The sequence below is a fragment of the Phyllobates terribilis genome, unplaced genomic scaffold (assembly GCF_046119375.1).
Source record: "Phyllobates terribilis strain yellow unplaced genomic scaffold, ASM4611937v1 Scaffold_12__6_contigs__length_324123572, whole genome shotgun sequence".
NCBI lineage: Eukaryota > Metazoa > Chordata > Amphibia > Anura > Dendrobatidae > Phyllobates > Phyllobates terribilis.
In genome coordinates, this window is record NW_027362772.1 from 90,804,349 (window position 1) to 90,876,437 (window position 72,089).

The following is a 72,089-nucleotide window of genomic DNA, read 5'->3' on the forward strand; positions in this document are numbered from 1 at the left end:
TGGCCGGTAGGAGGCGGTGCGTCGAGGCCGGCTAAGAAGAACCGCGGGTGGCAGGTAAGAGGCCGTGCTCTAAGGCCGACTAAGAAGAACCGTGGGTGGCAGGCAGGAGGCAGTCCGCCAAGGCCGGCCAAGAAGAACCGTGGGTGGCAGGCAGGAGGCGGTGCGCCAAAGCCAGCCCTGAAGAAGCGTGGGTGGCATGTAGTAGGTGGTGCGCCGAAGGTCGGCTAAGAAGAACCGTGGGTGGCAGGCAGGAGGCGGTGCGCTGAGGCAGGCTAAGAAGAACCATGGGTGGCAGGCAGGAGGCGGTGCGCCGAGGCCGGCTAAGAAGAACCATGGATGGCAGGCAGGAGGCAGTGCGCCGAGGCCGGCTAAGAAGAACCACTGGTGGCAGGTAGGAGGCAGTGCACCGAAGGCTGGCTTAGGGAACCGCCGGCGGCAGGTAGGAGGCGGTGCTTTGAGACTGGCTAAGAAGAACCGTGGGTGGCAAGCAGGAGGCGGTGCTTCGAGACTGGCTAAGAAGAACCGTGGGTGGCAAGCAGGAGGCGGTGTGCCAAGCTCCTGTCTTGCAGCCATAGATTACAGGTACTGCCGCTCACGCGTCTCTAACCACCAGCCTTTCGTCGGCTCCTCTATTAGTATGAGACATGGCACAATTGCAGTCCTTGTCGGTCATATTCGATTCCATCCAGATTTCCGAGGTGCGAGTATAGCTAATGTTGGTGTCGTGAGCAGGAATGATCTGCAGGATGCTGGTGGGAGTACTTTCTGATCGGTGGGGATCAGTGACTCCATTTTTAGGGGCAGGACATGTGTGGGGTCACCGCGGCTCTGCTGCCCGTAGCTTCCACGTCCATCTTCTGCTCTTTTTACTGCTCTGCAGTCGGTTGTCGGCGTCAGACGGCGGCCATAAAGCCTCTCTTCTTCCAGGTTGTCCCTGCTGTGAATGTGTTGCCCTCATTTACAGGTTAAATCGGTGCAATCCTAAGGCTAAAGAGAAAGGACTTCGCACCATCTTGCCACCTTCAGTTGGGGGACTTACTATAGGTGTGAGCCCCCTGAAGACGTTTTGGGGCTCACAGTCCCCTTGTGAGTGTGTATCAGAGGTAGCAGTGACGGCACAGTGACGCTGCTGCCCGGATGTTTTATATTGAATGTCACAGTTAAGATAAAGCAAATGTCAAGATAACAGAATAAGGAAAGAGGAGGAAAAACCCATCAGACATCAAAAGGCGAAGGAAGGAGCGCTATCTAAAGCAAATAAGCCCAAACCGCAGCGGAGGAGGCCAAGCTGGAAGAAGGGCATCTGAGCAGAGGGAGGACTAGTGGCATCCTGAGCTGTCATGGAAAGTCCCAGCCTCAGATGAAGGGTCCCGGCCGAGCCCCAGACTTCCTTCCTGAAGTTCGGATCATTTACTTTCCACATAAGGTCCAGGCCCAGATCTCCACCATCTGCAGAGACAGCCCAGGCCCTTATGACGCCCACCATCCGATGCCAGGGGGCACTGAATATGTCCTGAGGGCAGAGGACACCTGACCCACAGGGCGTGCTGGGACCTTTAGTTACTCGCTACATCACGGATAGAGGATTTTACCGCTTTCTTCTCTCTAAAACAAGCAGTTTTCTTTCTCCTGCTGCTCTCCATTGACCCTAATACCCCGAAGGCGTCACTGCCTGATTGTGACATGAATGTCATTTAAAGGATCAGAGGATCCCCCTCTATGAATAAGCCACTCCACAAAAGAGGATTTATTAATCTCCAGTGTCCTAACACCCGGACAAGCCGCTCATGTCACACCCAGCGACTGCGGGGGGCTCATCCCAACACAAAGAGTTAAATAATCAGTAATCCCTGTTCTCCGTTGTGGGGGGCATTCACAATAGATGCCAGTGCTACTTAATAATAGCAGCATTATATAAATACTGCTCTGTAGTTCTCAGATTAGCGGCGTAACAACGGATGCGTTCTCTAGGTGTTTATTATAATCTCACAGCAAGCAGAGGTGCTGACTGTACCCCACATGCCCCAATATGAGGTCGGCTATTCCTGCTTACAGCACTTGAGCCTGAATGAATGTCACTATATAAGTTATATTTACCAGGCCGAGACCCAACCTGCCAGGTGAGTGCCAGGCCAAGACCCAACCTGCCAGGTGAGTGCCATGCCGAGACCCCACCTGCCAGGTGAGTGCCAGGCCGAGACCCAACCTGCCAGGTGAGTGCCAGGCCGAGACCCAACCTGCCAGGTGAGTGCCAGACCCAGACCCAACCTGCCAGGTGAGTGCCATGCCGAGACCCCACCTGCCAGGTGAGTGCCAGGCCGAGACCCAACCTGCCAGGTGAGTGCCAGGCCAAGACCCAACCTGCCAGATGAGTGCCATGCCGAGACCCCACCTGCCAGGTGAGTGCCATGCCGAGACCCCACCTGCCAGGTGAGTGCCAGGCCGAGACCCCACCTGCCAGGTGAGTGCCAGGCCGAGACCCAACCTGCCAGGTGAGTGCCATGCCGAGACCCCACCTGCCAGGTGAGTGCCATGCCGAGACCCCACCTGCCAGGTGAGTGCTAGACCCAGACCCAACCTGCCAGGTGAGTGCCAGGCCGAGACCCAACCTGCCAGGTGAGTGCCAGGCTGAGACCCAACCTGCCAGGTGAGAGCCAGGCCAAGACCCAACCTGCCAGGTGAGAGCCATGCCGAGATCCAACCTGCCAGGTGAGTGCCAGGCCGAGACTCAACCTGCCAGGTGAGTGCCAGGCCAAGACCCAACCTGCCAGATGAGTGCCATGCCGAGACCCCACCTGCCAGGTGAGTGCCAGGCCGAGACCCAACCTGCCAGGTGAGTGCCAGGCCGAGACCCAACCTGCCAGGAGAGTGCCATGCCGAGACCCCACCTGCCAGGTGAGTGCCAGGCCGAGACCCAACCTGCCAGGTGAGTGCCAGGCCGAGATCCAACCTGCCAGGTGAGTGCCAGGCTGAGACCCAACCTGCCAGGTGAGAGCCAACCCGCCAGGTGAGTGCCAGGCCGAGACCCAACCTGCCAGGTGAGACCCAACCCGCCAGGTGAGTGCCAAGCCGAGACCCAACCTGCCAGGTGAGTGCCATGCCTAGATCCAACCTGGCAGGTGATTGCCAGGCCGAGACCCAACCTGCCAGGTGAGTGCCATGCCTAGATCCAACCTGCCAGGTGAGAGCCAGGCTGAGACCCAACCTGCCAGGTGAGTGCCAGGCCGAGACCCAACCTGCCAGGTGAGTGCCAGGCCGAGACCCAACCTGCCAGGTGAGTGCCAGGCCGAGACCGAACCTGCCAGGTGAGTGCCAGGCTGAGACCCAACCTGCCAGGTGAGTGCCAGGCCGAGATCCAACCTGCCAGGTGAGAGCCAGGCCGAGATCCAACCTGCCAGGTGAGTGCCAGGCCGAGACCCCACCTGCCAGGTGATTGCCAGGCCGAGACCCCACCTGCCAGGTGAGTGCCAGGCCGAGACCCCACCTGCCAGGTGAGAGCCACCCGCCAGGTGAGTGCCAGGCCGAGACCCAACCTGCCAGGTGAGACCCAACCCGCCAGGTGAGTGCCAAGCCGAGACCCAACCTGCCAGGTGAGTGCCATGCCTAGATCCAACCTGGCAGGTGATTGCCAGGCCGAGACCCAACCTGCCAGGTGAGTGCCATGCCTAGATCCAACCTGCCAGGTGATTGCCAGGCTGAGACCCAACCTGCCAGGTGAGTGCCAGGCTGAGACCCAACCTGCCAGGTGAGAGCTAGGCCAAGACCCAACCTGCCAGGTGAGAGCCATGCCGAGATCCAACCTGCCAGGTGAGTGCCAGGCTGAGACCCAACCTCCCAGGTGAGTGCCAGGCCGAGACCCAACCTGCCAGGTGAGTGCCATGCCTAGATCCAACCTGCCAGGTGAGAGCCAGGCTGAGACCCAACCTGCCAGGTGAGTGCCAGGCCGAGACCCAACCTGCCAGGTGAGTGCCAGGCCGAGACCGAACCTGCCAGGTGAGTGCCAGGCTGAGACCCAACCTGCCAGGTGAGTGCCAGGCCGAGATCCAACCTGCCAGGTGAGAGCCAGGCCGAGATCCAACCTGCCAGGTGAGTGCCAGGCCGAGACCCCACCTGCCAGGTGATTGCCAGGCCGAGACCCCACCTGCCAGGTGAGTGCCAGGCCGAGACCCCACCTGCCAGGTGAGAGCCACCCGCCAGGTGAGTGCCAGGCCGAGACCCAACCTGCCAGGTGAGACCCAACCCGCCAGGTGAGTGCCAAGCCGAGACCCAACCTGCCAGGTGAGTGCCATGCCTAGATCCAACCTGGCAGGTGATTGCCAGGCCGAGACCCAACCTGCCAGGTGAGTGCCATGCCTAGATCCAACCTGCCAGGTGATTGCCAGGCTGAGACCCAACCTGCCAGGTGAGTGCCAGGCTGAGACCCAACCTGCCAGGTGAGAGCTAGGCCAAGACCCAACCTGCCAGGTGAGAGCCATGCCGAGATCCAACCTGCCAGGTGAGTGCCAGGCTGAGACCCAACCTCCCAGGTGAGTGCCAGGCCGAGATCCAACCTGCCAGGTGAGTGCCAGGCCGAGACCCCACCTGCCAGGTGAGTGCCAGGCCGAGACCCCACCTGCCAGGTGAGTGCCAGGCTGAGACCCAACCTGCCAGGTGAGTGCCATGCCGAGACCCCACCTGCCAGGTGAGTGCTAGGCCGAGACCCAACCTGCCAGGTGAGACCCAACCCGCCAGGTGAGTGCCAAGCCGAGACCCAACCTGCCAGGTGAGTGCCATGCCTAGATCCAACCTGGCAGGTGATTGCCAGGCCGAGACCCAACCTGCCAGGTGAGTGCCATGCCTAGATCCAACCTGCCAGGTGAGAGCCAGGCTGAGACCCAACCTGCCAGGTGAGTGCCAGGCCGAGACCCAACCTGCCAGGTGAGTGCCAGGCCGAGACCCAACCTGCCAGGTGAGTGCCAGGCCGAGACCCAACCTGCCAGGTGAGTGCCAGGCTGAGACCCAACCTGCCAGGTGAGTGCCAGGCCGAGATCCAACCTGCCAGGTGAGAGCCAGGCCGAGATCCAACCTGCCAGGTGAGAGCCAGGCCGAGATCCAACCTGCCAGGTGAGTGCCAGGCCGAGACCCAACCTGCCAGGTGAGTGCCATGCCGAGACCCCACCTGCCAGGTGAGTGCCAGGCCGAGACCCCACCTGCCAGGTGAGAGCCAGGCCGAGACCCAACCTGCCAGGTGAGAGCCATGCCGCGATCCAACCTGCCAGGTGAGAGCCATGCCGAGACCCCACCTGCCAGATGAAAGCCATGCACGGATGACCTGTCTTGGATACATATATGTATATACACCTGGAGTATGAGTTACCACAGCCTCCAGAGCTCTCGGCTAACAATTGACATCAGACCTCTAATGAAAGTTAAGAATCTGCTTAGTAGAAAAATGGCAGAAATCTGTCTGGTGTCCCGGTTCTGCGGCTGCATCAGCAAATGTGTCAGCGAATGTTCTAGAACCTGCTGTGGGCCGCTCACCTGCTAAGCCGTTACAGGAGGCCACTCTCCGCCTCCCTCGACCCCTGAACTTCCTGTTTGTGTTGCCAGGGCTGGAGCAATGAAATGGCTGACACTGTGAAAGGCTGCGTTCAGGATGGAGAGTCAGCCAGATCCTCAGTGCCGGTCCATTCATACAATAAGCTCCCGGCTTCCAGACCTTTGTCTCCAAACAAACAGGAGTTCAGCTCATTCCAGCGTGCATGCCGGCGTCCATTACTCCATCCACTTCCAGAACAGCGGACTGCTAACCCCATGTGTGCTGGATGGTGCAGGACATCATTGGCCTGATGGACAATGTATATAAGACTCCAGATGGAGGGGAGTATTATTCACCAATCCTCTGCTGGACAGAGCAGATTATTTCATAGTTTATCTGTCTAGGAAAGCTTGGCGTCAATCAGTGTCGTCTCTGACAAGTTCAGATAATTTTTTTTCTTTGGACCATGTTGTTTTGGCTTGCTGCAGTCTGGTGCATGAAGAATTAAAAAATGTGTAATTTAAATACAGCAGGGGAAGCGGCGAGCCTATCGCCACCCTATCAGTGATCAATCTCTTTCGGACTTCTGCTATCTTTCTCCTACTATCATTTGAATCTCTGTTGGTATGACTACTACACTCATCATCTTCACTCTTCAGTAGTACGCACATTATTATATGAAGTATTCGTCCAATTCGTCCAATGTTTTAGGGCTGTGTCTTCCTATCAATATTGCTGACCTCTGTCCTCTCGCTATTATAAATCGCCCTATAAAGGCTGCTGCCTTCCCTGCCTCTGCTTTTATACTGACTCCTTCTGATTGGCTGTGCGTTACTACCCGTACTCGGACCAAGAATCAGAGATGTGTGAATCCATCCTTTCATGCTTTGCGCCACATTTGATACGTGTTGTTGTCCTGGTCTGGATACCCCCAGGCACGCATGTAGAAGATGTATGAACTATCGGGAAGTGGGTAAAGGAGCGTGTCCTAAATTATGATTCCCTGTGCTGAAACTGCACCAAAACTGGAACTGTGAACCAGAATAAGCTAATAGCAAAAAGTTGTAAAGATGCTCCAGATTTACCCTCCGGCATGAGCCTGGCGTAGTCTGCACCGTTGGCCATCTTAAGTGCAGCGGCTGCCGTCTAATGTGAAGGTGTATGGTTGAGGACAGTGGGAGCAGCAGGACTAAAGCCTCATGTGGGGCTGATCCACAGCCATATTGTCTTGGCGCTCTTCCAGCACGGATTCTATATAATCACAAGGAATTCGACCCGGGGAATTTTTCTGCTTTTGTTGTTTTCCGCCTGGAAGCTCATAAAAATGTCCCTGAACGAGGCTGGGAGGAGGCGAGAAGCTGAGCAGAATAGTGACTGTGATATAGCTGCCCCAGTCACACACAGCAGGGGGCCCCTGAAGTAGGGAGCGTCTGCGCCTGTGGCCCCCCAGCTACAGCATCTAACACACAAATGTCTTTGACAAATGAAAAGAAATTTTCTACAAGAAATGCTGCTGTCGGGGGTTGTCCTCTGTCCGGAATACGAATGCCGCTGCCGGAGGTCGTCCTCTGTCCTGAATTCGGATGCTGCTTCCGGGGGTCGTTCTCCGGCCGAGATACGGATGCTGCAGCCGGGGGTCATCCTCTGCCCGAAATACGGGTCGGGTGCTGCTTCTGGGGGTCGTCCTCCTCCTGGGATACGAATGCTGCTGCTGGGGGTCGTCCTCTGCCTGGGATAGGGGTGCCGCTGCCAGGGGTCGTCCTCTGCCTGGGATAGGGGTGCCGCTGCCAGGGGTCGTCCTCCGCCCGGGATAGGGGTGCCGCTCCCAGGGGTTGTCCTCTGTCCGGAATACGTGTGCTGCTGCTGGGGGGTGTTCTCCACCCGGAACACAGATGCTGCTGCCGGGAGTCGTCCTCCGCCCAAAATACGAGTCGGATGCTGCTGCTTGGGGTCGTCCGCCACCTGGGATAGGGGAGCCGCTGCCAGGAGTCGTCCTCTGTTCGGAATACGGATGCTGCTGCCAAGGGTCGTCCTCTGTCCGGAATACAGGTGCTGCTGTTGGGGGTCGTCCTCTGGGATACAGAAGCTGCTGCCGGGGGTCGTCCTCCATCCTCTGGGATACAGAAGCTGCTGCTGGGGGTCGTCCTTTATCCAGGATATGGATGCAGCTGCCGGGAGTCGTCCTCCGCCTGGGATAGGGGTGCCGCTGCCAGGGGTCATCCTCTGTCCGGAATACTGGTGCTGCTGCTGCTGGGGGTCGTCCTCTGCCTGGGATACGGATGTTGCGGCTTGGGGTCGTCCTACGCCCGGAATACGGATGCTGCTGGGAGTCGTCCTCCACCCGGGATACGGGTGCTGCTGCTGGGGGTCGTCCTCTATCCAGGATACGGATGCTGCTGCCGAGGGTTATCCTCTGTCCAGGATACGAATGCTGTTACCTGGGGTCGTCCTCCGCCCGGGATACAGATGCTGCTGCCGGGGGTCGTCCTCTGGGATATGGATGCTGCCGCCGAGGGTCGTCCTCCGCCCGGGATACAGATGCTGCTGCCGGGGGTCGTCCTCTATACAGGATACGGATGCTGCCGCCGGGGGTCGTCCTTCGCCCGGGATACGAATGCTGCTGCCGGGGGTCGTCCTCCGCCCGGGATACAGATGCTGCTGCCGGGGGTCGTCCTCTGTCCAGGATACGAATGCTGCTGCTGGGGGTATTCCTCCGCCCGGGATACAGATGCTGCTGCTGGGGGTCGTCCTCTGTCCAGGATACGAATGCTGCTGCCGGGGGTCGTCCTCTGGGATACGGATGCTGCTGCCGGGGGTCGTCCTCCGTCCTCTGGGATATGGATGCTGCCGCCGAGGGTCGTCTTCCGTCCTCTGGGATACGGATGCTGCTCCCTGGGGTCGTCCTCTGTCCTCTGGGATACGGATACTGCCGCCGGGGGTCGTCCTCTGTCCTCTGGGATACAGATGCTGCTGCCGGGGGTCATCTTCTGTCCTCTGGGATACAGATGCTGCCGCCGGGGGTCTTCCTCCGCCCAGGATACGGATGCTGCTGCCGGGGGTCGGCCTCTGTCCTCTGGGATACGGATGCTGCCGCCAGGGGTCGTCCTCTGTCCTCTCGGATACGTATGCTGCTGCCGGGGGTCATCCTCTGTGATATGGATGCTGCCGCCGGGGGTCGTCCTCTGTCCTCTGGGATACGGATGCTGCTGCTGGGGGTCGTCCTCCGCTCGGGATACGAATGCTGCTGCCGGGGGTCGTCCTCCGCTCGGGATACGGATGCTGCTGCCGGGGGTCGTCCTCCGCTCGGGATATGGATGCTGCTGCAGAGGGTCGTCTTCCGTCCTCTGGGATACGGATGCTGCTCCCTGGGGTCGTCCTCTGTCCTCTGGGATACGGATACTGCCGCCGGGGGTCGTCCTCTGTCCTCTGGGATACAGATGCTGCTGCCGGGGGTCATCTTCTGTCCTCTGGGATACAGATGCTGCCGCCGGGGGTCTTCCTCCGCCCAGGATACGGATGCTGCTGCCGGGGGTCGGCCTCTGTCCTCTGGGATACGGATGCTGCCGCCAGGGGTCGTCCTCTGTCCTCTCGGATACGTATGCTGCTGCCGGGGGTCATCCTCTGTGATATGGATGCTGCCGCCGGGGGTCGTCCTCTGTCCTCTGGGATACGGATGCTGCTGCTGGGGGTCGTCCTCCGCTCGGGATACGAATGCTGCTGCCGGGGGTCGTCCTCCGCTCGGGATACGGATGCTGCTGCCGGGGGTCGTCCTCCGCTCGGGATATGGATGCTGCTACCGGGGGTCGTCCTCCGCTCGGGATACGGATGCTGCTGCCGAGGGTCGTCCTCTGTCCTCTGGGATACGAATGCTCCTGCCGAGGGTCGTCCTCTGGGATACGGATGCTCCTGCCGAGGGTCGTCCTCCGTCCTCTGGGATACGGATGCTCCTGCCGAGGGTCGTCCTCCGTCCTCTGGGATACGGATGCTGCCGCCGGGGGTCGTCCTCTGGGATACGGATGCTGCCGCCGGGGGTCGTCCTCCGCCCAGCATATGGATGCTGGGTGATGATCTCTGCAGCGAAGGCTTCCCAGAATCGAATCTGACTTTATAGGGATGGCGTCCAAGATACAGAAAAGTTTTTGAACTCTCAGTATTTGAAGCGTCCTGCTTGCTGTCAGTAAATGGAAACCTTCACTGCATTCAACAGCTGGAAATCTGCCCTGACTGAATACTTGTCCTCGCTGATCCTAAGCTCCATCTTTCGTGCTGTTAACGAGCGCCGATCGGTTATATAAACGTTAGCAGGTGCCTTTTCTGGCCTTTTTCCCAGGACCATGTGCTGCCGAAAACAATGGTTGTAGTTCTGCAATGACGGTAAAAACCCGCAAGACGAGAGTGTGAACGCCGCCTGAACGATCCAGACACCCGACTAACCAGCATTCTGCTCCTTCATCAGATGATTGTCGGCATGGTTACATGGGGCTGATAATTGGCAGCCAGCGTCCCACTAACGAGCAATTATTCATCTATGTAACTGGATGATTTCTTGCACTGTTCCATTGTAACGAGTCATCAGCTGTGTGCAGGACTATAAGGCTGGAGAAACTAATTATACAATGAATAGGCTTTATGTCCATGAGACTGGAGCAGTCCGGTGGTGTCCAGGGGGCTGGAGGGGCGGCCATCTTTGCTCCTAGCAGCCCCCCCCCCCCCGCATCTCATTGACCCTGAGTTGAGGAATGCACAGATCTCCATGACAATGGCCCAGTATGGCGGCCCCCGCTGAGCTGCCGCCTTCTCCTTGCCATTGACATAATCATTTTTCCTTTCCCTCCGCCGTTTCCTGTGTCTGCAGCTCTGCGAGTTATTTGAGCTCAGGAAAGAAAGGTCTGAATCCGATCTTATTAAGACCCCCGTTACCAGGAGCCGGGCCCGCTGCCAGAGACCCCGCGACCCGTATGTGGGGGTGAGGCCTAGCTGCAGGTTTCCATGACGAGATGGAGGGGTCGAGGCCCACGCCGCCGTGTCCCCCTCATTCCTATCGCAGTGAATCACCTCCATGGTGGAGAGCCGCGGCTCGATGGCTTTACCAGACTTTCCTCACACTTCATTATCAGTCGCGATTCCCACATAAATGGTTTCACAAGACCCCAATTAAATATGTCCGCCGCGTGTGAACCGCGCTAAACGAACGTGTGGAACTGCAACCAAGAATCGCAGGGGCTAAAGCAGCTGGCGGGGGGATATTAGATGAACGTCCGCCGAAACGTCTGACTTCTGCAGTGTCTTCTCCAATGTCCTCATGACAACACTTCCTGCCCCATGCTCGGGCCTTGTTCAGTCTGATCATTAGCTCTGTAGACAAGTGACAACGACTAAGGCGCTATAATGATGGCCACGGCTGTCAGCTACTCCGAGAACAGCATTGGATAAGATGACGGATTGTCGCTGACCGACGGGAGAAGTACGGCGCTCAGGATGGTTTCCTGCCACTGTCGGGCTCGGCCGCCCTGGCGCTCAGGATGGGCTTGGCCGCCCTGGCGCTCAGGATGGTTTCCTGCCACTGTCGGGCTCGGCCGCCCTGGCGCTCAGGATGGTTTCCTGCCACTGTCGGGCTCGGCCGCCCTGGCGCTCAGGATGGTTTCCTGCCACTGTCGGGCTCGGCCGCCCTGGCGCTCAGGATGGTTTCCTGCCACTGTCGGGCTCGGCCGCCCTGGCGCTCAGGATGGTTTCCTGCCACTGTCAGGCTCGGCCGCCCTGGCGCTCAGGATGGTTTCCTGCCACTGTCGGGCTCGGCCGCCCTGGCGCTCAGGATGGTTTCCTGCCACTGTCTGGCTCAGCCGCCCTGGCGCTCAGGATGGTTTCCTGCCACTGTCGGGCTCAGCCGCCCTGGCGCTCAGGATGGTTTCCTGCCACTGTCGGGCTCAGCCGCCCTGGCGCTCAGGATGGTTTCCTGCTACTGTCGGGCTCAGCCGCCCTGGCACTCAGGATGGTTTCCTGCCACTGTCGGGCTCAGCCGCCCTGGCGCTCAGGATGGTTTCCTGCCACTGTCGGGCTCAGCCGCCCTGGCGCTCAGGATGGTTTCCTGCCACTGTCGGACTCAGCCTCCCTGGCGCTCAGGATGGTTTCCTGCCACTGTCGGGCTCAGCCGCCCTGGCGCTCAGGATGGTTTCCTGCCACTGTCGGGCTCAGCCGCCCTGGCGCTCAGGATGGTTTCCTGCCACTGTCGGGCTCAGCCGCCCTGGCGCTCAGGATGGTTTCCTGCCACTGTCGGGCTCAGCCGCCCTGGCACTCAGGATGGTTTCCTGCCACTGTCGGACTCAGCCGTCCTGGCGCTCAGGATGGTTTCCTGCTACTGTCGGGCTCAGCCGCCCTGGCACTCAGGATGGTTTCCTGCCACTGTCGGGCTCAGCCGCCCTGGCACTCAGGATGGTTTCCTAGGCATCTGGCCACCGCAGGGACCCATTGTAAAGAAAAGTATTTTTACAGTTGCTAACTGTATGGAAAGTGCTAACTTCTGAGCTTTCCTATATGATTAAAGGAACGGTTTACAGAAGCGCGGAGGCTGCAAGAGCTCAGCTGTAGGCCCCGCTTCATCAGGAGTGACGTGATCGCCGGAGGACATGCTCCACAGTCTGTACGCCGCGGCTGCAAGTGTGCGCCAGTCAGGGGCCGCCGTACATTTCTGTTGTAACTCACGTCACGTTTGTGGCGCAATTGATGATGAATTTGTTGGATGCACATGGCTCCGTTCCCCCCACACCCCTCCTGCCAAGCTCCTCCAAGTTGTCGTAAACCTGAAGTTGCAAAAATTTTGGAACTGCAATAAAAAATAATTACAGCAGTTTAACAACAGAAAAGTGTTTGTAAATCGCCCCAACTGGTGAATGGGGTCTAAGGGAGGCGCTCCGGACGCTGTCGGCTGCGGTCACAGATGCAGACCTACTGCCCTACAGGACATTGCAGATCCTAAACCACATGTGAAGGGGACAGACTTTCTTCTGGTCACAAGTCTTATAAGATTCTTTGTGCTGAGCAGCCAAAGTTGTAGTGGAGCCTAAACTCGGATCTGCTGCGGTGCAGGGACGGAGGACGGAGGAGCAGAGCTCTGGCGCTGTACACTCGGGTGCGTTCGGTGTCTCTCTGGGCCGGGTGCTATCGCTTCTGTAATCAAGCGATGAGACCTGGATCCATAATTATCCTTAATAAGGTGAAATAACCTATTAGGGTTTTTGTCACACGGTTCTGGACGCCAGCTGCGTCATATCCGAGTCATGTGACTAATTGCTGCTGTTAACATGAATGGAACTCGCAGTCAGAAGGTTTATTACATGACGGAGATATAATTACAGGCTCGTTATACTTTTATTTGCCTCTAGATTGTTCTCCTTCCTCCTTTAGCAGATGACAGAGATCAGACGGCATTCCAGCAGGACATAAATAACCGTGGCCCCGGGCCCCGAGGCTGCGCTGACTGTGGGAGTGCTCCTCTCTGTATAGCATACATCATGACAAAGCAATGTGCCGCTGTGAACTCCAGGAGGCGGCCGGGATCAGAAGCGGTGGGATCAGAGACGCTGGGATCAGAAGAGGCTGGATCGGAGACTTCGAGAGCAGAGGCAGCGGGATCAGAGACTCCGGGATCAGAAGAGGCTGGATCAAAGACTTCGAGATCAGAGGCAGCGGGATCAGAGACGCCGGGATCAGAGGCAGCGGGATAAGAAGAGGCTGGATCGGAGACTTCGAGATCAGAGGCAGCGGGATCAAAGATGCTGGGATCAGAAAAGGCTGGATCGGAGACGCCGGGATCAGAGATGCTGGTGTCAGAAGAGGCAGGATCGGAGACGCCGGGATCAGAGACGCCGGAATCAGAGACGCCGGGATCAGAGACGCCGGAATCAGAGACGCCGGGATCAGAGACGCCGGGATCAGAGACGCCGGGATCAGAGATGCCGGGATCAGAAGAGGCTGGATCGGAGACTTCGAGATCAGAGGCAGCGGGATCAAAGATGCTGGGATCAGAAAAGGCTGGATCGGAGACACCGGGATCAGAGATGCTGGTATCAGAAGAGGCAGGATCGGAGATGCCGGGATCAGAGACGCTGGGATCAGAGACGCCGGGATCAGAGGCAGCGGGATAAGAAGAAGCTGGATTGGAGACGCCGGGATCAGAGATACTGGTATCAGAAGAGGCAGGATCGGAGATGCCGGGATCAGAGATGCCAGGATCAGAGACACCGAGATCAGAGGCAGTGGGATAAGAAGAGGCTGGATTGGAGACGCCAGGATCAGAGATGCTGGTATCAGAAGAGGCAGGATCGGAGACGCCAGGATCAGAGATGCTGGTATCAGAAGAGGCAGGATCGGAGATGCCGGGATCAGAGACGCCAGGATCAGAGACACCGAGATCAGAGGCAGCGGGATCAGAGGCAGCTGGATCGGAGACGCCGGGATCAGAGATGCTGGTATCAGAAGAGGCAGGATCGGAGACTTCGAGATCAGAGGCAGCGGGATCAAAGATGCTGGGATCAGAAGAGGCTGGATCGGAGACTTCGAGATCAGAGGCAGCGGGATCAAAGATGCTGGGATCAGAAAAGGCTGGATCGGAGACACCGGGATCAGAGATGCTGGTATCAGAAGAGGCAGGATCGGAGATGCCGGAATCAGAGATGCTGGTATCAGAAGAGGCAGGATCGGAGACGCCGGGATCAGAGACGCCGGGATCAGAGACGCTGGGATCAGAGGCAGCGGGATAAGAAGAAGCTAGATCGGAGATAACGGGATCAGAAATGCTGGTGTCAGAAGAGGCAGGATCGGAGATGCCGGAATCAGAGATGCTGGTATCAGAAGAGGCAGGATCGGAGATGCCGGAATCAGAGATGCTGGTATCAGAAGAGGCAGGATCGGAGACGCCGGGATCAGAGACGCCGGGATCAGAGGCAGCGGGATAAGAAGAAGCTGGATCGGAGATAACGGGATCAGAAATGCTGGTGTCAGAAGAGGCAGGATCGGAGATGCCGGAATCAGAGATGCTGGTATCAGAAGAGGCAGGATCGGAGATGCCGGGATCAGAGACGCCGGGATCAGAGACGCCGGGATAATAAGAGGCTGGATCGGAGATGCCGGGATCAGATATGCTGGTATCAGAAGAGGCAGGATCGGAGATGCCGGGATCAGAGACGCCAGGATCAGAGACACCGCGATCAGAGGCAGCGGGATCAGAGGCAGCTGGATCGGAGACGCCGGGATCAGAGATGCTGGTATCAGAAGAGGCAGGATCGGAGACTTCGAGATCAGAGGCAGCGGGATCAAAGATGCTGGGATCAGAAGAGGCTGGATCGGAGACTTCGAGATCAGAGGCAGCGGGATCAAAGATGCTGGGATCAGAAAAGGCTGGATCGGAGACACCGGGATCAGAGATGCTGGTATCAGAAGAGGCAGGATCGGAGATGCCGGAATCAGAGATGCTGGTATCAGAAGAGGCAGGATCGGAGACGCCGGGATCAGAGACGCCGGGATCAGAGACGCCGGGATCAGAGGCAGCGGGATAAGAAGAAGCTGGATCGGAGATAACGGGATCAGAAATGCTGGTGTCAGAAGAGGCAGGATCGGAGATGCCGGAATCAGAGATGCTGGTATCAGAAGAGGCAGGATCGGAGATGCCGGGATCAGAGACGCCGGGATCAGAGACGCCGGGATAATAAGAGGCTGGATCGGAGATGCCGGGATCAGATATGCTGGTATCAGAAGAGGCAGGATCGGAGATGCCGGGATCAGAGACGCCAGGATCAGAGACACCGCGATCAGAGGCAGCGGGATCAGAGGCAGCTGGATCGGAGACGCCGGGATCAGAGATGCTGGTATCAGAAGAGGCAGGATCGGAGACTTCGAGATCAGAGGCAGCGGGATCAAAGATGCTGGGATCAGAAGAGGCTGGATCGGAGACTTCGAGATCAGAGGCAGCGGGATCAAAGATGCTGGGATCAGAAAAGGCTGGATCGGAGACACCGGGATCAGAGATGCTGGTATCAGAAGAGGCAGGATCGGAGATGCCGGAATCAGAGATGCTGGTATCAGAAGAGGCAGGATCGGAGACGCCGGGATCAGAGATGCCGGGATCAGAGACGCCGGGATCAGAGGCAGCGGGATAAGAAGAAGCTGGATCGGAGATAACGGGATCAGAAATGCTGGTGTCAGAAGAGGCAGGATCGGAGATGCCGGAATCAGAGATGCTGGTATCAGAAGAGGCAGGATCGGAGATGCCGGAATCAGAGATGCTGGTATCAGAAGAGGCAGGATCGGAGACGCCGGGATCAGAGGCAGCGGGATAAGAAGAAGCTGGATCGGAGATAACGGGATCAGAAATGCTGGTGTCAGAAGAGGCAGGATCGGAGATGCCGGAATCAGAGATGCTGGTATCAGAAGAGGCAGGATCGGAGATGCCGGGATCAGAGACGCCGGGATCAGAGACGCCGGGATAATAAGAGGCTGGATCGGAGATGCCGGGATCAGAGATGCTGGTATCAGAAGAGGCTGGATCGGAGATGCCAGGATCAGAGATGCTGGTATCAGAAGAGGCAGGATCGGAGATGCCGGGATCAGAGACGCCAGGATCAGAGACACGGGGATCAGAGGCAGCGGGATCAGAGGCAGCGGGATAAGAAGAGGCTGGATTGGAGACGCCGGAATCAGAGATGCTGGTATCAGAAGAGGCAGGATCGGAGATGCCGGGATCAGAGACGCCGGGATCAGAGACACCAGGATCAGAGGCAGTTGGATAAGAAGAGGCTGGATCGGAGAAGCCGGGATCAGAGACACCGGGATAGGGGACACCAGGATCAGAAGCGGCGGGATCAGAGACGCTGGGATCAGAAGAGGCAGGATCAGAGGTGCCAGGATCACACCATGCCATCATATAATAGTTTTTCACACAAATTTCCTTCTCGCAGCAAATCCTCAGTGAAGTTGGGGATTATTTCTGTATGGCCCTGTGGCAGCTGTAATAGCCGTCAGTCACCCACCTCTTCTAGGCCCCAGAACATTTAATCTCTGCAGCCGCTATCGGAGAATGTAGTGATTGTAACGAGTCACATTAGGTACTGTGTGGTCAGCCTCTGAGGCAGCTGCAATGGCCTCATCCTACTGACTCCACTTTTTCTGGAACAGAGAACTAAAAAAAAAAATAAAAGTAAAATTTTTGACCAAAACAGGACGACAAGGACACAGTATCTGCTCATGTGATTTTGTCAGGACCTGGTCGTCTGAGGGCATCATGTGACAAGTGCAGCTGATACCAGAGAGAATCGCTGCGCACTGAGATCGATTTTTTTCACTCAAACACTGGAATTGTGAAACGGCAAAAATCTAAACATGAGTGGCCGATTCTTCCTTCCCGTGTTTCTGCAGATGGCGCACAGGGGTCGCTGCTCTGCACAACATAAAGATAGAAAAAATCTATCTCATTAAAAGTAAAAAGTCAAATGTTAATCTCCAACGGCACAAAGAAAAGTAATGAATTTGGTTTTATTCTCCGATAAGACCCCCGAGTACAATCACAGTAAATGTGCGACATTTCGAAAATCTCAAATGATGAATTAGGCAAAAACATCTGGAGAACCAAAACCCCGGCAGTAATGGCGAAGAAGAAAAAGCGATGACAGCGGGAAAAGGCGACTAAAAAAGACGCATTAAATAATGACTGAGGCGCAAATAAAGTTACGATGAGAACCATTGTTACCCCAGAAAACGGCCACAAAACAGCAATTAGTGGGGGGCTACACGGACCTTACTCCCACTATGCGCCCGAGTCACACGGGCCATACTACCGCTATGTACCCGGGTCACACGGGCCGTACTACCGCTATGCGCCCGGGTCACACGGACCTTACTCCCGCTATGCTCCCGGGTCACGCGGGCCGTACTACCGCTATGTACCCGGGTCACGCGGGCCTTACTCCCGCTATGCGCCCGGGTCACACGGGCCTTACTCCCGCTATGCGCCCGGGTCACGCGGGCCGTACTACCGCTATGCACCCGGGTCACGCGGGCCTTACTCCCGCTATGCGCCCGGGTCACACGGGCTTTACTCCCGCTATGCGCCCGGGTCACGCGGGCCGTACTACCGCTATGCGCCCGGGTCACGCGGGCCATACTCCCGCTATGTACCCGGGTCACGCGGGCCTTACTCCCACTATGCACCCGGGTCACGCGGGCCGTACTACCGCTATGCGCCCGGGTCACGCGGGCCATACTCCCGCTATGTACCCGGGTCACGCAGGCCTTACTCCCACTATGCACCCGGGTCACACGGGCCTTACTCCCGCTATGCGCCCGGGTCACGCGGGCCGTACTACCGCTATGCACCCGGGTCACGCGGGCCTTACTCCCGCTATGCGCCCGGGTCACACGGGCTTTACTCCCGCTATGCGCCCGGGTCACGCGGGCCATACTCCCGCTATGTACCCGGGTCACACGGGCCTTACTCCCACTATGCACCCGGGTCACACGGGCCTTACTCCCACTATGCACCCGGGTCACGCAGGCCGTACTACCGCTATGTACCCGGGTCACACGGGCCGTACTGCCGTTATGTACCGGGGTCCCATGAGCCGTACTGCTGCTATGTACCCGGGTCACACGGGCCTTACTCCCACTATGCGCCCGGGTCACACGGGCCGTACTACCGCTATGTACCCGGGTCACACGGGCCGTACTGCCATTATGTACCTGGGTCCCATGAGCCGTACTGCTGCTATGTACCCGGGTCACACGGGCCTTACTCCCACTATGCGCCCGGGTCACACAGGCCTTACTCCCACTATGCACCCGGGTCACACGGGCCTTACTCCCACTATGCACCCGGGTCACACGGGCCTTACTCCCACTATGCGCCCGGGTCACACGGGCCTTACTCCCACTATGCGCCCGGGTCACACGGGCCTTACTCCCGCTATGCGCCCGGGTCACACGGGCCTTACTCCCGCTATGCGCCCGGGTCACACGGGCCTTACTCCCGCTATGCGCCCGGGTCACGCGGGCCGTACTACCGCTATGTACCCGGGTCACACGGGCCTTACTCCCACTATGCACCCGGGTCACGCGGGCCTTACTCCCACTATTCACCCGGGTCACGCGGGCCGTACTACCGCTATGTACCCGGGTCACACGGGCCGTACTGCCGTTATGTACCTGGGTCCCATGAGCCGTACTGCTGCTATGTACCCAGGTCACACGGGCCTTACTCCCACTATGCGCCCGGGTCACACGGGCCGTACTACCGCTATGTACCCGGGTCACACGGGCCTTACTCCCGCTATGCACCCGGGTTACACGGGCCTTACTCCCGCTATGCACCCGGGTTACACGGGCCTTACTCCCGCTATGTACCCGAGTCACACGGGCCGTACTGCCGTTAATGTACCTGGGTCCCATGAGCCGTACTGCTGCTATGTACCCGGGTCCCACGGGCCTTACTCCCGCTATGTACCCGGGTCACACAGGCCTTACTCCCGCTATGTACCCGGGTCACACAGGCCTTACTCCCGCTATGCGCCCGGGTCACATGGGCCTTACTCCCGCTATGTACCCCGGTCACACGGGCCTTACTCCCGCTATGTACCCGGGTCACACGGGCCTTACTCCCACTATGTACCCGGGTCACTCGGGCCTTACTCCCGCTATGTACCCGGGTCACACGGGCCTTACTCCCGCTATGTACCCGGGTCACTCGGGCCTTACTCCCGCTATGTACCCCGGTCACACGGGCCTTACTCCCGCTATGTACCCGGGTCACACGGGCCTTACTCCCGCTATGTACCCGGGTCCCATGGGCCGTACTGCTGCTATGTACCCGGATCCCACAGGCCGTACTGCTGCTATGTACCCGGGTCACACAGGCCTTACTCCCGCTATGTACCCGGGTCACACGGGCCTTACTCCCGCTATGTACCCGGGTCACACAGGCCTTACTCCCGCTATGTACCCGGGTCACACAGGCCTTACTCCCGCTATGTACCCGGGTCCCATGGGCCGTACTGCTGCTATGTACCCGGATCCCACAGGCCGTACTGCTGCTATGTACCCGGGTCACACAGGCCTTACTCCCGCTATGTACCCGGGTCACACGGGCCTTACTCCCGCTATGTACCCGGGTCACACAGGCCTTACTCCCGCTATGTACCCGGGTCACACAGGCCTTACTCCCGCTATGCACCCGAGTCACACGGGCTTTACTCCCGCTAAGTACCGAGGTCACACGGGCCGTACTGCTGCTATGTACCCGGGTCCCACGGGCCGTACTGCTGCTATGTACCCGGGTCACACGGGCCTTACTCCCGCTATGCGCCCGGGCCTTACTTCCGCTATGTACCCGGGTCACATGGGCCTTACTCCCGCTATGTACCCCGGTCACACGTCACACGGGCCTTATTCCCGCTATGTACCCGGGTCACACGGGCCTTACTCCCGCTATGTACCCGGGTCACATGGGCCTTACTCCCGCTATGTACCCCGGTCACACAGGCCTTATTCCCGCTATGTACCCGGGTCACACGGGCCTTACTCCCACTATGTACCCGGGTCGCTCGGGCCTTACTCCCACTATGTACCCGGGTCACACGGGCCTTACTCCCGCTATGTACGCGGGTCACATGGGCCTTACTCCCGCTATGTACCCGGGTCACACGGGCCTTACTCCCGCTATGCACCCGGGTCCCACGGGCCTTACTCCCGCTATGTACCCGGGTCCCACGGGCTGTACTGCTGCTATGTACCCGCGTCCCACGGGCCTTACTGCTGCTATGTACCCGGGTCCCACGGGCCTTACTCCAGCTCTGCCCAGGTCAGTATATGGCCTATACTAATCCCAGCACAAGGAAGGGTTATTGCGCCCCACAATACACGTTTTCTGCGCAGTGACCCCCTTCATGGCCCCATTCGCTGTGCACACTGATAATCAGGTGGGACTATCCCTATTCATCCTGAGACTTCTGATTCATGAATGGAATTCCAGATCTGCAGTGTCGACTGACACGTACAGCAGCCTGGACAGCAGCTGACACTTCACACTGGCTGCACTTTTACACAGTCACATTTGTGAAATTACTAGAAAAATGAGAGCTAAAAAATAAATGAAAAAGTCTAAAAGACGACGTTCTCGTCAGGCAGGTTCCAGTAAATGAGGCGGAACAGGGAGGCCCAGTGCCGGAGACGAGGCGCCAAGTCTGTGTACGGACCGTGCCCTATATATGTAGGGGGCAGCGAGGAAATCCCCCCTACATCATCCAGGAAGTAAATATATGGTGGGGGAAGGGGGGCATGGACCCCAGGAGGCCGCAGCAGCCACATAGGCCGGGATAACGGGGATACAGTAGGGGAAAACCCTGCCAGTGGCAAAACTCCTCCTGTGCATGGGGGGCCGCAGTCTGTCAGGGCGAAACCCTTGTACCGCCATGGGATCGGGGTGCGGGGAGGACAGCAAGCTCCGGGCCAGAAGGGTGTAAACGCTCACAAAACTGCGCCAAAGGGAGCTGCACTAGGAGTTTTGCAGTGAGGCCCAGTCAGTAGAATATTGACCTAAACTGATGGGTGTACAAACTTATCTCAGCTGGGATCACACCTGCCCTAAAGGAATCTGAGGGTCCGGGTGTGAAGAGGAGTCTGTGCGGCATGTGGAGACCCCCACCCCCATATAACACCGTGATGATGGCCTTATTGCCGGGCAATTTGTGAGCCGGCACAATGGTCTGAGGAAGTGGCCACATGCCCGGCTGCTACGGAGCTGCCTCCTGCCCAGTAACAGGTCCATGTGAACAGTCCTTTATGGCTCCTGTAAGGTGCAGGCCTCTCCCCCTCCCCCAGCAAATGCCTCTGTTCAGTAATTACCCCCCACCATTATCTCCTCTCATCTCCTCTCCTGGGGTCTTTGATGGAGATTTTTATGGGTCTTTTTTGTTCCTTTTATCTTACTGATTACAGATGCAGAATCCTGGACCAGGGTGGCTGGTGGCTCCAGAAGTCGAGGGGTTAACTGGGAGCTGGGCCGCGCCATTGGCATCAGGTCGGCAATTATTTTCTAATCTGCTTTCACCATAAGTCCTGATCTCTATATTGACCAATCACAGAACTGAAGGAGCGTGACACCGACCGCCATAGGTGTATGAGGGGCCACATCACAGTGCAGGCAGCACGGGGGGCACATGATACTATTATGTGCCACCTTACCCCAGTCTATAACATAAGGTCGATGCCAGCAATCGTCCACTTATATGATTACTTGCTATTCAGAAGCCTCAGGAAGCCTGGTGGCCGCCGCTGGAGCTGTACTGGTGGCCGCCGCTGGAGCTGTACTGGTGGCAGCATTGGTTGTGCGTAGGATTTAGAGAGGAAATTTGGAAGACCCCCCCCCCCATCTCCCTGCCTCTGTGTGTCGTAACAAGTTGGAGGGTTTAGGGGTGTACGATTCCCACGAGACCCCCAGTGGGGGAGCAGACGAGGTACGCAGCTGACACGGGGCTGATTGAAGAGCTCAACCTGCGGAGAAAGAAGGCTTCATTCCAGCACAAATCCTCCCCCAGAGAACAATGGGAGAGTGATGGATGGGACAGGTGGAGGCTGCTCAATCACAGACGCGACGCCCCCCGCTGGGCACACGAGACGAGGACCCTGGTGCCAGCAGCTGGAGGGAGCGCTCCATCTTGGTGGCCAGTGGCAGGCGGCCGGACCACTGGTGGTGGCATTTACCTCCGCCGGGTCTCCTGCCCAAAGACCGCCTGATGACCAGTAAGTAATGTCTACAGACTATGACACAGCTTCTCCCCTACCATCCAGTCTGGGGGCACCAGAGTCAAGGTGGAGGCTCCCCGCGTTTAGGGCCACGGTCAGGTTGAAGGCTCCCCACATTTAGGGCCATGGTTAGGGTGGAGGCCTGGGTGTCGTCCACCACGAGGGTCTCCATTATAAAGAGCGTATACCACTTGCTATTGTTCTCGTTATAAGAATATGCAACTTGCTGCACGTTTCTTTAGACTTTGCGGTATACAGAGCGACCTCCATCTTGTGGGTGGCAGCTTCTGCCGTACACCGCAGACGGTGTGATTTTCTCGAGGGATTGCTGGAGAAGTTTCTTCTTGTTGACTTTCTGGCAGGAGAACATTTGGGTTCGGTGATGGCCTCCAGCTCATGTGTTTTACACGAGGAGGAAACCGCCGTGTAACGAGACTCGATCGTCGGAGCCAACAAGACTCAGACAGGGAAGGGACTGCAGAGATCAGTGCTGGGACTTCTAGTACTGCACTCACTGACAGCGCAGCTCTCCTCCGTGGGCTCTACACTTTAGCCTTTACCATTTTCCTTTTTGTAGCCTCAGTGTTTATTCCACAGTAGACCGGCCAGCGCGTCATCCACACCCACCCTGGTACAAGATAGGACAAATGCTACTGAAAATTGGCAGCAGAAGAGACTTGCCATACAGATGGCCATATAGAAACAGGAGGAGGAATAACATTCTGTTTTCCTACTGAACTCTGTACAACGCTGTAGAATATGTGAGCGCTATATAATCATCAGGAATGATAACTATTCACATGCAGATACACCCGAGGAAGGCAGCGCCATAGTGTTCTCCGCTGCCCCCAGTGGTGAATGCGACGCAAGACATCACTTCCTGCTCCATCAGGGGTCTTTACTATCTCCCCCTCACATCATATTTTCCAGTTTAAAATCATAATGATGACCCCCCCCCCCATTCCCCTCACAGTAACGACAAATCTGGCTCTAAAGGGTTAATGTCAGGAAGGGCTCAGATAGGACCAAAGCTGCCCCCTTCTGGCAGTGTCAGGTACTGCAATATGCTCAGATTCATTGCCAGATGAGGACCTTGCCAAGAACAGGGAGGGCACTAACAACAAGGAGCCCGGCCGTGACCAATGCCCCCCCCCATGACAAGGAGCTCGGCCGTGACCAATGCCCCCCCCCCCCCCCATGACAAGGAGCTCGGCCGTGACCAATGCCCCCCCCCCCCATGACAAGGAGCTCGGCCGTGACCAATGCCCCCCCCCCCCATGACGATGAGCTCGGCCGTGACCAGTGCCCCCCCCCCATGACGATGAGCTCGGCAGTGACCAATGCCCCCCCCCATGACGATGAGCTCGGCCGTGACCAATGCCCCCCCCCATGACGATGAGCTCGGCCGTGACCAATGCCCCCCCCCCCATCCATGACGATGAGCTCGGCCGTGACCAATGCCCCCCCCCCCATGACATGGAGCTCGGCCGTGACCAATGCCCCCCCCCCCCCCCATGACGATGAGCTCGGCCGTGACCAATGCCCCCCCCATGATGAGGAGCTCGGCCGTGACCAATGCCCCCCCCATGACGATGAGCTCGGCCGTGACCAATGCCCCCCCCATGACGATGAGCTCGGCCGTGACCAGTGCCCCCCCCATGACGATGAGCTCGGCCGTGACCAGTGCCCCCCCCCCCATGACGATGAGCTCGGCCGTGACCAGTGCCCCCCCCCCATGACGATGAGCTCGGCTGTGACCAGTGCCCCCCCCCCCCATGACGATGAGCTCGGCCGTGACCAATGCCCCCCCCCCCCATGACGATGAGCTCGGCCGTGACCAATGCCCCCCCCCCCATGACAAGGAGCTCGGCCGTGACCAATGCCCCCCCCATGACGATGAGCTCGGCCGTGACCAATGCCCCCCCCATGACGATGAGCTCGGCCGTGACCAATGCCCCCCCCATGACGATGAGCTCGGCCGTGTCCAATGCCCCCCCCATGACGATGAGCTCGGCCGTGACCAATGCCCCCCCCCATGACGATGAGCTCGACCGTGACCAATGCCCCCCCCATGACGATGAGCTCGGCCGTGTCCAATGCCCCCCCCATGACGATGAGCTCGGCCGTGACCAGTGCCCCCCCCCCCATGACGATGAGCTCGGCCGTGACCAATGCCCCCCCCCCCCATGACGAGGAGCTCGGCAGTGACCAATGCCCCCCCCCCCATGACGATGAGCTCGGCAGTGACCAATGCCCCCCCCCCCCCCCCCATGACGATGAGCTCGGCAGTGACCAATGCTCCCCCCATGACGAGGAGCTCGGCAGTGACCAATGCCCCCCCATGATGAGGAGCTCCCTAATATCGGGACACAGTGACTTGCATTGTTAAGGTCTGTGGTTTGTCCTAAACTTGATGGTTAACAATAAGCAATTTACTCTTCATTAGTAGTGACCCATCAGAAATCTGCCGAAACCCATGTCGGGGAAGGCTGTAGCCCACTGTGCAGTGTTGGGACCACCATTACTCTCAAGAAGAAGAAGAGCGTCCGACAATCATCTCTGTAAAATACTTTTATTTCACACATCAATAAGACACATAAAAGACGACGGGAACAAAACACTCTGATGTCTCAGGAACTGCACTTAACGTCCCAGATACAAGGGTCCTGATAGGGCATATCCACCATTGTAGAGACATACAAGTCAGTGCATCCACCATTGTAGAGACATACAAGTCAGTGCATCCACCATTGTAGAGACATCCAAGTCAGTGCATCCACCATTGTAGAGACATCCAAGTCAGTGCATCCACCATTGTAGAGACATCCAAGTCAGTGCATCCACCATTGTAGAGACATCCAAGTCACTGCATCCACCATTGTAGAGACATCCAAGTCACTGCATCCACCACTGTAGAGACATCCAAGTCACTGCATCCACCACTGTAGAGACATCCAAGTCAGTGCATCCACCATTGTAGAGACATCCAAGTCACTGCATCCACCATTGTAGAGACATCCAAGTCACTGCATCCACCATTGTAGAGACATACAAGTCACTGGATCCACCATTGTAGAGACATACAAGTCACTGCATCCACCATTGTAGAGACATACAAGTCACTGGATCCACCATTGTATAGACATACAAGTCACTGCATCCACCATTGTAGAGACATACAAGTCACTGCATCCACCATTGTAGAGACATACAAGTCACTGGATCCACCATTGTAGAGACATACAAGTCACTGCATCCACCATTGTAGAGACATACAAGTCACTGGATCCACCATTGTAGAGACATACAAGTCACTGGATCCACCATTGTAGAGACATACAAGTCACTGCATCCACCATTGTAGAGACATACACGTCAGTGCATCCACCATTGTAGAGACATACAAGTCAGTGCATCCACCATTGTAGAGACATACAAGTCAGTGCATCCAAGCACCGTACGGACATTGATGGAGGCAGGGAAAGGGGGCCGCGCTGCAGATCAGTCAACAGGTTTGGGGTAAAAGATACTGAAAAAGTGAAAAGTCCGAGAGACGTGGACACCTCCAGCCCGGTCCTGCTCCCGACAACGGACAGACATTGTAATGTTTGGCCTCGGTATACAGCTCATGTATGGGCAGACATTGTGATGTTCGGCCTCGGCCCCAGGAGCAGATTTTCCAGTTTATCTTAAATCCTACAAAGCAGAATCAGAGACAGGTGATATTGATGGTGGTGAAGGTCACTGACCCCCCGCGCTGCCCCGATCGATGGCTCAGAACAATCCTATAACGTCCCGTCCATCACTAGGACAGTATCATTAGTCAGCGTAGACTCTATATTATGGCTGTTACACACTGTACAATGTCCGGATGTCACAACCGCAGATCTGATCACTATAAAACTATTCACCATTAACACTGCTGAAAATGGAGAATCCTAGATCCAAAGACTGTAGAGATAATGACAGAGGGTCAACGGATAAAGGAAAAGCTCCACCATCGTCACCAATAGAAATCTGCGCTCTGAGCATTTATCCAGACGATTGTAAAGCCGTAAATCATCTGTTATCATCGGTGGAGGGGCAGCAATGGCGCAGAATCACGGGCAGAGCGGCCATCACCCACGGCTGGATGACCGGGAGCAGTCGTGTCCAGGTGTCTTTTATTGGGTTCTATTAAAAGGGATAACTAAAAAGTGACAGGAGACTCATTGTATCCCCCCACCATACAGACCACCATTACATTCCTGTATACTATGCAGCCATTGTACAGGACTGTCCACCTGCTCCCCCAGTATACAGCTGCCTACAGATCTGAGGAAGGGTCAGGTGTGTAACAGGGGCTGCTCTGACATAACGCTGGGAACGGCTATTAACACAGGACACTTCACCAGTTGTCATCAGAAATGTATTACTGGCGAGGAGGCTGGAGGTTGGGGGGTGGAAATGTGCGCCATTATCCCAGGGAACAGTGGAGGAGGCAGCGGCAGCGTGCGCCATATCCCAGGGAACAGTGGAGGAGGCAGCGGCAGCGTGCGCCATATCCCAGGGAACAGTGGAGGAGGCAGCGTCAGCTCCCAGGGAACAGTGGAGGAGGCAGCGTCAGATCCCAGGGAACAGTGGAGGAGGCAGCGTCAGCTCCCAGGGAACAGTGGAGGAGGCAGCGTCAGCGTGCGCCATATCCCAGGGAACAGTGGAGGGGGGAGCGTCAGCGTGCGCCATATCCCAGGGAACAGTGGAGGAAGCAGCGTCAGCGTGTGCCATATCCCAGGGAATACATTGCGGAGGAGGAGATGGCAGCGTGCGCCATATCCCAGGGAACAGTAGAGGAGGCTGCGTCGGTGTGCGCCATATTGCAGGGAATGGTGGAGGAGGCAGCGTCAGCATGCGCCATATCTCAGGGAAAACATTGCGTGGGCGTCAGCGTGCGCCATATCCCAGGGAATACATTGCGTGGGCGTCAGCGTGCGCCATATCCCAGGGAACAGTGGTGGAGACTGCGTCAGCTCTCAGGGAACAGTGGAGGAGGCAGCGTCAGCGTGCGCCATATCCCAGGGAACAGTGGAGGAGGCTGCGTCGGTGTGTGCCATATCCCAGGGAATACATTGCGGAGGAGGAGATGGCAGCGTGCGCCATATCCCAGGGAACAGTAGAGGAGGCTGCGTCGGTGTGCGCCATATTGCAGGGAATGGTGGAGGAGGCAGCGTCAGCATGCGCCATATCTCAGGGAAAACATTGCGTGGGCGTCAGCGTGCGCCATATCCCAGGGAATACGTTGCGTGGGCGTCAGCGTGCGCCATATCCCAGGGAACAGTGGAGGAGACTGCGTCAGCTCTCAGGGAACAGTGGAGGAGGCAGCGTCAGCGTGCACCATATCCCAGGGAACAGTGGAGGAGGCTGCGTCGGTGTGTGCCATATCCCAGGGAATACATTGCGGTGGAGGCAGTGTCAGCGTGCGCCATATCCCAGAGAACAGTGGAGGAGCCAGCGTCCGCGTGCGCCATATCCCAGGGAATACATTTTGGTGGAGGAGATGGCAGCGTGTGCCATATCTTGGATATATTGCGGAGGAGCCAGCGTCAGCGTGCGCCATATCCCAGGGACTACATTGTGGAGGAGGTAGTGTCAGCGTGCGCCATATCCCAGGGAATACATTGCGGAGGAGGAGATGGCCGCGTGCGCGATATCCCATCCCAGGGAATACATTGTGGAGGAGCCAGCATCAGCGTGCGCCATATCCCAGGGAATACATTGCGGTGGAGCCAGTGTCCGCGTGCGCCATATCCCAGGGAATACATTGTGGAGGAGCCAGCGTCAGCGTGCGCCATATCCCAGGGAATACATTGTGGAGGAGCCAGCGTCAGCGTGCGCCATATCCCAGGGAATACATTGTGGAGGAGCCAGCGTCAGCGTGCGCCATATCCCAGGGAATACATTGTGGAGGAGCCAGCGTCAGCGTGCGCCATATCCCAGGGAATACATTGTGGAGGAGCCAGCGTCAGCGTGCGCCATATCCCAGGGAATACATTGTGGAGGAGCCAGCGTCAGCGTGCGCCATATCCCAGGGAATACATTGTGGAGGAGATGGCAGCGTGCGCCATATCCCAGGGAATACATTGTGGAGGAGGAGATGGCAGCGTGCGCCATATCCCAGGGAATACATTGTGGAGGAGGAGATGGCAGCGTGCGCCATATCCCAGGGAATACATTGTGGAGGAGGAGATGGCAGCGTGCGCCATATCCCAGGGAATACAGTGCGGAGGAGGAGATGGCAGCGTGCGCCATATCCCAGGGAATACATTGTGGAGGAGGAGATGGTAGCGTGCGCCATATCCCAGGGAATACATTGTGGAGGAGGAGATGGTAGCGTGCGCCATATCCCAGGGAATACATTGTGGAGGAGGAGATGGCAGCGTGCGCCATATCCCAGGGAATACATTGCGGTGGAGAGGTCAGCGTGCGCCATATCCCAGGGAATACATTGTGGAGGAGGAGATGGCAGCGTGCGCCATATCCCAGGGAATACATTGTGGAGGAGGAGATGGCAGCGTGCGCCATATCCCAGGGAATACATTGTGGAGGAGGAGATGGCAGCGTGCGCCATATCCCAGGGAATACAGTGCGGAGGAGGAGATGGCAGCGTGCGCCATATCCCAGGGAATACATTGTGGAGGAGGAGATGGTAGCGTGCGCCATATCCCAGGGAATACATTGTGGAGGAGGAGATGGTAGCGTGCGCCATATCCCAGGGAATACATTGTGGAGGAGGAGATGGCAGCGTGCGCCATATCCCAGGGAATACATTGCGGTGGAGAGGTCAGCGTGCGCCATCTTGAAATGGAAGGACTCTGAAAGGAGTGAGATAAACCGATGAACCTGCGTATTGGAGATTCATCTTGTGGTCTTCCCTGGCAATTAGCAGCTCGATTCCTGCGACATCTGTTGTGTTATCTTGGAGATCCAATGCTGCTTCTGCAATCTAGTGGGAAGAACACAGAGCATGTAAGGAGGAAAAAATACGGGGCAGCACAAAACCTTGTTAGTTCCTATGATTGATTATAATATATAGTATTGCCCTGTAGATCAGTAGCGTGGACTGACACCTGGCAACTTTACCCGTCCTCACAGTCTAAGTTATCTCACATGAGTCACTGATGATCTTGATGTTCTCTTAGGAGAGGAGGCACTTGCTCACTCCGTTCATGGTCTTGGATTGGACTGCAGACTCTTCACCCTTCTTAGTTTGGGGTATAATGGGCTCGCGTAGTTGGAGGTGGCCTTAACTTACTCGCTGGCAGCCTGAAGGACGATCTCACAGCTCAGGCCACTGTGGTTTTGTGTCAGACGCAGTAAGAAGACCATCGTGGGGAGGCCGAGGGCCTTGGCCTTGACATAGTCTGCTTTCACTTGCCCTCGTCTTGCATAGTCAGTCACTTGGAAGCGACCAGCACTGGATGGGAGGAGAAGAGAAAAAAAAAAACAGGTACCATCTATAGGTAACCAGGAATATTGTCTGACCACATACTCTAAGGCTCGAGCGCTCGGATTTTCATTATATAAAGCTCCGATTCTGCTCGTAATACATGACACTAACAAGAAGGGCATCACATTATCCAGCGTCTTCACCCTCTACCATACTATGCTGGAAAGATGAATTCCTCGAGTCCCCATATACAATACTTACTCTGTTTTGCTGGATAGAAGCAGCAAATCGCTGAAAAGATGGAGATAGACAGGTTTGCTGGTAAGACGCGGACGGTGACCAATGCCCATCTCTTGGAAAAATATTCTCACCAGTTCTCCTTGGTGAACAAGAACACGGCCTCTGGAGATGAGCGGAAGAGACTGCAAAAGAAGAGGTCCAGAAATTACAAGACCGTCCGAGACAAGGGAGCAGCCGCCATGGACGCGGCAGTGGAGATTACGGCCAGAATGAAGCAGTGTGGCTATGTGGGTCGGAATGGCGTGAACTGGGGTCCATTCGCCATACACACCAAGAGGAATGACTACCGGACAATAAGAGAAGATCCATTTTCTTGCCGTATCCCATGAAGGCATGATTTCTTCTAAATGATATTTACGTGAGGATAAGAAGGCTAGAACCCCTCACCTTGGTGTGGAGGAAATCCATCCTCTTCTCCAGTAAGACCAGCTCCTCTGTCTGTAACATACACTTCACCCCCTCGTTACACCGAGACACAATCTGTGGACAGAAGACACAGCCGGATCTGTAGACTGTTACAGCGGGTTCAGTCCTGGTAGACAGTGGTCAGCTGTGAACCTACACAATATTGGACCTTCCCGTCCTGGCCAGTTACTCCAGTGCTCACCTCTCCGACTGCAGAAGCTGCCTCACGAACAGACGACAACACAACGTTACTCTCGGACAACTTTAGGATATTCTGAAAGAAAAAACCCAATTTGTTGAAAACCCAGGTGTGCACTTTAACCCCTGGATTCCCAGAGGCCCTTTTACCTCCAGCAGGATTTTCAGGCGCGTTATCCGTTGGAATGGTAGAACCAGGAATGATTTCAGGAGTTGTCTCTTGCATAGCGGCTGCTCCTCCAGTTGCTGGAGCACCTGCAGGAATCTTCCATTTTCTTGACTAGTAGACAAGAAAAGAGATCAGTGATTACTTTATGAATATCTCCACCTCCTATCACAAATGTGAAGCTTTAGAAAGCTGGATTATGAGCCTGTGCACATCTGAAGACATCTTGCTGATCACCAGTCCAGGATGCAATCGGGCCCTCGCTCGGCGAGGTGAACCTGCAGATTAGGACTATAGCTGCCTGACTCTTGGGTGCAAAAATGGCTGAAATATTCATTACCAAATGAAGAAACCTAAGCAAGAAATAGCTGAATTATACTTCTTAAGAACTTGTAACTGGACGACTCAGTCTTCTATTCGAGTCTCAGGCCGGACCTGAAAATGATTACGACATATCGTGTGGCCATAGACCGCTGTGCGCCACCGACATTACAGCAGAAGGTCATGTGAATATGGTCATGTTCCAGTCGCCCACCGTATTTGAGATTATTGAGACGTGCCCGTAGCAGTCACTATAACTTGCACGCGGCTGTCACAGTAACTTGCAGGCCGAAATACAACCGCATTCACACTCATTTGCTTCAATGTAGCGGCAGTATATTGCGATTTTTGGTGATATTACACGTTTTGCAGCAAGTCGCTGTGCAACTGTAGCCTTGCGTTTGAGTTTAGTAACGAGTTCCCCTTAAGACTAAGAAGCCGAGCTACGGGAAGACTAGGACGAGTCTAATCATTGAAGCCATTTCTGATGACCTCCATGCTGCCATTGCAATATTATCAGATGCCCGAGGACACCCAAGGGTCCGTGTCATACCAGATGACAGTATTTTCAACGGCTCATGGAGAGCCAAATGCAGATATTGCACTGTAGTCCAGGAGTTTCATGTTACTCCAAGCTTATTCTGACGCGATCAAGGGGAAAACACTTGTCCACGTCCTGAACTTACATCAACTGCTGCATCAGTTTTTCTTGGTACATCTGGTTGGTGACATAGGGAATGTAAACTCTCTGGAATTCATTACAATGCCTCAGAACTCGATCACCAATATCATATAGGTGTATGTCCTTCTCCAAACCTTCTTCCAGATCCAGAAGAAATCTACAGACATTGGAGACTACAGAAGTCAATCTCAAAACATGTAAAACTACCAAGATAATGGTTATGAGCGCCACCGACATGATTTATACAGCGTCACAGACCTTTCACTGACTTCTCGAACACTGGGAAGATTGGAGAACAGCGTGTGCCTGTCTGAGGTGCCCAAACACTCCAACAGTTTCCGCGATTTCTGGAAATGACCAATGGCTACAGACAGACTGCGTTGGTAGGAGGCCTCCGACGTGACCACCTCAAAAATAGCCTGTGGACCAAGATCCAGAACGTTACAGTCCAAGCAATTAGAAATAGTTATAGTAACAAATGGAGGCACCTTACTCGCATTGGACCTGGACTGCGCTGTACTTAGTCTTCTGAATATCAGTGGCACCAAGTTGTAGAGTGAAAGCCATGGAGGGTTTTTTTGGCCTCCTATATCAACCTGCCATGTGGCCAGTGTGTTAATCTATACTGGAAATCAAACCCTCGTCCAAAGTGATAGCGGTTGATACCAATTCTATGAAACCCTTTTGTGACCCATTCAGCCAGTGCTCACCTCCTGAAGTTGCCTCTTCTGGGGGCTCATTTTCTGAGCAATGCCCTTCCCTTTAACTTCTGGCAGTTCTTGCCACAAGAACGCGGTGTAATGCTGGGGTCCTTCATCGTTCACATTACTCCCAAGTAATGAAGAGACGACACCAGGGAAAGAAAGGGATGCGCCTACTGAGAAGACAGCCGGGGACAATGCTGGAGCTCCCTTAGTGTAATAGACGCAATAGTCTTGATAAAGCGGCTCTGAACAAGAAACAAAAATATAGAATATGAGCGATCATAAACATCAACACAACCAAGAGGAGCGAACCGCTAAAATGTAAGCTGTACTAACGCGTGTGCACAAACTTGGACTCCTTCCGCTTCCACCGACGAGACTCCTTCATCAGTCTTCCAATCAGGCTAAGTAGAAAGACATCGTTATAAGCACAGAGGTCCGGGTCAATGAATCGATCACATTCAGCGCTCTCAGAGGAGGCTTAAAGCTACATCATTTCATCACACATCATGGAGATTTGAAAAGTGCCGGCTTATAGGGTCTGATCAGCTGCGACCATCGAGGTTTACGAGTCCTCAGCGGCTCCGATGTCTGGTCGGTGCAGTTTAAAGAATTTAATGAACCACTCAGAGAAATGGACTCCACTATACGGCACTCGTCTCCGCTAACCCTGCAAGTAGAGCGTTTCACCCCCCATACGATTCTTCAGTCATGAGCAGCACAGTCCTCACCTACAGCGTAAAGGCTTGGTAGTCACCGTTACAGTATGGAGTCGCAAAATCAATAATGAATCGGGCCCAATGACAAGAATTAGTGTTGCGTATCTTCTACATCTGAGTTTATGGTGGGATGTACCTGGGTTCTGGAGGGCCTCTGTTGGTGCTCGGTTCCTCCAGTATTTTTCTCTTAGGAGGTGGGTTTTCCAAGGTGGTGACCAGAGGAACCTTTTGAACATGAGTCTTTGTGTCCTCTTTGTATTCGAGCCCCATAGAAGAAACACACGGAGAAGTCGTACAGAAAGGAGGTTGGTAGATTGGATTGTTGAAGACCTTAGATCCCCCGAGTTCACTTTCTGAAAGAGATTTACAAACATCATTCTTTCTAGTTGGCGCTGGCCTTTTTTTTTTTTTTTTTAGACACCTACAAAATGAGAGGACATCACAACCAGCCGAGGAGTACCCATGCTAAACTCAAGAAACCAACGTTTGGTACGTCAGGACTTTTCCATCCATGACTGAAGAAGAGGATTGTTGGGGAGAACAGGACACCTCTAAATCTAAGTCTTGTGGTATAGTAATGTTTTGTGCTCAAAATTCTCTAAATTGGCTCAGAAATAATAATCATCTTCATTTATACCTTTTACCTATGTCTACGCCTTTTGAGAGCAAAAGTTTTGCTAAAACTTTTTGGCAAAAATTTCAGACATATGTAAAAAAATCTCCCCTACGTGGAGGACCAAGGTACATTTGCTTAAAAATAGGGACCTTTTTAAATAGATTACAATTAATGATTCACTGCAAGCATCTTGAAAGCAAAAAAAAACATCTACATTAGCAAAAACAAAACAATGCAGAACACCACATAAGACTTAAAAATGCGCAAATTATAAGAATTTAGCACAAATCAAAAAACAGGTTAAAAAACACGAAAAAACTAGACAAAAAAGGTACAAATGCAATAATGAATCAGGCCCATAGTTACTAGAAGACATTATCCCCATACATAATGATTCAGACCGAAAATGTACTTCCTCTATAGCTCTGTTATATAACACTAATGGCCTGATAGCCTAATGCACTACACCCCTGCACAAGACCTCGGGATAGTGTCTGTTGGCATCTCCCTGTAGTCCCAGAAAGATCAGTAAGATTAGCTACTATTGCATGGTACTGAAATGAAAAACTACAGAATTGTGAGCGCAGCTCTGGATGTGAATGGAGTGTGACCTGGTATCCAGTGATCATGGTTTCCTCTACAGAGCTCCTGTGTATAATGTCTCCGGTGATCCCTGTATTACCAGTACACTATATACAGAGCTCATGTGTATAATGTCTCCGGTGATCCCTCTATTACCAGTACACTATATACAAAGCTCCTGTGTATAATGTCTCCGGTGATCCCTCTATTACCAGTACACTATATACAGCGCTCCTGTGTATAATGTCTCCAGTGATCCCTGTATTACCAGTACACTATACACTGTATACAGAGCTTCTGTGTATAATGTCACTGGTGATCCCTGTATTACCTGTACACTGACACTATATACAGAGCTCCTGTGTATAATGTCACTGGTGATCCCTGTATTACCAGTACACTATATACAGAGCTCCTGTGTATAATGTCTCCAGTGATCCCTCTATTACCAGTACACTATATACAGAGCTCCTGTGTATAATGTCTCCAGTGATCACAATGTTTCCTGTACACTATATACAGAGCTCCTGTGTATAATGTCTCCGGTGATCCCTGTATTACCTGTACATTATACACTATATACAAAGCTCCTGTGTATAATGTCTCCGGTGATCCCTGTATTACCTGTACACTATACAATATATACAGAGCTCCTATGTATAATGTCACTGGTGATCACTGTATTACCTGTACACTATATACAGAGCTCCTGTGTATAATATCACTGGTGATCACTGTATTACGTGTACGCTGACACTATATACAGAGCTCCTATGTATAATGTCACTGGTGATCACTGTGTTCCCTGTACACTGACACTATATACAGAGCTCCTGTGTATAATGTCACTGGTGATCACTGTATTACCTGTACACTATACACTATATACAGAGCTCCTGTGTATAATGTCACTGGTGATCACTGTATTACCTGTACACTATACACTATATACAGAGCTCCTGTGTATAATGTCACTGGTGATCACTGTATTACCTGTACACTATACACTGTATACAGAGCTCCTGTGTATAATGTCACTGGTGATCCCTGTATTACCTGTACACTATACAATATATACAGAGCTCCTGTTTATAATATCACTGGTGATCACTGTATTACCTGTACGCTGACACTATATACAGAGCTCCTGTGTATAATGTCACTGGTGATCCCTGTATTACCTGTACATTATACACTATATACAAAGCTCCTGTGTATAATGTCTCCGGTGATCCCTGTATTACCTGTACACTATACAATATATACAGAGCTCCTATGTATAATGTCACTGGTGATCACTGTATTACCTGTACACTATATACAGAGCTCCTGTGTATAATATCACTGGTGATCACTGTATTACGTGTACACTGACACTATATACAGAGCTCCTGTGTATAATGTCACTGGTGATCACTGTATTACCTGTACACTATACACTATATACAGAGCTCCTGTGTATAATGTCACTGGTGATCACTGTATTACCTGTACACTATACACTGTATACAGAGCTCCTGTGTATAATGTCACTGGTGATCCCTGTATTACCTGTACACTATACACTATATACAGAGCTCCTGTGTATAATGTCACTGGTGATCACTGTATTACCTGTACACTATATACAGAGCTCCTGTGTATAATGTCACTGGTGATCCCTGTATTACCTGTACACTATATACAGAGCTCCTGTGTATAATGTCACTGGTGATCACTGTATTACCTGTACACTATATACAGAGCTCCTGTGTATAATATCACTGGTGATCACTATTACCTGTACACTATACACTATATACAGAGCTCCTGTGTATAATGTCACTGGTGATCACTGTATTACCTGTACACTATACACTATATACAGAGCTCCTGTGTATAATATCACTGGTGATCACTATTACCTGTACACTATACACTATATACAGAGCTCCTGTGTATAATGTCACTGGTGATCCCTGTATTACCTGTACACTATACACTATATACAGAGCTCCTGTGTATAATGTCTCCAGTGATCCCTGTATTACTTGTACACTATATACAGAGCTCCTGTGTATAATGTCACTGGTGATCACTGTATTACCTGTACACTATACACTATATACAGAGCTCCTGTGCATAATGTCACTGGTGATCACTGTATTACCTGTACACTGACACTATATACAGAGCTCCTGTGTATAATGTCACTGGTGATCCCTGTATTACCTGTACACTATACACTATATACAGAGCTCCTGTGTATAATGTCACTGGTGATCACTGTTTTACCTGTACACTATATACAGAGCTCCTGTGTATAATGTCACTGGTGATCACTGTATTACCTGTACACTGACACTATATACAGAGCTCCTGTGTATAATGTCACTGGTGATCCCTGTATTACCTGTACACTATACACTATATACAGAGCTCCTGTGTATAATGTCACTGGTGATCACTGTATTACCTGTACACTGTACACTATATACAGAGCTCCTGTGTATAATGTCACTGGTGATCACTGTATTACCTGTACACTGACACTATATACAGAGCTCCTGTGTATAATGTCACTGGTGATCACTATTACCTGTACACTATACACTATATACAGAGCTCCTGTGTATAATGTCACTGGTGATCACTGTATTACCTGTACACTGACACTATATACAGAGCTCCTGTGTATAATATCACTGGTGAGCACTATTACCTGTACACTATATACAGAGCTTCTGTGTATAATGTCACTGGTGATCACTGTATTTCCAGTACACTATATACAGAGCTCCTGTGTATAATGTCTCCGGTGATCCCTGTATTACCTGAACACTGACACTATATACAGAGCTCCTGTGTATAATGTCCCCAGTAATCACTGTATTTCCAGTACACTATATACAGAGCTCCTGTGTATAATGTCACTGGTGATCCCTGTATTACCTGTACACTATATACAGAGCTCCTGTGTATAATGTTACTGGTGATCCCTGTATTACCTGTACACTGACACTATATACAGAGCTCCTGTGTATAATGTCACTGGTGATCACTGTATTACCTGTACACTGTATACAGAGCTCCTGTGTATAATGTCCCCAGTAATCACTGTATTTCCAGTACATTATACACTATATACAGAGCTCCTGTGTATAATGTCACTGGTGATCCCTGTATTACCTGTACACTATATACAGAGCTCCTGTGTATAATTTCACTGGTGATCACTGTATTACCTGTACACTATACACTATATACAGAGCTCCTGTGCATAATGTCACTGGTGATCACTGTATTATCTGTACACTGACACTATATACAGAGCTCCTGTGTATAATGTCACTGGTGATCCCTGTATTACCTGTACACTATACACTATATACAAAGCTCCTGTGTATAATGTCACTGGTGATCACTGTATTACCTGTACACTATACAGTCATGGCCAAAAGTATTGAGAATGAGACAAATAGTAATTTTTCCAAAGTTTACTGCTTCAATTTTTGTAATAGCAATTTGCATATACTCCTGAATGTCAAAGAGTGATCAGCTTAACAGCAATTACTGTACTTGCAAAGTCAATATTTGCCCAGAAAATGAACTTTAACCCCCAAAACACATTTCAACATCATTGCAGTCCTGCCTTAAAAGGAGCAGCTAACATCATTTTAGTGATTGATCCATTAACACAGGTGTGGGTGTTGATGAGGACAGGGCTGGCGATCAGTCATGATTAAGTAAGAATGACATCACTGGACACTTTGAAAGGAGGCTGGTTCTTGGTATCATTGTTTCTCTTCAGTTAACCATGGTTATCTCTAAAGAAACACGTGCAGCCATCATTGCACTGCACAAAAATGGCCTAACGGGGAAGAGTATCGCTGCTACAAAGATTGCACCTCACTCAACAATCTATCGCATCATCAAGAACTTCAAGGAGAGAGCTTCCATTGTTGTCAAAAAAGCTCCAGGGCGCCCAAGAAAGACCAGCAAGCGCCAGGACCGTATCTTAAAACTGTTTCAGCTATGGGATCGGACTACCAGCAGTGCCGAGCTTGCTCCGGAATGGCAGCAGGCTGGTGTGAGTGCTTCTGCACGCACTGTGAGGCCGAGACTCTTTGAGCAAGGGCTGGTTTCAAGGAGGGCAGCAAAGAAGCCACTTCTCTCCAGAAAAAACATCAGGGACCGACTAATATTCTGCAAAAGGTACAGGGAGTGGACTGCTGAGGACTGGGGCAAAGTCATTTTCTCTGATGAATCCCCTTTTCGATTGTTTGGGACATGTGGAAAACAGCTTATTCAGAGAAGAGGTGAGCGCTACCACCAGTCTTGTCTCATGCCAACTGTAAAGCATCCTGAAACCATTCATGTGTGGGGTTGCTTCTCAGCCAAGGGAATCGGCTCACTCACAGTCTTGCCTAAAAACACAGCCATGAATAAAGAATGGTACCAGAATGTCCTCCAAGAGCAACTTCTCCCAACCGTCCAAGAGCAGTTTGGCGCCCAACAATGCCTTTTCCAGCATGATGGAGCACCTTGCCATAAAGCAAAGGTGATAACTAAATGGCTCATGGAACAAAACATAGAGATTTTGGGTCCATGGCCTGGAAACTCCCCAGATCTTAATCCCATTGAGAACTTGTGGTCAATCATCAAAAGACGGGTGAACAAACAAAAACCAACAAATTCTGGCAAAATGCAAGCATTGATTATGCAAGAATGGACTGCTATCAGTCAGGATTTGGTCCAAAAGTTGATTGAGAGCATGCCACGGAGAATTACAGAGGTCTTGAAGAAGAAGGGGCAACACTGCAAATATTGACTTGCTGCATTAACTCATTCTAACTGTCAATATAACCTATTGGTACTCATAATATGATTGCAATTATATTTCTGTATGCGATATAAACACTAATAAAAACCAGAGGCCAGCAGATCATGTGAAAATATAATTTTGGTGTCATTCTCAAAACTTTTGGCCATGACTGTACACTATATACAGAGCTCCTGTGCATAATGTCACTGGTGATCACTGTATTACCTGTACACTGACACTATATACAGAGCTCCTGTGTATAATGTCACTGGTGATCCCTGTATTACCTGTACACTGACACTATATACAGAGCTCCTGTGTATAATGTCACTGGTGATCACGGTATTACCTGTACACTGACACTATATACAGAGCTCCTGTGTATAATGTCACTGGTGATCACGGTATTACCTGTACACTGACACTATATACAGAGCTCCTGTGTATAATGTCACTGGTGATCACTGTATTACCTGTACACTATACACTATATACAGAGCTCCTGTGTATAATGTCACTGGTGATCCCTGTATTACCTGTACACTGATACTATATACAGAGCTCCTGTGTATAATGTCACTGGTGATCACTGTATTACCTGTACACTGTATACAGAGCTCCTGTGTATAATGTCACTGGTGATCTCTGTATTACCTGTACATTATACACTATATACAGAGCTCCTGTGTATAATGTCACTGGTGATCACTGTATTACCTGTACACTATACACTATATACAGAGCTTCTGTGTATAATGTCACTGGTGATCATTGTATTACCTGTACACTGTATACAGAGCTCCTGTGTATAATGTCCCCAGTAATCACTGTATTTCCAGTACACTATATACAGAGCTCCTGTGTATAATGTCACTGGTGATCACTGTATTACCTGTACACTATACACTATATACAGAGCTCCTGTGTATAATGTCACTGGTGATCACTGTGTTACCTGTACACTGACACTATATACAGAGCTCCTCTGTATAATGTCACTGGTGATCCCTGTATTACTTGTACACTATATACTATATACAGAGCTCCTGTGTATAATGTCACTGGTGATCACTGTTGCCTGTACACTGACACTATATACAGAGCTCCTGTGTATAATGTCACTTGTGATCACTGTATTACCTGTACACTGACACTATATACAGAGCTCCTGTGTATAAGGTCACTGGTGATCCCTGTATTACCTGTACACTATACACTATATACAGAGCTCCTGTGTATAATGTCACTGGTGATCACTGTATTACCTGTACACTATACACTATATACAGAGCTCCTGTGTATAATGTCACTGGTGATCCCTGTATTTCCAGTACACTATATACAGAGGTGTCTATAATGTCAACGGTGATAATTTTAGCGTTAGTACAGTGATTTTTGTTAATGACCATGGTGGTATTATCTGGTCATTACTGTATGTGTTGGTAATATGTGGCGGTATTATTTGTACCCCGTATAGTTCCATTATTGGGCTGGGCATAGTGGACTGTTTAGTAACAGGATGGTGGTTATATTCAGACACTACAGTGTAATATGTGCTCATTGTGTGGCGGTATTATGTGCTCAGCTAGAAGCATCACTTATTCCTTGGTGTTCTGTATTATATCTGTTTTGTTTCTTTTACTGGTGGGGTGAGGACAAATGTCTTTATAGGCTCTGTCAATGCCCCTGGGGCCCAAGCAATTAAGTAACATGCTGGCAGTAGGAGGATGAGGGACAGGTCTAGATTTTGCTTCAGGGCCCATAGGACTGTGGTTGCACCACTGCAGATCTGTACATTGTGAAGTTGCTCCTCGTGTCACGTCCGCTGAAGTTACAGAATCACCGATCAGTGCGCGATAGTGAAGAGAGAGGTGGATTGTCCGGGGTATTAGGGTAAGGGAGACCTTGTGTAATTCCTTGGAGGACGCTCTGCAGTTTGTGCATTGTCCGCTCATTGTTCTACACAAGCTAATCTGTTTGTTACATGGTTCCTTCTGGTATTTGCTGATTTATGCCCCCCTCATCTTTACACAGGGGGATAATCCGGCTACAGCATCCTTCACCTCTTCAGTGTCACAATGCTGAGGTGTATCCGCCATAATCCCTACTAATCCGTTATATACTCCGGGGAAACAAAGGCTGCTCCTCCTGTAACCCTGGATGGGGTCACCGAGCTCACAGGGCCAAGTAGTCTGACTGGAGGGGGCTTCTGTAAATTAGGGCGTCCAGAAATGATATTACTGATCTCCATCTTGCTGATAACTACAGGTAGTACCCCCTCCTTCCTAATCAGGTGATTAGAGATGGAGCGCCTCAGTCCACCCGAGACACAGAATCCCCCAAACAGGTCAGTAAGTTATGGGGTCCTGTGCCGAGGCCCCCCCCCCCCCCCCAAGAACCAGGCACCTCGGCAGCGTCCGCTCTTGGATGAAGACATGACTTACAGCCGGGCGTAAAATTCAATACACCCATTGTGTCAGGAGTCGAAAAGCTGAGTGACACCATGTCATGGTGACCACGTGTGTTGTCTCTCACATTCATGACTTCACTGGGGAGTGAACCTATTGCCCCTATGAAGATCGCATCGCTCCCATTACCTTCAATGTGGTCCAGGGCTGATCGGAAAGTGACGTCATCGTAGGATTTCCACTTTGCACAAGCATCTTGCTTCCTGGGCTTCTTGTGGCGAAACAGTCGGGGCAGCAGTGCCCGCTCCTTCCTGCATGTCTGCGGGGTCACCAGGGGTTTGCAGGCCTCGGGGCAGGAGGCGCAGCGCTTCACTGTCACTTCCACGGGTGGAGGAGACTCACTGTGCGCACGTTTTCTGCAGAACAGCTCCATATCTGCGGCAGGAAGCAATGGATTTAACGAACAAGCCAGATTATAAATACCACAGATTTACAACACCTGTGCACATCACATATACCGCCCACTAGAGGATTTATAGAGAACTACACTTACATGGACACTGAGCAAGAAGCATAACTTTATTCTAAATGCACAGCAATGTATATACCGAGAGCCTGAGAGAAGAAACAGTCCATAGAGTGAAGGAAATAAGTATTTGATCCCTTGCTGTTTTTGTAAGTTTGACAACTGACAAAGACATGAACAGTCTATAATTTTACGGGTCGGTTAATTTTAATATTGAGAGATAGAATATCCCAAAAAAAAATTAAGAAGATCACATTGTATAAATTAGATAAATTTATTTGCATTTTGCAGTGAGAAATAAGTATTCAATCCCCCTGGCAAACACCACTTAATACTTAGTGGTAAAACCCTTGTTGGCAGCACAGCAGTCAGAGGTTTTCTGTAGGTGATGATGAGGGTTGCGCACATGTTAGGAGGAATTTTGGTCCACTCCTCTTTTGCAGTATTTGATCCCCTACAAACTATTATGAGTTCTGGCTCATAATCAACTCGTTACCGGCATTAAAGACAGCGCACCTACATAGTCACCTGTATAAAAGACTCAATTAATCAGTCAGAATCTAACCTCTATAACATGGGCAAGACCAAAGAGCTTTCTAAGGATGTCAGGGACAAGATCATAGACCTGCACAAAGCTGGAATGGGCTACAAAACCATAAGTAAGACGCTGGGTGAGAAGGAGACACCTGTCGGTGCAATAGTAAGAAAATGGATGAAATACAAAATGACTGTCAATCGACATCGATCTGGGGCACCATGCAAAATCTCACCTCGTGGGGTATCCTTGATCATGAGGAAGGTGAGAGATCAGCCTAAAACTACACGGGGGGGGGGGGGGAACTTGTTAATGATCTCCAGGCAGCTGGGACCACAGTCACCAAGAAAACCATTGGTAACACATTACACCTTAAAGGTTTAAAATCCTGCAGTGCCCGCAAGGTCCCCCTGATGAAGAAGGCACATGTGCCGGCCCGTCTGAAGTTTCAAACTGAACACCTGGATGATTCTGTGAGTTATTGGGAGAAGGTGCTGTGGTCAGATGAGACAAAAATTGAGCTCTTTCGCATTAACTCAACACACCGTGTTTGGAGGAAGAAGGATGAGTACAACCCTAAGAACATCGTCCCAACCATGAAGCATGGTGGGGGGAACATTATACTTTGAGGGTGCTTTTCTGCAAAGGGGACATGACGACTGCACCTTACTGAAGGGAAGATGGATGGGGTCATGTATCGCGCGATTTTGGCCAACAACCTCCTTCCCTCAGTAATAGCATTGAAGATGGGTCGTGGCTAAGTCTTCCAGCAAGACAATGACCCAAACATACAGCCAAGGCAACAAAGGAGCGGCTCAGAAAGAAGCACAGTAAGGTCATGGAGTGGCATAGCCAGTCTCCAGACCTTAATCCCATAGAAAACTTGTGGAGGGAGTTGAAGCTCCGAGTTGCCAAGAAACAGCCTCAAAATCTGAATGATTTACAGATGATCTGCAAAGAGGAGTGGACCAAAACTCCTCCTGACATGTGCACAACCCTCATCATCAACTACAAAAACCTCTGACTGCTGTGCTGCCAACAAGGGTTTTACCACCAAGTATTAAGTGTTTGCCAGAGGGATCAAATACTTATTTCTCACTGCAAAATGCAAATACATTTATCTAATTTATACAATGTGATTTTCCTGATTTTTTTTGGATATTCTATCTCTCAATGTTAAAAATAACCGACCCTTAAAATTATAGACTGTTCATGTCTGTGTCAGTGGGCAAACTTACAAAAACACCAAGGGATCAAATACTTATTTCCTTCACTGTATATACAGAATAAGAGCGGATCCCAGGAGTCACGCCCAGCAAGGTGGTCATTCTGTGGAGATAGAGATAGAGATATATATATATATATATATATATATATATATATATATATATATATATCTCTCTATCTATATTGTTATTAATACACTTGTACACACAAAGAGTAAGAGCATATACTGATAGTTACACCCAGTATACACTCCAGGAGAAATGGTACTGTGCAGTGTATATATACAGGACAGGAGGAGCGGTACTGTGCAGTGTATATATACACAGGAGGAGTGGTACTGTGCAGTGTATATATACAGGAGGAGTGGTACTGTGCAGTGTATATATACAGGAGGAGAGGCACTGTGCAGTGTATATATACAGGACAGGAGGAATGGTACTGTGCAGTGTATAGATACAGGAGGAGTGGTACTGTGCAGTGTATATATACAGGACAGGAGGAGTGGTACTGTGCAGTGTATATATACAGGACAGGAAGAGTGGTACTGTGCAGTGTGTATATACAGGACAGGAGGAGTGGTGCTGTGCAGTGTATATATACAGGAGGAGTGGTACTGTGCAGTGTTTATATACAGGACAGGAGGAGTGGTACTGTGCAGTGTATATATACAGGACAGGAAGAGTGGTACTGTGCAGTGTATATATACAGGACAGGAGGAGTGGTACTGTGCAGTGTATATATACAGGACAGGAGGAGTGGTGCTGAGAGTAGCAGCTGTCTGTGGAGCTCAAGCACTTCCAGGAGGAGGGTTGTCGTCTGCCTCTCTTCTCCCCAGGGAGAGGCAGGCTTACTGGGAGGCCGGCATGGCTTCCCAGCCTCCTATCCCCCGGTCTATGCCGGCGGGGGAGAAGGAGCCTCAACAACCGGCCCAGGAGGGAGTGAGGAGATCGGGAAGGGTGAGGAAGAATACATCCACCTGCTCCAACCCCGAGACTGTTCACCACCAGCCCAGAGAGGGAGACCGGGGCACCCCAGGCCCCAGGAACAAGAGCCCAGCAAGATCCTGGGGGGAGATGAGCTCCAGCGAGTCCACAAGTTCCTTCTCCTCCCGAGTGGTCGCCACGTTGCGAGAGTACGAGGACGCCGGCAAAGCACTAACCCAGCTGAAAGAGGAGCTGAGGGAGGCCCGGGTCCTGAACACCCGGGCGTCCAACAAGGAGAGACCCGCGACCTCCCAGAGGGTTAAAGCCCTCAGAGACGAGGTGGTCAGGTTAGTGCTCCTCCGGGAGGGGATTGAGAAAAGCGCAGGTCCCTTCCTGGAGAGGTTTAAGAACCAGCGGCGGTTCTCAGAAATGAAGGGGTTAAACACCTCAGGAGAACCGCCAGCCGGCGTCCTTAGTGAAGAGGAGGAGGAGGATGAAGAGGTGACTGGAGTCTCAGTTGCTGGAGCCAGTGAGGGGCAGAGCCGGAGCTCAAGTGGTCTCCCTGCAGGGCAGAGGACTCCCACAGCAGAGGCTGGAGTGTCGGGGGAGGAGGAGGAAGGAGGACTGCTGAGGGAGATCCGACTGCTGGAGTCTCCAGTGGACCTGACGCGGTTTTCCTTCGGTGAGGACAAACCAGTGGAGGAGACAGGGAAGAGGAAGAAGAAGAAGACCGGAGGAGCTGCACAGGAGGTGGTGAGTTATAAGTATGTACCAATGTCTGATGTTGCGCCTGCCACCTTCTGTTTAAACCCCACCAAACCTAAAGGCACGGGCTCTGCAGTGGGCTCGAGGCAGAGGCAAGGTGGGGAGAGGAGGAGGACGTCCGGCGATGCTGCCATCTGTGCGGGGAACAGTGCAGGGGGCGAGGCTGTGGAGGTACTCACAGCGCCGGACATAGGGAGTTCTGTGGAGTTTCCCACCCTGCCCTCTGCGGCTAAGCCGGTTATCACCGGGGCTGGGGGGGCAGGGAAGGATGTGAAAAACACATCAGCAAAGAACACTGGGCACACTGCTGTGACAGGGGGGCAGTGTGCCCCAGCGCCCAAAAAGGACACTAAGACCCCAAAGTCTGTGGGTGCAGGGCGGGCAGAGGTGCCGAGAAAACAGTCTGGCCAGAACAAGGACCAAAATGCTGCAGTAGGGGGGCGGGGCGCTCCAGCAGACGACCTGCAGAAAGCCAGCAGCAACCAAAGGGAAACGGGTGTGGTGCTGCAGGGAAAGGAGTCTCTGGAAGTGCTCCCCTCCCCCGGCCCAGCAGGTGTGAGTGCAGAGACACCAGACACAAGGGAGGAAGGAATGGAGGTGACTGTGGAAGGTGCAGAGAACAGCAGAGGTAATGGGGTGACAAGTAAAGAGAATAAAAATAGTGGTGTAGTGAATGATGGGAGTAATGGTGGAGCAGATGGTGAGAGTAATGGTGGAGCAGATGATGAGAGTAGTAGGAATGGTGGAATTAGTGGTACAGTGAATGATGATGCAGCAAATGGTGGGGGTAGTGGTGCAGTGAATGATGATGTAGCAAATGGTGGGGGTAGTGGTGGAATGAATGCTGGGAGTTGTGGGAATGGTGGGAGTTGTGGTGTAGCAAATGTTGGGGGTAGTGGTGTAATGAATGGTGGGAGTAATGGTCCTGCGAATGGTGTGAGTAGTAGTGGAGTGAACGATGGGAGTAATGGTCCTGCGAATGGTGTGAATAGTACTGGAGTGAATGGTGGGAGCAGCACTGGTGTTGGTGGGGGGGGAAGTAGGTGCTGGTCCCGCTGCCCCCCCAGCATTGGCGGGGGCTTCAGCCCAAAGCTATTCAGAAGCTGTCAGTGCTGGGGGTAGTAGTGCGCCCTCGTCTGGTGGCCCTGGGGATGGTGACTTGCAACAGCAGCTCCTGGACGCCCTGAGGAGAGGGGAGAGCTCCATCACTGTAGAGGGGAGGGAGGTTGATCTGTCTTTCTGGATAGAGAGACATGGTCTTTCAGCCTTCCGAGATAGAGGGGCAGAGACTGTCTGGTCTCTGCCGACAACGGGGCAGAGGAGTAACCGTAGGAACGTGGTCCGTCTCCAGTGGGTAAGCAAGGATGCCTGTCCTGATAGGTCGAAGGTGGTTGAGCTCCTGCTGGGGATGGGCTTTGCGGCATATGACATCTTTGCCTTGATCCATCCCTACGGGACCTCCTACTTCGATGTCAGCTTCGTGAGACCGGAGGGCCTTGAGCTTTTCTGGTCTCGCCATGAGCTGGCTCGGAGTCGCCCCGAATGGCATGGTCTGTTTCCCCTGGCAATAACTCGCCAAGATTCAGTCAGGAAAGTGACCGTTCTGACTAGTAACGAGTCGCTTTCCTGTATGGACATTACCACCTGGGTGAGTAGATACGGAGAGGTCACCAATATTCCCGAAAAGAATCTGGATGACCATGGTATCTGGTCAGGGGCCTGGACCTTCATGGTGAGATTGAAGGTTTCGGGAAACACTGTTACCCATATCCCCTCCTCAACCTTTTTGGGGAGGGATAGGATCTTGATTTTCTACCGGGGGCAGCCTAAGGTCTGTCACAGGTGCGGTAGCCCCACACACTTCAGTGCGCAGTGTACCACCCAGAAATGCGCACTGTGTGGGGACCTCGGTCATCTTGCTGCTGCCTGTCGCAGGATTAGGTGTAACTTGTGTGGTGACCTCGGTCACCCGTTCAGTCGCTGTCCGCGTTCCTTCGCCAATGCGGTCCTGAAAGCGGCGAGTGTGGGACAGGCGCAAGCCGGGACTAATCTTGCCGGTGAAGGGACCAGTAGGGGCGGGGGAGGCAGGGATCCGGTGAGGAGCAAGCTGCCGCCATCCACCATCAGGCGGCAGGAGAAGCGCCGTGGGGACAGGGGGCAGGGAGTAATGTCCCTAAACTCTGACCCAGGTACTTCACTTGCAGCTGAGGATCCTAAAGACAGTGAATTGAGTGAGGAAGTCAAGAGACTTGAAAGGGAAGAGCGAGAGGACGCCACGTCTTCCCAGGAACCCTCTTCTGGTGACAGTCTAGATGAGGGAGAGGGGGAGTGGTCACAGAAAAAGAAAAAGGGTAACAGGAAAACGGCCAGAGGTAGGAGGGGGACCAGGTCTCGAGCTGCCTCTTTGGAGTGCGACCCCTCTGACTCTCTGGCCATGATCCAAGCGCCATTGGAGGGTTCAGCCGCCCCCCCTCTGGTGGATCTCTCCAACCGGTTCGGGGCTCTCCAGGACCTCCCTCTGGAGGGGGGGAAGTGGGGACCCGGGGCCGGAGGTTGCGGACAAGGTGGTTGGGGCTCAGGAGATGGCTGGGTCTTCCTCTCGGGGGGCAAATACAAAGCCCTCTGGGGGGACGACTAACCCAGGACCACCAGACGAGGGCAAGAATCTATGTAAGGAGAGAATGGATGAATCTGTTTGTCTTAAGCGCACTAAAAACCCGTCATTATCAGAGGAAGAGGTTGGGACTGTCAGTGGTGGGAAGAAAAAGGCTATCTAATTCAATCAATCATGATGGCGGCACCCACCCCGTTGACGCTGGCAACTATTAATGTTTGCAGCATAAAGTCAGATGCGGCAAGGTACACGGCCTTTCATTTTCTCGGCCAACTTGACGCCGACATTTTGTTTTTGCAGGAGACCAGGTTGACCGATATATCAACCTTGCATAAAGCAAGGCGGGAGTGGAGGCATGGGCCCTCCTACTGGTCTCTTGCGGCCGAGCCGTATAGCGGGGTGGCGGTCCTTTTTAAGACCGCAGCGGTTGAATGCAGACGAGTGATCGAATTAGAAATGGGGAGATGCTTGATCCTAGATGTCTCCATGGGGGGACAAGAGCTTCGGCTCATTAACATCTATGGTTCCCAGTCCAAGTGGGACCGCAAATGTCTCTTCCTGAAGATCAAACCTTTTTTATTTTCGAGTCGGCAGGTGGTCTTCGGAGGGGATTTCAACAATGTCACGAGATCCTGTGATAGAGGAGGTTCCGGAGACCGGCTGGCTTATGACTGCGTCGCGTTAAACAGGATAGTGAGTGAGGCTCGCCTGGTGGATGTCCACATCCGGCACAACCCGGGCGACACGGGATTCACCTTTTTTAGAGGTAGTCAGTGCAGGTCTAGGCTAGATAGGTTTTATTTGAAGGAGGAGGCCGTCTCTTCGCCGTTGTCGGTTGTGGAGGTGGAGTTCTCCGATCACTGTTTGATTATGTTTTCTCTCAACGTTACAGAGACTCCTCGGATGGGAAGAGGCTATTGGAAGCTGAATTCATCACTCCTTGAGGAAGAAGCTGTAAGACGGTCTTTTGAGGAATTCTTTCAGAGCCAGGTACCATTGCTGGGCCTAAGTAACACTAAGTCGGAGTGGTGGGAGATGTTCAAACATCGGGTGGCGAGATTCTTCCGGCAGCTCTCGAACCTCAGAAGCCTGAACAGGGATCGCCTGTATCAGAGCCTGAGGAGGAAACTCGAGCATCTTGTCTCGACTGGAGGTAGCCGCGAGGAGATCTCCAGAGTGAAATCCTTGCTGAAGAGGTGTCAGTACGATAGGCACGCATCTTTGGTTTTCGAGAGGGACTACGGGAAGTACTGCTCGCCCGACCCTTACAGAAACTGTAAGATGTCAGTGAATAGTAAGATAGTGACGGGGCTGGTGGACAGTACGGGGTCCCTGAGAAGGTCCAGATCAGGGATCTTGGAGGTTGTCAGTTCCTACTACTCGCACCTCTTGGGAAGGAGGGAGCTTGATCGTGACGGGATGTCGGCTTTCCTGGCTGAATCTGTTCCTGAGCCAGGGGCTGACCTCTCGCTGGGCGATTTGGCAGAAGCGATCAAAGAAGAGGAAGTGAGACTGGCGATCGATGGGCTTAGGCCCAAAAAGTCGCCAGGTCCGGATGGCTTAACATCCGAGTTCTTTAGGACCTTTAGGGACTCTTTGGTCCCCCTCTTGACTCAGGTGTTTAACGAGTGTCTCTCCTCGGGCACTCTGCCGAGATCATTAAGGTCGTCAGCTTTGATCATTTTGTCAAAGGGTAAGGATCCGTCACGCATTGAGAACTGGCGTCCCATAGCACTTCTCAATGTGGACAGGAAGATTTTGGCTAAGATACTTTTCAACAGGCTGGTGAAGTTTGCACCCCGGCTCCTTTCGGAGGTTCAGCACTGTTGCGTTCCTGGCCGTAGCACTTTTAGTGCTGTTCTAGGTGTCCGAGAGGCCGTGGAGCAAGGCAGGGCGGGCCTCTGGAAGGGGTTCTTGCTGACCCTGGATCAGGCAAAAGCCTTTGATCGGGTTAACCACGAGTACCTCTGGTCCACTCTTTTGAGGTATGGTCTGCCTGGAGGGTTTGTGGACTGGCTTAAGACCTTGTATGCAGGGGCTGAGACTTTCCCTCTGGTGAATGGGTGGATTGGACGACCTTTTGGGGTAGGATCCGGTGTCCGTCAGGGCTGTCCTCTTAGCCCTTTGCTTTACGCGTTTGCGATCGATCCCTTCCTCAGAAGGATCGATTGTAGACCGTTGGCGGGGGTGCGGATGGGCGGGGCGGCGCCGGAGACTATCCTGAGGGTGGTGGCCTACGCGGACGATGTCACCGTCTTTGTTTCTTCGCAAGAGGAGGCAGCAGCGGTGATGTCAGAAGTGGAGCGCTACTCGGAGGCATCCGGGTCCAAGGTCAGCCAGGATAAGTGTGAGAGTCTCTGGCTGGGAGGCGGAGATCCCGGGTTTGATCTTCCGGACACCCTCCCCGAACCCCAAGAACATGCCAAAGTCCTGGGCATCGAATTCGGCCAGGGTGATTACCCCACGAAAAACTGGGAAGGCAGAATCAAAGGTGTCGCCCAAAGAGTGGACCAATGGAGGGGTTGGTCTTTGACCCTGAGGGAAAGGGTTGGCCTGTGCAAAGCTTTCCTGCTCCCCTTGCTAATCTACCTGGGCAGCGTCTGTGTCTTGCCAGAGCCTCTCTGGACACGGGTCTACAGTCTGTTCTTCCAGATGTTATGGGGGAACAGACTGAACCTAGTCAAGCGGGAGGTCACTTACCGCACGAGGAGACTAGGGGGTTTGAATATGGTGAACCCCGTGGTGTTCCTAGTGAACACTTTCTTGAAGGTGAACGTGGCAAACCTCTGGAAAGAGAGGGCTCCTCCGTGGGTATTCTCCTGCAAGGGATGGTTTCAGCCTTTCTTCCAGGAATGGGAGACAGGGGGAAGAGTGAAGGATCTCCGCACACCACACGAGCATCTCCCAGCTTATGTTACCCCGGTTCTGAAAATGATCCGCCGGTGGGGTCTGGGAATGTGGGAGGTGAGGTCCCTCCCGAGGAAACTCCTCGATATGAGGGTCTTGCTTTCTCATTTTCAGAGTCCATTGGCCCTCAAAGACTGCCCAAGTCGGGATCTGGAGGTTGGGTTGAGTTTGTTAAATTCTAGCAGGATCCCCGAGAAGTACTGGGACTTGACTTGGCGCTGCTTCCATGGTAAGCTGTATGTGAGGGACAATTTGAAGTACAGGAGCTCCGAGGACAGGAATTGCCCCCGTGAGGCTTGTGCTAACGTGCTGGAAAGCATGGAGCACTTCCTGCTTCATTGTCCCTTTAATACAGAGGTGTACAACAGGGTGGGGGCTTCCATTGGTTGGCCGCGGCTGGCTACTCTGTCCTACGCCGGGTGGGCCTATGGAGCGTTCGGAGACCTTGGGAGAAGGGACCGAGACACTTTATTCATAGTCAGCGCAGTGGTGAGGTATTTCACGTGGAACGCACGAGTTTTAGTCTCGACGCAGAGTAAAATCCTCCATGTAGATGAAGTCTGTAGGAACATCCTAGGTGACCTGGTGAAGGTACGTTCTCTGGAGTATGAAGGACTGGGTGCCCGGAGGGCGGCCCGTCTCTGGAGGGGCTTTTCCTTCAGGGTGCCTTAGTCCGGTAGTACTCCTATATCCTGGTGGTGGGCTGATGTCTTTCCACCCTAGATTTTTGTTTTGTATTTCTGTCTCCTGAATAGAAGGTTTGCCGGCATCGAACTTGAGCCTTGGATGGTGAGTGTGTAGGTTGTGTTCTGTATATATTGTATATAATGTATAATAGGGGGTTTTAGTTAGGTTGGGTGGGGGATTTGGGGGGGTTTTCATCGGCGGTGATAAGAGGACTGATCTGGCCTGGTCCAGGCCCCGCCTGGGGAAAAACTTTGGGGCCTGATCCTAGCTCGGAGTAATCCTGAACTTTGTGGCCAGAGCTGGATCAGGGGTGGTGGGATAGTTAGTGTAGGGCTGTGTTTTATGTATATATATTAAAAATTACAAAAAAAATATAAAATATAAAAAAAAAAAAAAAAAAAAAATTGTCCATGTCACTATTGTATATATTGTTATTTTTGTTTTTCTGTGGTGTGAATGAGGTGCGGTAAGGGGGTGACTAAGGTCAGGCAGTGGGACCAGTAGGTTAGTGTTAGTTCCCGGTTGTATATACGTTATATTAGGTTTAGTGTTTTATTGTATATAATCTTGTATATAGGACGGTGTTTTATGTGTATATAGGACGGTGTGAGCGTTGTGTGGGATTGTATATAGTAGTATGAATGAAGCTGGGCCGGGGGTCTTATAGGTTTTATAATAGTTATTTCCTGTATATATATATATATTCCTGCGGTGATTTATTTTGTTTCTATTTTCTGTGATTTGTCGTCTTGTTTTGTTCTTATGTTCGGTGTCCTGTAATGTATTATTGTTCTGTCATGTACTGTATATATACAGGAGGAGTGGTACTGTGCAGTGTATATATACAGGACAGGAGGAGTGGTACTGTGCAGTGTATATATACAGGACAGGAGGAGTGGTACTGTGCAGTGTATAGATACAGGAGAAGTGGTACTGTGCAGTGTATAGATACAGGAGGAGTGGTACTGTGCAATGTGTATATACAGGAGGAGTGGTGCTGTGCAGTGTATATATACAGGACAGGAGGAGTGGTACTGTGCAGTGTATATATACAGGACATGAGGAGTGGTACCGTGCAGTGTATATATACAGGAGGAGTGGTACTGTGCAGTGTATATATACAGGACAGGAGGAGTGGTACTGTACAGTGTATATATACAGGAGGAGTGGTACTGTGCAGTGTATATATACAGGACAGGAGGAGTGGTACTGTACAGTGTATATATACAGGACAGGAGGAGTGGTACTGTACAGTGTATATATACAGGAGGAGTGGTACTGTGCAGTGTATATATACAGGACAGGAGGTGTGGTACTGTGCAGTGTATATATACAGGAGGAGTGGTACTGTGCAGTGTGTATATACAGGAGGAGTGGTACTGTGCAGTGTGTATATACAGGACAGGAGGAGTGGTACTGTACAGTGTATATATACAGGACAGGAGGAGTGGTACTGTACAGTGTATATATACAGGAGGAGTGGTACTGTGCAGTGTATATATACAGGACAGGAGGAGTGGTACTGTACAGTGTATATATACAGGAGGAGTGGTACTGTACAGTGTATATATACAGGAGGAGTGGTGATGTGCAGTGTATACATACAGGACAGGAGGAGTGGTACTGTGCAGTGTATATATACAGGACAGGAGGAGTGGTGCTGTGCAGTGTATATATACAGGAGGAGTGGTGCTGTGCAGTGTATATATACAGGACAGGAGGAGTGGTACTGTGCAGTGTATATATACAGGACAGGAGGAGTGGTACTGTGCAGTGTATAGATACAGGAGGAGAGGTACTGTGCAGTGTATATCTACAGGACAGGAGGAGTGGTACTGTAGAGTGTATATATACAGGACAGGAGGAGTGGTACTGTACAGTGTATATATACAGGACAGGAGGAGTGGTACTGTGCAGTGTATATATACAGGAGGAGTGGTACTGTACAGTGTATATATACAGGAGGAGTGGTGCTGTGCAGTGTATATGCAGGACAGGAGGAGTGGTGCTGTGCAGTGTATATATACAGGAGGAGTGGTACTGTACAGTGTATATATACAGGACAGGAGGAGTGGTACTGTGCAGTGTATATATACAGGAGGAGTGGTACTGTGCAGTGTGTATATACAGGAGGAGTGGTACTGTACAGTGTATATATACAGGAGGAGCTGTACTGTACAGTGTATATATACAGGAGGAGTGGTACTGTGCAGTGTATATATACACAGGAGGAGTGGTGCTGTGCAGTGTATATATACAGGACAGGAGGAGTGGTACTGTGCAGTGTATATATACAGGACAGGAGGAGTGGTACTGTGCAGTGTATATATACAGGACAGGAGGAGTGGTACTGTACAGTGTATATATACAGGAGGAGTGGTGCTGTGCAGTGTATATATACAGGACAGGAGGAGTGGTACTGTGCAGTGTATATATACAGGAGGAGTGGTACTGTACAGAGTATATATGCAGGAGGAGTGGTACTGTGCAGTGTATATATGCAGGAGGAGTGGTGCTGTACAGTGTATATATGCAGGAGGAGTGGTGCTGTATAGTGTATATATGCAGGAGGAGTGGTACTGTGCAGTGTATATATACAGGACAGGAGGAGTGGTACTGTGCAGTGTATATATACAGGACAGGAGGAGTGGTACTGTGCAGTGTATATATACAGGACAGGAGGAGTGGTACTGTGCAGTGTATATATACAGGACAGGGGGAGTGGTAGTGTGCAGTGTATATATACAGGACAGGAGGAGTGGTACTGTGCAGTGTATATATGCAGGAGGAGTGGTACTGTGCAGTGTATATATGCAGGACAGGGGGAGTGGTACTGTGCAGTGTATATATACAGGAGGAGCTGTACTGTGCAGTGTATATATACAGGACAGGAGGAGTGGTACTGTGCAGTGTATATATACAGGACAGGAGGAGTGGTACTGTGCAGTGTATATATACAGGACAGGAGGAGTGGTACTGTGCAGTGTATATATACAGGACAGGAGGAGTGGTACTGTGCAGTGTGTATATACAGGACAGGAAGAGTGGTACTGTGCAGTGTATAGATACAGGACAGGTGGAGTGGTAGTGTGCAGTGTATATATACAGGACAGGAGGAGTGGTACTGTGCAGTGTATATATGCAGGAGGAGTGGTACTGTGCAGTGTATATATGCAGGACAGGGGGAGTGGTACTGTGCAGTGTATATATACAGGAGGAGCTGTACTGTGCAGTGTATATATACAGGACAGGAGGAGTGGTACTGTGCAGTGTATATATACAGGACAGGAGGAGTGGTACTGTGCAGTGTATATATACAGGACAGGAGGAGTGGTACTGTGCAGTGTATATATACAGGACAGGAGGAGTGGTACTGTGCAGTGTATATATACAGGACAGGAGGAGTGGTACTGTGCATTGTGTATATACAGGAGGAGTGGTGCTGTGCAGTGTATATATACAGGACAGGAGGAGTGGTACTGTGCAGTGTATATATACAGGACAGGAGGAGTGGTACCGTGCAGTGTATATATACAGGAGGAGTGGTACTGTGCAGTGTATATATACAGGACAGGAGGAGTGGTACTGTACAGTGTATATATACAGGAGGAGTGGTACTGTGCAGTGTATATATACAGGAGGAGTGGTGCTGTGCAGTGTATATATACAGGACAGGAGGAGTGGTACTGTGCAGTGTATATATACAGGAGGAGTGGTTCTGTGCAGTGTGTATATACAGGAGGAGTGGTACTGTGCAGTGTATATATACAGGACAGGAGGAGTGGTACTGTGCAGTGTATATATACAGGACAGGAGGAGTGGTACTGTGCAGTGTATAGATACAGGAGGAGTGGTACTGTGCAGTGTATAGATACAGGAGGAGTGGTACTGTGCAGTGTATAGATACAGGAGGAGTGGTACTGTGCAGTGTATAGATACAGGAGGAGTGGTACTGTGCAGTGTGTATATACAGGAGGAGTGGTACTGTGCAGTGTGTATATACAGGAGGAGTGGTACTGTGCAGTGTGTATATACAGGACAGGAGGAGTGGTACTGTACAGTATATATACAGGAGGAGTGGTGCTGTGCAGTGTATATATACAGGACAGGAGGAGTGGTACTGTGCAGTGTATATATACAGGAGGAGTGGTACTGTGCAGTGTGTATATACAGGAGGAGTGGTACTGTGCAGTGTGTATATACAGGACAGGAGGAGTGGTACTGTGCAGTGTATATATACAGGACAGGAGGAGTGGTACTGTGCAGTGTATATACACAGGAGGAGTGGTACTGTACAGTGTATATATACAGGAGGAGTGGTACTGTACAGTATATATACACAGGAGGAGTGGTACTGTACAGTATATATACAGGAGGAGTGGTGCTGTGCAGTGTATATATACAGGACAGGAGGAGTGGTACTGTGCAGTGTATATATACAGGAGGAGTGGTACTGTGCAGTGTGTATATACAGGAGGAGTGGTACTGTGCAGTGTATATATACAGGACAGGAGGAGTGGTACTGTACAGTGTATATATACAGGAGGAGTGGTGCTGTACAGTGTATATATACAGGACAGGAGGAGTGGTACTGTGCAGTGTATATATACAGGAGGAGTGGTACTGTGCAGTGTGTATATACAGGAGGAGTGGTACTGTGCAGTGTATATATACAGGACAGGAGGAGTGGTGCTGTGCAGTGTATATATACAGGACAGGAGGAGTGGTGCTGTGCAGTGTATATATACAGGAGGAGTGGTACTGTACAGTGTATATATACAGGAGGAGTGGTACTGTACAGTGTATATATACAGGAGGAGTGGTACTGTACAGTGTATATATACAGGAGGAGTGGTGCTGTGCAGTGTATATATACAGGACAGGAGGAGTGGTACTGTGCAGTGTATATATACAGGAGGAGTGGTACTGTGCAGTGTGTATATACAGGAGGAGTGGTACTGTGCAGTGTATATATACAGGACAGGAGGAGTGGTACTGTGCAGTGTATATATACAGGAGGAGTGGTACTGTGCAGTGTGTATATACAGGAGGAGTGGTACTGTGCAGTGTATATATACAGGACAGGAGGAGTGGTGCTGTGCAGTGTATATATACAGGACAGGAGGAGTGGTACTGTGCAGTGTATATATACAGGACAGGAGGAGTGGTGCTGTGCAGTGTATATATATACAGGAGGAGTGGTACTGTGCAGTGTATATATACAGGAGGAGTGTTACTGTGCAGTGTGTATATACAGGAGGAGTGGTACTGTGCAGTGTATATATACAGGAGGAGTGGTACTGTGCAGTGTGTATATACAGGAGGAGTGGTACTGTGCAGTGTGTATATACAGGAGGAGTGGTACTGTGCAGTGTATATATACAGGAGGAGTGGTACTGTGCAGTGTGTATATACAGGAGGAGTGGTACTGTGCAGTGTATATATACAGGACAGGAGGAGTGGTGCTGTGCAGTGTATATATACAGGACAGTAGGAGTGGTACTGTGCAGTGTATATATACAGGAGGAGTGGTACTGTGCAGTGTATATATGCAGGAGGAGTGGTACTGTGCAGTGTATATATGCAGGAGGAGTGGTGCTGTACAGTGTATATATGCAGGAGGAGTGGTGCTGTACAGTGTATATATGCAGGAGGAGTGGTGCTGTACAGTGTATATATGCAGGACAGGGGGAGTGGTACTGTGCAGTGTACATATGCAGGAGGAGTGGTGCTGTACAGTGTATATATGCAGGAGGAGTGGTGCTGTACAGTGTATATATGCAGGAGGAGTGGTGCTGTACAGTGTATATATGCAGGACAGGGGGAGTGTTACTGTGCAGTGTACATATGCAGGAGGAGTGGTGCTGTACAGTGTATATATACACTACAGGAGGAGTGGTACTGTGCAGTGTATATATGCAGGAGGAGTGGTGCTGTACAGTGTATATATGCAGGAGGAGTGGTGCTGTACAGTGTATATATGCAGGACAGGGGGAGTGGTACTGTGCAGTGTATATATACAGGACAGGAGGAGTGGTACTGTGCAGTGTATATATGCAGGACAGGGGGAGTGGTACTGTGCAGTGTACATATGCAGGAGGAGTGGTGCTGTACAGTGTATATATACACTACAGGAGGAGTGGTGCTGTACAGTGTATATATGCAGGAGGAGTGGTGCTGTACAGTGTATATATGCAGGAGGAGTGGTGCTGTACAGTGTATATATGCAGGACAGGGGGAGTGGTACTGTGCAGTGTATATATACAGGACAGGAGGAGTGGTACTGTGCAGTGTATATATGCAGGACAGGGGGAGTGGTACTGTGCAGTGTATATATACAGGACAGGAGGAGTGGTGCTGTGCAGTGTATATATACAGGAGGAGTGGTACTGTGCAGTGTATATATGCAGGAGGAGTGGTACTGTGCAGTGTATATATGCAGGAGGAGTGGTACTGTGCAGTGTATATATGCAGGACAAGGGGAGTGGTACTGTGCAGTGTATATATACAGGACAGGAGGAGTGGTGCTGTGCAGTGTATATATACAGGAGGAGTGGTACTGTGCAGTGTATATATGCAGGAGGAGCGGTACTGTACAGTGTATATATACAGGAGGAGTGGTGCTGTGCAGTGTATATATACAGGAGGAGTGGTACTGTGCAGTGTATATATGCAGGAGGAGCGGTACTGTACAGTGTATATATACAGGAGGAGTGGTGCTGTGCAGTGTATATATACAGGACAGGAGGAGTGGTGCTGTGCAGTGTATATATGCAGGAGGAGTGGTACTGTACAGTGTATATATACAGGAGGAGTGGTGCTGTGCAGTGTATATATACAGGACAGGAGGAGTGGTACTGTGCAGTGTATATATACAGGAGGAGTGGTACTGTGCAGAGTATATATGCAGGAGGAGTGGTACTGTGCAGTGTATATATGCAGGAGGAGTGGTGCTGTACAGTGTATATATGCAGGAGGAGTGGTGCTGTACAGTGTACATATGCAAGAGGAGTGGTACTGTACAGTGTATATATACAGGAGGAGTGGTGCTGTGCAGTGTATATATACAGGACAGGAGGAGTGGTACTGTGCAGTGTATATATACAGGAGGAGTGGTACTGTGCAGTGTATATATACAGGACAGGAGGAGTGGTACTGTGCAGTGTATATATACAGGACAGGAGGAGTGGTACTGTGCAGTGTATATATACAGGACAGGAGGAGCGGTACTGTGCAGTGTATATATACAGGACAGGAGGAGTGGTGCTGTGCAGTGTATATATACAGGAGGAGTGGTACTGTGCAGTGTATATATACAGGAGGAGTGGTGCTGTACAGTGTATATATGCAGGAGGAGTGGTACTGTGCAGTGTGTATATGCAGGAGGAGTGGTGCTGTACAGTGTATATATGCAGAAGGAGTGGTGCTGTACAGTGTATATATGCAGGAGGAGTGGTGCTGTACAGTGTATATATGCAGGACAGGGGGAGTGGTACTGTGCAGTGTATATACACAGGACAGGAGGAGTGGTACTGTGCAGTGTATATATACAGGACAGGAGGAGTGGTACTGTGCAGTGTATATATACAGGACAGGAGGAGTGGTACTGTGCAGTGTATATATACAGGACAGGGGGAGTGGTAGTGTGCAGTGTATATATACAGGACAGGAGGAGTGGTACTGTGCAGTGTATATATGCAGGAGGAGTGGTACTGTGCAGTGTATATATGCAGGACAGGGGGAGTGGTACTGTGCAGTGTATATATACAGGACAGGAGGAGTGGTACTGTGCAGTGTATATATACAGGACAGGAGGAGTGGTACTGTGCAGTGTATATATACAGGACAGGAGGAGTGGTACTGTGCAGTGTATAGATACAGGACAGGAGGAGTGGTACTGTGCAGTGTATAGATACAGGAGGAGTGGTACTGTGCATTGTGTATATACAGGACAGGAGGAGTGGTACTGTGCAGTGTATATATACAGGACAGCAGGAGTGGTACCGTGCAGTGTATATATACAGGACAGCAGGAGTGGTACCGTGCAGTGTATATATACAGGAGGAGTGGTACTGTGCAGTGTATATATACAGGACAGGAGGAGTGGTACTGTACAGTGTATATATACAGGAGGAGTGGTACTGTGCAGTGTATATATACAGGAGGAGTGGTGCTGTGCAGTGTATATATACAGGACAGGAGGAGTGGTACTGTGCAGTGTATATATACAGGATGAGTGGTACTGTGCAGTGTATATATACAGGACAGGAGGAGTGGTACTGTACAGTGTATATATACAGGAGGAGTGGTGCTGTGCAGTGTGTATATACAGGACAGGAGGAGTGGTACTGTACAGTGTATATATACAGGAGGAGTGGTGCTGTGCAGTGTATATATACAGGACAGGAGGAGTGGTACTGTGCAGTGTATATATACAGGAGGAGTGGTACTGTGCAGTGTGTATATACAGGAGGAGTGGTACTGTGCAGTGTGTATATACAGGACAGGAGGAGTGGTACTGTGCAGTGTGTATATACAGGACAGGAGGAGTGGTACTGTACAGTGTATATATACAGGACAGGAGGAGTGGTACTGTGCAGTGTATATATACAGGAGGAGTGGTACTGTACAGTGTATATATACAGGAGGAGTGGTACTGTACAGTGTATAGATACAGGAGGAGTGGTACTGTGCAGTGTATATATACAGGAGGAGTGGTACTGTACAGTGTATATATACAGGAGGAGTGGTACTGTGCAGTGTGTATATATACAGGACAGGAGGAGCGGTACTGTGCAGTGTATATATACAGGAGGAGTGGTACTGTGCAGTGTGTATATACAGGAGGAGTGGTACTGTGCAGTGTGTATATACAGGACAGGAGGAGTGGTACTGTACAGTGTATATATACAGGAGGAGTGGTGCTGTGCAGTGTATATATACAGGAGGAGTGGTGCTGTGCAGTGTATATATACAGGAGGAGTGGTACTGTACAGTGTATATATACAGGAGGAGTGGTACTGTGCAGTGTGTATATATACAGGACAGGAGGAGCGGTACTGTGCAGTGTATATATACAGGAGGAGTGGTACTGTGCAGTGTATATATACAGGAGGAGTGGTACTGTGCAGTGTATATATACAGGAGGAGTGGTACTGTACAGTGTATATATACAGGAGGAGTGGTACTGTGCAGTGTGTATATATACAGGACAGGAGGAGCGGTACTGTGCAGTGTATATATACAGGAGGAGTGGTACTGTGCAGTGTGTATATACAGGAGGAGTGGTACTGTGCAGTGTGTATATACAGGACAGGAGGAGTGGTACTGTACAGTGTATATATACAGGAGGAGTGGTGCTGTGCAGTGTATATATACAGGACAGGAGGAGTGGTACTGTGCAGTGTATATATATACAGGAGGAGTGGTACTGTGCAGTGTGTATATACAGGAGGAGTGGTACTGTGCAGTGTGTATATACAGGACAGGAGGAGTGGTACTGTACAGTGTATATATACAGGAGGAGTGGTGCTGTGCAGTGTATATATACAGGACAGGAGGAGTGGTACTGTGCAGTGTATATATACAGGAGGAGTGGTGCAGTGTATATATACAGGACAGGAGGAGTGGTACTGTGCAGTGTATATATACAGGAGGAGTGGTACTGTGCAGTGTGTATATACAGGACAGGAGGAGTGGTACTGTACAGTGTATATATGCAGGAGGAGTGGTGCAGTGCAGTGTACATATACAGGACAGGAGGAGTGGTACTGTGCAGTGTATATATACAGGAGGAGTGGTACTGTGCAGTGTGTATATACAGGAGGAGTGGTACTGTGCAGTGTATATATACAGGACAGGAGGAGTGGTACTGTACAGTGTATATATACAGGAGGAGTGGTACTGTACAGTGCATATATACAGGAGGAGTGGTACTGTACAGTGTATATATACAGGACAGGAGGAGTGGTACTGTGCAGTGTATATATACAGGAGGAGTGGTACTGTGCAGTGTGTATATACAGGAGGAGTGGTACTGTGCAGTGTATATATACAGGACAGGAGGAGTGGTGCTGTGCAGTGTATATATACAGGACAGGAGGAGTGGTACTGTGCAGTGTATATATACAGGACAGGAGGAGTGGTGCTGTGCAGTGTATATATATACAGGAGGAGTGGTACTGTGCAGTGTATATATACAGGAGGAGTGGTACTGTGCAGTGTATATATACAGGAGGAGTGGTACTGTGCAGTGTATATATACAGGAGGAGTGGTACTGTGCAGTGTGTATATACAGGAGGAGTGGTACTGTGCAGTGTATATATACAGGACAGGAGGAGTGGTGCTGTGCAGTGTATATATACAGGACAGGAGGAGTGGTACTGTGCAGTATATATATACAGGAGGAGTGGTACTGTGCAGTGTATATATGCAGGAGGAGTGGTACTGTGCAGTGTATATATGCAGGAGGAGTGGTACTGTGCAGTGTATATATGCAGGAGGAGTGGTACTGTGCAGTGTATATATGCAGGAGGAGTGGTGCTGTACAGTGTATATATACAGGACAGGAGGAGTGGTGCTGTGCAGTGTATATATACAGGAGGAGTGGTACTGTGCAGAGTATATATGCAGGAGTAGTGGTGCTGTGCAGTGTATATATGCAGGAGGAGTGGTACTGTGCAGTGTATATATACAGGAGGAGTGGTACTGTGCAGTGTATATATGCAGGAGGAGTGGTACTGTGCAGTGTATATATGCAGGAGGAGTGGTACTGTGCAGTGTATATATGCAGGAGGAGTGGTACTGTGCAGTGTATATATACAGGAGGAGTGGTACTGTGCAGTGTATATATGCAGGAGTAGTGGTACTGTGCAGTGTATATATGCAGGAGGAGTGGTACTGTGCAGTGTATATATGCAGGAGGAGTGGTACTGTGCAGTGTATATATGCAGGAGGAGTGGTACTGTGCAGTGTATATATGCAGGAGGAGTGGTACTGTGCAGTGTATATATGCAGGAGGAGTGGTACTGTGCAGTGTATATATGCAGGAGGAGTGGTACTGTGCAGTGTATATATGCAGGAGGAGTGGTACTGTGCAGTGTATATATACAGGACAGGAGGAGTGGTGCTGTGCAGTGTATATATACAGGAGGAGCTGTACTGTGCAGTGTATATATGCAGGAGGAGCGGTACTGTGCAGTGTATATATACAGGAGGAGCAGTACTGTGCAGTGTATATATACAGGAGGAGCTGTACTGTGCAGTGTATATATACAGGAGGAGTGGTACTGTGCAGTGTATATATACAGGAGGAGTGGTACTGTGCAGTGTATATATGCAGGAGGAGTGGTACTGTACAGTGTATATATGCAGGAGGAGTGGTACTGTGCAGTGTATATATACAGGAGGAGCGGTACTGTGCAGTGTATATATACAGGAGGAGTGGTACTGTGCAGTGTATATATGCAGGAGGAGTGGTACTGTGCAGTGTATATATGCAGGAGGAGTGGTACTGTGCAGTGTATATATGCAGGAGGAGTGGTGCTGTACAGTGTATATATACAGGACAGGAGGAGTGGTACTGTGCAGTGTATATATACAGGACAGGAGGAGTGGTACTGTGCAGTGTATATATACAGGACAGGAGGAGTGGTACAGTACAGTGTATATATACAGGACAGGAGGAGTGGTACTGTGCAGTGTATATATACAGGAGGAGTGGTACTGTGCAGTGTGTATATGCAGGAGGAGTGGTGCTGTACAGTGTATATATGCAGGAGGAGTGGTACTGTGCAGTGTATATATGCAGGAGGAGTGGTACTGTGCAGTGTATATATGCAGGAGGAGTGGTACTGTGCAGTGTATATATGCAGGAGGAGTGGTGCTGTACAGTGTATATATACAGGACAGGAGGAGTGGTACTGTGCAGTGTATATATACAGGACAGGAGGAGTGGTACTGTGCAGTGTATATATACAGGACAGGAGGAGTGGTACAGTACAGTGTATATATACAGGACAGGAGGAGTGGTACTGTGCAGTGTATATATACAGGAGGAGTGGTACTGTGCAGTGTGTATATGCAGGAGGAGTGGTGCTGTACAGTGTATATATGCAGGAGGAGTGGTACCGTGCAGTGTATATATACAGGAGGAGCGGTACTGTGCAGTGTATATATACAGGACAGGAGGAGTGGTACTGTGCAGTGTATATATACAGGAGGAGTGGTACTGTGCAGTGTATATATACAGGACAGGAGGAGTGGTACTGTGCAGTGTATATATACAGGAGGAGTGGTACTGTGCAGTGTATATATACAGGACAGGAGGAGTGGTACTGTGCAGTGTATATATACAGGACAGGAGGAGTGGTACTGTGCAGTGTATATATACAGGAGGAGTGGTACTGTGCAGTGTATATACAGGACAGGAGGAGTGGTACTGTACAGTGTATATATATACAGGGGGAGTGGTACTGTGCAGTGTATATATACAGGACAGGAGGAGTGGTACTGTGCAGTGTATATATACAGGAGGAGTGGTACTGTACAGTGTATATATACAGGGGGAGTGGTACTGTGCAGTGTATATATACAGGACAGGAGGAGTGGTACTGTGCAGTGTATATATACAGTACAGGAGGAGTGGTACTGTGCAGTGTATATATACAGGACAGGAGGAGTGGTACTGTGCAGTGTATATATACAGGACAGGAGGAGTGGTACTGTACAGTATATATACAGGAGGAGTGGTACTGTGCAGTGTATATACAGGACAGGAGGAGTGGTACTGTACAGTGTATATATACAGGGGGAGTGGTACTGTGCAGTGTATATATACAGGAGGAGTGGTACTGTACAGTGTATATATACAGGGGGAGTGGTACTGTGCAGTGTATATATACAGGAGGAGTGGTACTGTGCAGTGTATATATACAGGAGGAGTGGTACTGTGCAGTGTATATATACAGGACAGGAGGAGTGGTACTGTGCAGTGTATATATACAGGAGGAGTGGTACTGTGCAGTGTATATATACAGGAGGAGTGGTACTGTGCAGTGTATATACAGGACAGGAGGAGTGGTACTGTGCAGTGTATATATACAGGACAGGAGGAGCGGTACTGTACAGTGTATATATACAGGACAGGAGGAGCGGTACTGTACAGTGTATATACAGGACAGGAGGAGTGGTACTGTGCAGTGTATATATACAGTACAGGAGGAGTGGTACTGTGCAGTGTATATATACAGGACAGGAGGAGTGGTACTGTGCAGTGTATATATACAGGACAGGAGGAGTGGTACTGTACAGTATATATACAGGAGGAGTGGTACTGTGCAGTGTATATACAGGACAGGAGGAGTGGTACTGTACAGTGTATATATACAGGGGGAGTGGTACTGTGCAGTGTATATATACAGGACAGGAGTAGTGGTACTGTGCAGTGTATATATACAGGACAGGAGGAGTGGTACTGTGCAGTGTACATATACAGGACAGGAGGAGTGGTACTGTGCAGTGTATATATGCAGGAGGAGTGGTACTGTGCAGTGTATATATGCAGGAGGAGTGGTGCTGTACAGTGTATATATACAGGACAGGAGGAGTGGTACTGTGCAGTGTATATATACAGGACAGGAGGAGTGGTGCTGTGCAGTGTATATATACAGGACAGGAGGAGTGGTACAGTACAGTGTATATATACAGGACAGGAGGAGAGGTACTGTGCAGTGTATATATACAGGAGGAGCGGTACTGTGCAGTGTATATATACAGGAGGAGTGGTACTGTGCAGTGTGTATATGCAGGAGGAGTGGTGCTGTACAGTGTATATATGCAGGAGGAGTGGTACCGTGCAGTGTATATATGCAGGAGGAGTGGTACCGTGCAGTGTATATATACAGGAGGAGCGGTACTGTGCAGTGTATATATACAGGACAGGAGGAGTGGTACTGTGCAGTGTATATATACAGGAGGAGTGGTACTGTGCAGTGTATATATACAGGACAGGAGGAGTGGTACTGTGCAGTGTATATATACAGGAGGAGTGGTACTGTGCAGTGTATATATACAGGACAGGAGGAGTGGTACTGTGCAGTGTATATATACAGGACAGGAGGAGTGGTACTGTGCAGTGTATATATACAGGACAGGAGGAGTGGTACTGTGCAGTGTATATATACAGGAGGAGTGGTACTGTGCAGTGTATATACAGGACAGGAGGAGTGGTACTGTACAGTGTATATATATACAGGGGGAGTGGTACTGTGCAGTGTATATATACAGGACAGGAGGAGTGGTACTGTGCAGTGTATATATACAGGACAGGAGGAGTGGTACTGTGCAGTGTATATATACAGGAGGAGTGGTACTGTGCAGTGTATATACAGGACAGGAGGAGTGGTACTGTACAGTGTATATATATACAGGGGGAGTGGTACTGTGCAGTGTATATATACAGGACAGGAGGAGTGGTACTGTGCAGTGTATATATACAGGAGGAGTGGTACTGTACAGTGTATATATACAGGGGGAGTGGTACTGTGCAGTGTATATATACAGGAGGAGTGGTACTGTGCAGTGTATATATACAGGAGGAGTGGTACTGTGCAGTGTATATATACAGGACAGGAGGAGTGGTACTGTGCAGTGTATATATACAGGAGGAGTGGTACTGTGCAGTGTATATACAGGACAGGAGGAGTGGTACTGTGCAGTGTATATATACAGGACAGGAGGAGTGGTACTGTACAGTGTATATATACAGGACAGGAGGAGCGGTACTGTACAGTGTATATACAGGACAGGAGGAGTGGTACTGTGCAGTGTATATATACAGTACAGGAGGAGTGGTACTGTGCAGTGTATATATACAGGACAGGAGGAGTGGTACTGTGCAGTGTATATATACAGGACAGGAGGAGTGGTACTGTACAGTATATATACAGGAGGAGTGGTACTGTGCAGTGTATATACAGGACAGGAGGAGTGGTACTGTACAGTGTATATATACAGGGGGAGTGGTACTGTGCAGTGTATATATACAGGACAGGAGGAGTGGCACTGTGCAGTGTATATATACAGGACAGGAGGAGTGGTACTGTGCAGTGTATATATACAGGACAGGAGGAGTGGTACTGTGCAGTGTATATATACAGGACAGGAGGAGTGGTACTGTACAGTGTATATATACAGGAGGAGTGGTACTGTGCAGTGTATATACAGGACAGGAGGAGTGGTACTGTACAGTGTATATATACAGGGGGAGTGGTACTGTGCAGTGTATATATACAGGACAGGAGGAGTGGTACTGTGCAGTGTATATATACAGGAGGAGTGGTACTGTACAGTGTATATATACAGGGGGAGTGGTACTGTGCAGTGTATATATACAGGACAGGAGGAGTGGTACTGTGCAGTGTATATATACAGGACAGGAGGAGTGGTACTGTGCAGTGTATATATACAGGACAGGAGGAGTGGTACTGTGCAGTGTATATATACAGGAGGAGCGATACTGTGCAGTGTATATATACAGGACAGGAGGAGTGGTACTGTGCAGTGTATATATACAGGACAGGAGGAGTGGTACTGTGCAGTGTATACACACAACAGGAGGAGTGGTACGGTGCAGTGTATATATACAGGAGGAGTGGTACTGTGCAGTGTATATATACAGGACAGGAGGAGTGGTACTGTGCAGTGTATATATACAGGACAGGAGGAGTGGTACTGTGCAGTGTATATATACAGGACAGGAGGAGTGGTACTGTGCAGTGTATACACACAGAACAGGAGGAGTGGTACTGTGCAGTGTATATATACAGGAGGAGTGGTACTGTGCAGTGTATATATACAGGACAGGAGGAGTGGTACTGTGCAGTGTATATATACAGGACAGGAGGAGTGGTACTGTGCAGTGTATATATACAGGACAGGAGGAGTGGTACTGTGCAGTGTATACACACAGAACAGGAGGAGTGGTACTGTGCAGTGTATATATACAGGAGGAGTGGTACTGTGCAGTGTATATATACAGGAGGAGTGGTACTGTGCAGTGTATATATACAGGACAGGAGGAGTGGTACTGTGCAGTGTATATATACAGGAGGAGTGGTACTGTGCAGTGTATATACAGGACAGGAGGAGTGGTACTGTGCAGTGTATATATACAGGACAGGAGGAGTGGTACTGTACAGTGTATATATACAGGACAGGAGGAGCGGTACTGTACAGTGTATATACAGGACAGGAGGAGTGGTACTGTGCAGTGTATATATACAGTACAGGAGGAGTGGTACTGTGCAGTGTATATATACAGGACAGGAGGAGTGGTACTGTGCAGTGTATATATACAGGACAGGAGGAGTGGTACTGTACAGTATATATACAGGAGGAGTGGTACTGTGCAGTGTATATACAGGACAGGAGGAGTGGTACTGTACAGTGTATATATACAGGGGGAGTGGTACTGTGCAGTGTATATATACAGGACAGGAGGAGTGGTACTGTGCAGTGTATATATACAGGACAGGAGGAGTGGTACTGTGCAGTGTATATATATACAGGACAGGAGGAGTGGTACTGTACAGTGTATATATACAGGAGGAGTGGTACTGTGCAGTGTATATACAGGACAGGAGGAGTGGTACTGTACAGTGTATATATACAGGGGGAGTGGTACTGTGCAGTGTATATATACAGGACAGGAGGAGTGGTACTGTGCAGTGTATATATACAGGAGGAGTGGTACTGTACAGTGTATATATACAGGGGGAGTGGTACTGTGCAGTGTATATATACAGGACAGGAGGAGTGGTACTGTGCAGTGTATATATACAGGACAGGAGGAGTGGTACTGTGCAGTGTATATATACAGGACAGGAGGAGTGGTACTGTGCAGTGTATATATACAGGAGGAGCGATACTGTGCAGTGTATATATACAGGACAGGAGGAGTGGTACTGTGCAGTGTATATATACAGGACAGGAGGAGTGGTACTGTGCAGTGTATATATACAGGACAGGAGGAGCGGTACTGTGCAGTGTATATATACAGGACAGGAGGAGCGGTACTGTGCAGTGTATATATGCAGGACAGGAGGAGTGGCGCTGAGAGTAGCAGCTGTCTGTGGAGCTCAAGCACTTCCAGGAGGAGGGTCGTCGTCTGCCTCTCTTCTCCCCAGGGAGAGGCAGGCTTACTGGGAGGCCGGCATGGCTTCCCAGCCTCCTATCCCCCGGTCTATGCCGGCGGGGGAGAAGGAGCCTCAACAACCGGCCCAGGAGGGAGTGAGGAGATCGGGAAGGGTGAGGAAGAATACATCCACCTGCTCCAACCCCGAGACTGTTCACCACCAGCCCAGAGAGGGAGACCGGGGCACCCCAGGCCCCAGGAACAAGAGCCCAGCAAGATCCTGGGGGGAGATGAGCTCCAGCGAGTCCACAAGTTCCTTCTCCTCCCGAGTGGTCGCCACGTTGCGAGAGTACGAGGACGCCGGCAAAGCACTAACCCAGCTGAAAGAGGAGCTGAGGGAGGCCCGGGTCCTGAACACCCGGGCGTCCAACAAGGAGAGACCCGCGACCTCCCAGAGGGTTAAAGCCCTCAGAGACGAGGTGGTCAGGTTAGTGCTCCTCCGGGAGGGGATTGAGAAAAGCGCAGGTCCCTTCCTGGAGAGGTTTAAGAACCAGCGGCGGTTCTCAGAAATGAAGGGGTTAAACACCTCAGGAGAACCGCCAGCCGGCGTCCTTAGTGAAGAGGAGGAGGAGGATGAAGAGGTGACTGGAGTCTCAGTTGCTGGAGCCAGTGAGGGGCAGAGCCGGAGCTCAAGTGGTCTCCCTGCAGGGCAGAGGACTCCCACAGCAGAGGCTGGAGTGTCGGGGGAGGAGGAGGAAGGAGGACTGCTGAGGGAGATCCGACTGCTGGAGTCTCCAGTGGACCTGACGCGGTTTTCCTTCGGTGAGGACAAACCAGTGGAGGAGACAGGGAAGAGGAAGAAGAAGAAGACCGGAGGAGCTGCACAGGAGGTGGTGAGTTATAAGTATGTACCAATGTCTGATGTTGCACCTGCCACCTTCTGTTTAAACCCCACCAAACCTAAAGGCACGGGCTCTGCAGTGGGCTCGAGGCAGAGGCAAGGTGGGGAGAGGAGGAGGACGTCCGGCGATGCTGCCATCTGTGCGGGGAACAGTGCAGGGGGCGAGGCTGTGGAGGTACTCACAGCGCCGGACATAGGGAGTTCTGTGGAGTTTCCCACCCTGCCCTCTGCGGCTAAGCCGGTTATCACCGGGGCTGGGGGGGCAGGGAAGGATGTGAAAAACACATCAGCAAAGAACACTGGGCACACTGCTGTGACAGGGGGGCAGTGTGCCCCAGCGCCCAAAAAGGACACTAAGACCCCAAAGTCTGTGGGTGCAGGGCGGGCAGAGGTGCCGAGAAAACAGTCTGGCCAGAACAAGGACCAAAATGCTGCAGTAGGGGGGCGGGGCGCTCCAGCAGACGACCTGCAGAAAGCCAGCAGCAACCAAAGGGAAACGGGTGTGGTGCTGCAGGGAAAGGAGTCTCTGGAAGTGCTCCCCTCCCCCGGCCCAGCAGGTGTGAGTGCAGAGACACCAGACACAAGGGAGGAAGGAATGGAGGTGACTGTGGAAGGTGCAGAGAACAGCAGAGGTAATGGGGTGACAAGTAAAGAGAATAGAAATAGTGGTGTAGTGAATGATGGGAGTAATGGTGGAGCAGATGGTGAGAGTAATGGTGGAGCAGATGATGAGAGTAGTAGGAATGGTGGAATTAGTGGTACAGTGAATGATGATGCAGCAAATGGTGGGGGTAGTGGTGCAGTGAATGATGATGTAGCAAATGGTGGGGGTAGTGGTGGAATGAATGCTGGGAGTTGTGGGAATGGTGGGAGTTGTGGTGTAGCAAATGTTGGGGGTAGTGGTGTAATGAATGGTGGGAGTAATGGTCCTGCGAATGGTGTGAGTAGTAGTGGAGTGAACGATGGGAGTAATGGTCCTGCGAATGGTGTGAATAGTACTGGAGTGAATGGTGGGAGCAGCACTGGTGTTGGTGGGGGGGAAGTAGGTGCTGGTCCCGCTGCCCCCCCAGCATTGGCGGGGGCTTCAGCCCAAAGCTATTCAGAAGCTGTCAGTGCTGGGGGTAGTAGTGCGCCCTCGTCTGGTGGCCCTGGGGATGGTGACTTGCAACAGCAGCTCCTGGACGCCCTGAGGAGAGGGGAGAGCTCCATCACTGTAGAGGGGAGGGAGGTTGATCTGTCTTTCTGGATAGAGAGACATGGTCTTTCAGCCTTCCGAGATAGAGGGGCAGAGACTGTCTGGTCTCTGCCGACAACGGGGCAGAGGAGTAACCGTAGGAACGTGGTCCGTCTCCAGTGGGTAAGCAAGGATGCCTGTCCTGATAGGTCGAAGGTGGTTGAGCTCCTGCTGGGGATGGGCTTTGCGGCATATGACATCTTTGCCTTGATCCATCCCTACGGGACCTCCTACTTCGATGTCAGCTTCGTGAGACCGGAGGGCCTTGAGCTTTTCTGGTCTCGCCATGAGCTCGCTCGGAGTCACCCCGAATGGCATGGTCTCTTTCCCCTGGCAATAACTCGCCAAGATTCAGTCAGGAAAGTGACCGTTCTGACTAGTAACGAGTCGCTTTCCTGTATGGACATTACCACCTGGGTGAGTAGATACGGAGAGGTCACCAATATTCCCGAAAAGAATCTGGATGACCATGGTATCTGGTCAGGGGCCTGGACCTTCATGGTGAGATTGAAGGTTTCGGGAAACACTGTTACCCATATCCCCTCCTCAACCTTTTTGGGGAGGGATAGGATCTTGATTTTCTACCGGGGGCAGCCTAAGGTCTGTCACAGGTGCGGTAGCCCCACACACTTCAGTGCGCAGTGTACCACCCAGAAATGCGCACTGTGTGGGGACCTCGGTCATCTTGCTGCTGCCTGTCGCAGGATTAGGTGTAACTTGTGTGGTGACCTCGGTCACCCGTTCAGTCGCTGTCCGCGTTCCTTCGCCAATGCGGTCCTGAAAGCGGCGAGTGTGGGACAGGCGCAAGCCGGGACTAATCTTGCCGGTGAAGGGACCAGTAGGGGCGGGGGAGGCAGGGATCCGGTGAGGAGCAAGCTGCCGCCATCCACCATCAGGCGGCAGGAGAAGCGCCGTGGGGACAGGGGGCAGGGAGTAATGTCCCTAAACTCTGACCCAGGTACTTCACTTGCAGCTGAGGATCCTAAAGACAGTGAATTGAGCGAGGA

The 72,089-nt window shown here is 51.4% G+C and overlaps 1 protein-coding gene across 1 annotated transcript; it reads right to left on the reverse strand.

The window, feature by feature from the left end:
* Positions 1–29,204: 29,204 nt before the first annotated feature.
* LOC141171711 (rho guanine nucleotide exchange factor 19-like) lies at positions 29,205–42,075 on the reverse strand. Its single transcript, XM_073655361.1, has 12 exons — positions 41,818–42,075; positions 33,355–33,571; positions 32,836–32,903; positions 32,506–32,744; positions 32,054–32,214; positions 31,800–31,952; positions 30,777–30,906; positions 30,631–30,702; positions 30,411–30,503; positions 29,985–30,145; positions 29,589–29,750; positions 29,205–29,279 (listed from the first exon to the last, which is right to left on the reverse strand). The coding sequence occupies exons 1-12, from the start codon at positions 42,059–42,061 to the stop codon at positions 29,216–29,218; spliced, it is 1,764 nt and encodes a 587-aa protein (XP_073511462.1). The 5' UTR covers positions 42,062–42,075; the 3' UTR covers positions 29,205–29,215.
* Positions 42,076–72,089: the final 30,014 nt, after the last annotated feature.

What these genes read in the sequence shown, in the direction of transcription:
- LOC141171711 (XM_073655361.1), bottom strand. Translation starts at nt 42,061, where the DNA reads ATGGAGCTGTTCTGCAGAAAACGTGCGCACAGTGAGTCTCCTCCACCC. An exon ending in GTCCAAGTTTGTGCACACGC is followed by an intron (nt 32,745 to 32,835) that starts GTTAGTACAGCT and finishes TTTCTTGTTCAG; the next exon opens with AGCCGCTTTATCAAGACTAT. An exon ending in CTTCTATCCAGCAAAACAGA is followed by an intron (nt 29,751 to 29,984) that starts GTAAGTATTGTA and finishes CCTCCCATCCAG; the next exon opens with TGCTGGTCGCTTCCAAGTGA.